Source organism: Quercus lobata, chromosome 6 (genome assembly GCF_001633185.2).
Source record: "Quercus lobata isolate SW786 chromosome 6, ValleyOak3.0 Primary Assembly, whole genome shotgun sequence".
In the NCBI taxonomy this organism is placed as follows: domain Eukaryota; kingdom Viridiplantae; phylum Streptophyta; class Magnoliopsida; order Fagales; family Fagaceae; genus Quercus; species Quercus lobata.
The window spans coordinates 31,243,621-31,315,378 of record NC_044909.1 but is presented as its reverse complement, the minus strand read 5'-3'; the positions used below and the strand labels follow the sequence as shown (position 1 = coordinate 31,315,378).

At 33.3% G+C, this 71,758-nt stretch overlaps 5 protein-coding genes across 6 annotated transcripts; 3 read left to right on the top strand and 2 right to left on the bottom strand.

The window, feature by feature from the left end:
- The first annotated feature begins 4,872 nt into the window (after positions 1–4,872).
- On the top strand, positions 4,873–12,442 carry LOC115994848 (26S proteasome non-ATPase regulatory subunit 12 homolog A). 2 transcript variants are annotated; one of them, XM_031119136.1, is made up of 12 exons: positions 4,873–4,983; positions 5,078–5,272; positions 7,899–8,006; positions 8,578–8,682; positions 8,814–8,870; positions 9,008–9,204; positions 10,330–10,429; positions 10,501–10,613; positions 10,733–10,886; positions 10,987–11,064; positions 11,678–11,919; positions 12,035–12,442. In XM_031119136.1, exons 1-11 carry the CDS (start codon positions 4,981–4,983, stop codon positions 11,894–11,896), a joined length of 1,329 nt encoding a protein of 442 aa, XP_030974996.1. In that variant the 5' UTR covers positions 4,873–4,980; the 3' UTR covers positions 11,897–11,919; positions 12,035–12,442. The 2 variants fall into 2 exon arrangements, with proteins under 2 accessions (XP_030974996.1, XP_030974997.1); XM_031119137.1 differs by having other exon boundaries at positions 11,678–11,935.
- A 3,816-nt stretch (positions 12,443–16,258) lies between these two features.
- LOC115995189 (ethylene-responsive transcription factor ERF110-like) lies at positions 16,259–18,407 on the bottom strand. The gene is made up of 2 exons (XM_031119649.1): positions 17,732–18,407; positions 16,259–17,149 (listed from the first exon to the last, which is right to left on the bottom strand). Exons 1-2 carry the CDS (start codon positions 18,168–18,170, stop codon positions 16,392–16,394), a joined length of 1,197 nt encoding a protein of 398 aa, XP_030975509.1. The 5' UTR covers positions 18,171–18,407; the 3' UTR covers positions 16,259–16,391.
- Positions 18,408–30,699: 12,292 nt separating this feature from the next.
- LOC115994875 (ribonucleoside-diphosphate reductase large subunit) lies at positions 30,700–36,892 on the bottom strand. The gene is made up of 17 exons (XM_031119185.1): positions 36,372–36,892; positions 36,023–36,084; positions 35,816–35,903; positions 34,711–34,974; positions 34,375–34,615; positions 34,222–34,298; positions 33,928–34,098; positions 33,743–33,835; positions 33,505–33,654; positions 33,319–33,405; positions 33,009–33,173; positions 32,802–32,921; positions 32,181–32,383; positions 31,947–32,096; positions 31,712–31,859; positions 31,239–31,322; positions 30,700–31,152 (listed from the first exon to the last, which is right to left on the bottom strand). Exons 1-17 carry the CDS (start codon positions 36,597–36,599, stop codon positions 31,054–31,056), a joined length of 2,430 nt encoding a protein of 809 aa, XP_030975045.1. The 5' UTR covers positions 36,600–36,892; the 3' UTR covers positions 30,700–31,053.
- Positions 36,893–53,169: 16,277 nt separating this feature from the next.
- LOC115950517 (protein LIKE COV 2-like) lies at positions 53,170–60,900 on the top strand. Its single transcript, XM_031067707.1, has 7 exons — positions 53,170–53,602; positions 57,757–57,809; positions 57,901–58,010; positions 58,787–58,954; positions 59,650–59,747; positions 60,194–60,320; positions 60,454–60,900. The coding sequence occupies exons 1-7, from the start codon at positions 53,486–53,488 to the stop codon at positions 60,552–60,554; spliced, it is 774 nt and encodes a 257-aa protein (XP_030923567.1). The 5' UTR covers positions 53,170–53,485; the 3' UTR covers positions 60,555–60,900.
- Positions 60,901–61,986: 1,086 nt separating this feature from the next.
- On the top strand, positions 61,987–70,997 carry LOC115994536 (RNA-binding protein 39). The gene is made up of 13 exons (XM_031118738.1): positions 61,987–62,730; positions 66,672–66,750; positions 66,876–66,932; positions 67,402–67,457; positions 68,338–68,569; positions 68,701–68,787; positions 68,875–68,949; positions 69,126–69,209; positions 69,680–69,744; positions 69,818–70,016; positions 70,088–70,176; positions 70,481–70,595; positions 70,676–70,997. The coding sequence occupies exons 1-13, from the start codon at positions 62,138–62,140 to the stop codon at positions 70,715–70,717; spliced, it is 1,773 nt and encodes a 590-aa protein (XP_030974598.1). The 5' UTR covers positions 61,987–62,137; the 3' UTR covers positions 70,718–70,997.
- Positions 70,998–71,758: the final 761 nt, after the last annotated feature.

Below are 71,758 nucleotides of genomic sequence, written 5' to 3'. Positions count from 1 at the left end.
ATAAAATGTATATATATATATATATATATATTTATAATTGAATGAAAAATGGCACAACCCCGGCTTCTAAGTTCAATTTTTGTTATATAGTATATAATGTGAATCTCTCTAATATTTTAGTCAAAAGAGTTTTTAATTTCATTTATTGTGCCGACGTGGAAAATTGTAAAAGTTTCAAAAGTTTCAGTTTTATATATATAATAATATATATATATAGATTAAGAAAAATAAAGTTCAAAGACTTTAAATTCTTTTTTCAAAAAAAAAAAAAAAACTTTAAATTCCATTTATACATTCACTACATACTTATAAAATTACATCTATCATTTCAATAAAAAAAAATATAAAAATAAAATTACATAGAATAATAATCAATTTAGAATCAGAATATCGAAGCTAATTATTGGCTCATATTGTAGTGAATTGTAATGTCAACATTACATTTAATTATGGTACGTATAGAGAATAACAATGACAAGATTCTCAAAACTACGCAATATATGAGTAATTCTTAGGTACTTTCGGAGCGCGGTGAATGATGTTTTTTCCTCTCACACTGAAGGTAGGATCCACTTATTAAATTCATTGAGGGGTCCACCGTGAATGCAAGAGAAATGAGCAACATTTCACTATATTCCGGGAATACTTAAATATTTTTCCAATATGATAAAGTTAGTTAATTGGTTTGAAAAATTATAAATATTTTCTCAAATAAGCAATTGTTGATTGCTTATTGTCAAACAATTTTCTTCCTTAGTACTTCCAACATTTATAATATATATATATATATATATATATATAAATAAATAGACAAAACTAAGAGAAAATCTAATTAAATTTCAAATTGGAATTCAATTAGAGTATAATTTTGTGTCATGTGTCCCATCTAATGTAAGTTTTTAAATTTTTATGCAAAGTTAATTAATTCAATGTAAAAATTAGAATTCAATTAGAGTTTAATTTTGTACTACGTGTCTTATCTAATGTAGGTTTTTTTTTTAATTTTTATGCCAAGTAAGTTAATTCAACGTAGAAAACGAGGAATTCAATATAAATAAACTATAAAAAACCTAATCATATATATATATATATAATTTTTGGCTCCCCCAGTTATAGATATGGTTTAGCTCCTGGTTATCATCCTTAAATAACGTGAACATTAACAAAATTCATGGGTAATACATGATTTAGTATGTCAAATGATTCAAGCAAAACCATTACATATTATGTTTACTTGGAGGATGGGATGCTAACAATGATATAGATACCATAGAATGACACAGAGTTTATTACAAAGGTGTGGAGGAGGGAAATGAGTAAAAGAGGTTTTAGCTCGTGTTTTTATAGCTCACCTATTACTCCCGAAACTTTATTTTTTCCCTAACTTCGTAGAACTTAAACATAGTCAATAATATTTATACCTTTAAGGGGCATTGTGCTCCTGGAAAAAATGGGCAAATGCCTCTTTCAAAAAAAAAATCCAGCATTTTGCCTCTTTTCTCAAACTAATTAGGAAAATACCTCTCTTTTGAAACTCGATTTTCTCAAAATCAAGTAAAAATAAAATTCTAGAGCCCTATAGTGGTGTTTTGTAACTCGATCTCCATGAAATCAAGTTACATGCAATTTTTTTTTTTAACTATAACTCAACTTCATGGAGATCAAGTTACAAAACGCCACTATAAGGCTTAATTCAATTTTGAGAAAATCAAGTTTCAAAAAAGGGGTATTTCCCTAATTAGTTTGGGAAAGAGGGTAAAATGCTGGATTTTTTTTTTTTTTTTTTATAAAGGCAAAGGCCAATTTTTTCGGACAAAATTGTCTTATGCCCTTTTCACCTAAATTATATAGCCTTATGCCCTCCTTTCCAAACTAATTAGGGAAATGTCCCTCTTTTGAAACTCGACTTTCTTAAAATCGAATTAAACCCTATAGTGACGTTTTTAAGAACCTATAGTGGCGTTTTATAACTTGATCTATTGCCTATAACTCGATTTTATAGAAATCGAGTTACAAAACGTCACTATAGGTCTTTAAAACGTTACTATAGGTTTTTAAAAATGTCACTATAGGGCTCCAATTTTTTTTTTTTTTAACTCGATTTTGAGAAAATCGAGTTACAAAAGAGGGTCATTTCCCTAATTAATTTGGGAAGTGGGGCATAAGGCTATATAATTTGGGTGAAAATGGCATAAGGCCATTTTGTCCCCATTTTTTCCTTGTGCTCCTAGAGTTTTGGTGAAATTGTGTTTAGTAGAGATTGGTTTTTGGCAACATATTTTTGATAAAATGGCTCTCCATATAAGTTATTTGTCTCATAGATATCCCATAAGAGTCATCAAACAATTGTTTATTGTTTATAGACTTTTTCTTTAATATTTTACCCACTTACAAAATCGTGATACGTATTTTGGCACTTTGATGGAATACTATTGCCATAATTAACTAGTAAAATTCTTAAGGGAAACAAAAAAGTAACAGAAAAAAAAAAAAATATATATATATATATATATACACATATAATAATTTCCATTTTTTTTTTAAAGAAAAATTTAAAGAAACTCATGGGGCCTTCCAAGTTGTTAGTGATAATATTACTTAAGTTATAATGAATAACGATGATTTTTTTAATAGAGCTTCAAGTTATAATATTTGCTTTATGATAATTGTTTTTTTATCAACATGTTATGATATCAATTGATTTTTGGTATAGGTGGTGTGGGTACCTGAGAACCGAGGAGGCAGTTGGAAGGTCACAACATTGGCCTGAGGACGGAGAAGGAAGTTGAAAGGTCGTAGCATTGGCCTAAGGACTGAGAATGAAGTGGGAAGGTCGTAGCATTAGCCTGAGGACGAAGGAGGAAGTTGAAAGGTCGCGACATTAACGTGGAATTGCTGCCAGCCACAGGCCCAAGGAAGGAAGTTGCCCGAGGAGGAGAAGAAATGAATCATGACACTCTGTAGAATTCTAAGTGGAAGCTAGGATCAGAAGAAAGTGGAAGTCAGTAGGTAGTAGGGAAGCTTTTGGCCTGATGTAGCCTGTTGCATCCGTATTAAATGGTAGACAACAGCTTTATCAGCCGCATTGATGAGGAAGTGACCTAAACAGTGTAAGTTACAGCTAAGCAGGTCTCTTCCACCACCTGCTTCAGATGTGAAAGGTAACTAGTGTCAAAAAAGGAGGGAGGTGAAGTAGAAATGAATGGTGAAGATGTGATGAAGGTAGAGGTATATAAGGAAAGGAGAGAGCATTGGAAATGGGATCAAAAGAAAGAAGAAAGAGCATTGGGAGAAGAAAGTGAATAGTATCACTATTATACAAATCAAGTCTCCTCGGGAGCATCTGTGTAGAACCTTATGCTCATTTGTTTCTAAATACAATACAAATTCTGCCTTGTAGTTGTCTTCGGGCAGAGCCCAATGTTGTTGTTCTTCCATCCTCTTATAACTTTTATTGATTTAGGCCAGGTTTGAAAGGCACAACCCATTATTCTAAGTGGGCTTGGGCCACAAAAAGCTAGGACCTTATAGGTGGGATTTAAATCCTAGGTCTCTTAGAGTTTTGGGAGTATTTTATTTAAACCTTAAACTTTCAAAATGTTTTATTTAAGTTTTCTATCACATATTTTTTTGTTAATTCCATTAAACATCATGTGATCAGCTAGTTTATATGAAATTTATTCCAAACTTTGAGGTTTAAAGGAAATTTACCCAAAACTCTAAGGTTTAAATAAAACTATATGAAATGTTTTTAGAAGCTTTAAGGTTTAAATAAAACATTTTGAAACTTTTCAAAGGCACCAAAAACTCAAGATTTTCAAAGTAATGTGCTTGATCAAAATAATGGGCTTGATCAAAACCCCACTAAAATATAATCAATGTAGATCAATTATGTACAAAAGAAAAAATAAAAAACTACAAATATTATTAGGAAGTATTATACAATAAAGTTGTTGAATGACAAAATAAATACAACGAAGTTTTTTTTTTTTTTAAGAACCAAATACAATAAAGTTAGAGATACAAAATATTTTCAATTTTATTTTTCATAATGTTGATAAGGATTGTTTTGATCAATATGTTATAAAAACATTGTGGTGTGGATCAATATAAAAAAGATGTTACTTCAATCACAACTTGCCACTTCATGAAATTATAAGAATTATTAAGAAATAAATGGTGTCTCAATTACCAATAAATAATGTATTAAAATTTAAAACTACTAGGACATAATTGCAAAAGTTGTTTTTAAAATCAAAGCATTCAAAAATTCACAAAATTGAGAAGTTCATGGTATTAAGATTGGATTGGAAATTAAATGAATACTTAACCAACAAGAACTATTCTAACACACGAGAAATCTTGATTAAAAAAATCTAGTAACATAAATACTTTTCAAGCATATTTTCACAACTTGAATAAGAAAGTTAAAAAATAATAAAGCATAAGGAAAATAATATTAAACTTTAAAAAAAAAATTTAGAAGAATATTAAACTTAAAATTGATCCTTGAAAATACAACTATAAATATGCTTCTTGAAAATACAACTATAAATATGCTTGAAGGAGTATATATATATATATATATATATGAGAAATGTATATAATTATAATGGTTTTTCATATATTGCCTCTTGGAGATGTATAATTAAAGTATATTAAATGAAGATTAATAATTTAATATGTGTCATATTAACTTTCCAATATTTCTAATCCTTTTAAATTAGCCTAATCACTTCACTAGTGTTCAATTTGGGGGGGGGGGGGGGAAAGTAAAACCCTGTTATTTAAAAAAAAAAAAAAAAAAAAAAAACCCGGTTTTAGAGGAATCCGATTTCGTAAAGGAAAAGCAACCAAAAACCATCTGTTATTTATTATCAATTTTATTTTACTTTCTCTCACATCACACTTTCCTCTCTCCCTCTCCCTCTCCCTCTCTCTCTCACAGCTAGGGTTTGGATCTTGCACAGAACGATTGCAATGGTAAACAGATCCAAAAGTTTCAAATTGAAGCTAAATTTTCAATCTTTTTGTTGGGTTATGATTGATTTTGTATCTGGGTAAATTTATTTTTCAGGAAGGAGGAGGGAATCTAGAGTCATCGATAGAGCAACTGCTGAATGTGGAGAAGCAGATGAGGCTTTCCGGCGATGTCGCCGGAACAAAGAAGGCCGCCACTGACATTCTTCAGCTCTGCTTCGAAGCTCGAGCATGGAACACTCTCAACGATCAGATTGTTCTCTTGTCTAAGCGCCGTGGCCAGCTTAAGCAGGTAAAAATAACTCTGTTTTGGGTTTCCGATTGTGTAATTTTGTTATTGTTTTGATGGTTGGTTTGAGTTTAAATTTGTGTTCTTTTGGGTTTTTGGTGAAATGGGTATTTGTTGATTTGGTCCTAGAAGCGGTGGGTTTTAATTTTGTGTGTAGTGTTTGAATTAGGGTTATGGGTGTTTGATAGCGTTTTAGTCAAGGCTGCTTAAGGAGGTAACCATTACCAAAAGAAAAGGAACTCTGTTTTGGGGTCCTGATTATTTGAATTTTTAATTGTTTTGTTGTTGATGGTTGGGCTTAAATTTGTGTTCTTTTGGGTTGGTGGTGTAGTGGGTATCCATCAATTTGGTCGTAGAAGCAGTAGTTTGGTTCAATTGTGTGTGTGTGTGTGTGTATTTTTTTGAATTAGGTATGTGGGTGTTTTGATAGTGTTTTAGCTAGGCTTAGCTTAGGCAGGTAACCCCCAAGTAAAAAGGAAAACCAAAAACTATTTTTTGTGCTTCTGTGTGTGTTTAGTAATGGTTGGGTTTAAATTTGTGTCCTTTTGGATTGTTGGTGTAATGGTTATTTGTTGATTTAGTCCTAGGGGCGTTGGTTTGGTTCAGTTTTGTGTGTGTATTTGAACTAGGGTTATGGGTGTTTTGATAGAGTTATAGTTACTCTTTATGGGGAATTGTCCGAATTTGTGTATTTGGCGAAGCGATATGGGATTTTTATTTATTTTAGGGGTGGCATGAGAATGTGACTTGGTTTGTGGTGGTTAAGTTTTGTATGCGTAGCTGAGGGTTATATGTATTGTAATTGTAATTATTGCTACCCTGTATTCCTTTTTGAAATTGTGTATTTCATGGAGAAGGATGAATTCTTGAGCCTGGTAGGAGAATGGGGTTTTTGTGTGTAAAAATGTTGGGTTGGTCAGTTGCTTTAAAGCTGTGTGCTTGATTGCTGCAGGAGCATCTTAAAGGTTTTTTCATTTTGTCTAAGTTTAGTTTGAATGGCTGCAAGCAAGGGCAGCTATAATTCAATTAGCAACAACAAAGGGGATGCTAGTTAGTTATGCTATGTTTGTGTCCAAATGGGAGGTTGTATGCATTTAGGGATCCAGAAGCCTATCCTAATCTGTTGTAACTAACTCAGTAGACTTCTGGATAATTGTAGAAGCTGTACTTGATTGGATTTGGACACTTGGCAGTGATCTCAGTTTTGTTGATTGAATAGGACATTAGCGTGTGTACTTTCTTAGAACTGTGTGTTCTTGCAGAGGTGTCTGTCCACCTATTAGTAGTTCTAAGAAACTCGGACAAAGTTTAGCTACAAAATTGGTTGTAGCTTAAGGCTACAAACTCACTCAATAAAATAAATATTACAACATATTTTGAAAATCTAACCGTTGAATTGCATGTTCTTTACACTCTTAATACACATATTAAATTTTGTGTCAATCAGATATCATTTATTACATGATCTATAAGTTTATATTTTGTTCATAATTTTAAATTACAAAAACTTGCAATTTAAAAAATTTATTGATGACATAGCTATTGATCTTTAATTTTCTTGAAATTTTGCAAGTATGAAGGATATAAGAAGAAGATGTAATCCAATGGTGGATTTATCAAAATTCAAATCCAATAAAAAGATATTAAGTAAGTTTGTAACCTAAGGCTACAACTAATTTTGTAGCTAAACTTTGTCCAAACTCACCATTCCCTCATTCATTTCCAAGCCAGATCCCACAGCCCAACACATTCCCTGCATCATTGATTGATCCTATTTAGTGTCCATTTGGCTTCAACTTTTTGGTTCAGCTTTTAGCTTTTAGTTTTTATGCACAACTTTTTAAAACCTCACATTTTCAAAGTACAAGTATACTTTAGCACATTTTCAGGAAAAAAAAAAAAAAAGTCCACAAAAAGCTAAATAAGTTGATGCCAAACACACACTTATTGATTCAAGTTAGTTTTGCTGCCCTTTATTCGAAATTGTGGGGGCATTTTATTGATTTTTTTTTTTTTTTTTTAGTTCTGACTATGTAGTTAGGATAAAAGATATTTGATTTTAACACAAATTTGTTTGAATTTACATACCAAAAAACATATTGGTTTAAATGAAAATGCTTGTCTGTCTATGTTTGTGAATATATGTTGGCATATCTGTATTCATCAAGTTGAGTAAACAGTAATGAATCAACAACTTGACCAGTAATGTCTTAGTTTGCAAATTTTATAGGATCTTTGTGCTGTGATGGATGATGGATCATAAAAAATGATACGGACTTGCAGGCTGCAAACGGCTTTAGTTGTTAAGACTGTTGACCAAATAAAGAATTTGGGAGTATAAGTGGATATAGTCTTGCCAGTACTCATATTGTCTCATATGTATTTGCTTGTGCTTGTGTATGGGCATAAATCCAAGTGAATGTATATGCCCTTGGTATAGGCTGCTTTGTACTGCATTGAATTTGTCATGTTTTCTATTAGAGTTTCAATCTTTTATGCATTACTTTAAATGATAATGGATGGTGAATCCCTGTAAATAATATCTAAAAGTAATTTGGCTTTTTCATTTTTAAACACGAAAGATATTTTGGTCTATACTTTTTCTAATGGGTCTTTTGGTTTTTTCTAGGCTGTAACTGCAATGGTCCAGCAAGCAATGCAATATATAGATGAGACACCAGATATTGAAACTCGTATAGAGCTCATCAAAACACTAAACAATGTATCTGCCGGGAAGGTAAGCATGTGATGAAGAATTTGAAGCTCCCTAACCAAGTATCTGGTTTAATACAGTGCAGATAGCTACAGTTTGTAACACTCGATTCCTTAGGTTCCCCAACTATTATTTACCACGTGAATTCATTCCTATATTGACATTTTGGCTGCTGCACATATGGTGTTTTCATTTCTTCCTTTTTGCCTTAATTTATAAAATTTTCAATAACAAACATGGGATTAAAGCTAGGATGTGGACAATTGATGACAATTCTCCACTGAAAATATCTATCACTGGAGACTACCTTTCTGCTTGCTTCAATTTTGAACATGCCTTCCTTTATTGTGATCATGTTCTGTTTGTAAGATTGAGTTTGCTCAGGTAAAAATGGTGTGAAGGGGATAATGGGATATTTTCAATAGGTGGGGTATTTTCAGGTAGAAATGATGCTAGCGGGCAAGTCTATTGTGTACAGGTGCATATACTAATTGGAAAACCTAAGGAATTGGATATTTGGAACTGTATCTTAATTCTGCCTTTAACACCATATGTCTTCTTCTGATTTTTTAAAATAAGATCCATTGCTCTGTAGATATATGTTGAGATTGAAAGAGCTCGCTTGATCAAGAAACTTGCAAAGATTAAGGAAGGACAGGGGCTTATAGCTGAAGCTGCAGATTTGATGCAAGAAATTGCAGTATGTTTGGGTTGTTTCATTTGGTGATAGCTTTCTTAAATGTTTAATTCTTATTCAGTAAATCAATCAATTGTTGGAGTTGTCCGTCCCTTTTTTTTCCTATTACACTTTTTGACTATCAAGCTCTACAGGTGGAAACCTTTGGTGCAATGGCAAAAACTGAAAAAATTGCATTTATTCTAGATCAAGTATGTGCCTCTTTTTGAGTTGTTTTTATTGTTCTCAGCACTTGTTCATTACTGAATTTTTTTTTTTTTGGGGGGGGGGGAAGTGTTATAAAACTGATGCTAACTGCCTGTAACTTGATTTAAAAAACAATTTGCAGGTACGTTTGTGCTTAGACCGCCAGGATTATGTTCGTGCCCAAATCCTGTCAAGGAAGATCAGTCCAAGGGTTTTTGATATTGATACTTCAAAAGAAAAGAAAAAACCTAAAGAAGGTGACAATCTTGTTGAAGAGGCTCCTGCTGATATACCATCTCTATTGGAGTTGAAGCGGATTTACCATGAACTAATGATAAGGTAGAGTGGTTCTTGCATTTTCTTTCTTCACTGCAATTTTTAATTATTCTTTCCATAAATTTCTTTCTGCCTCTTTCAGATGTTGATTCCTTCACAAAGTTTTTATTGAAAGTTTATACAATGTCAATTAAAATCATGAATCCTTGGATGCAATAATCTTTTGTGGCTCTAGTAAATGTTAAAGCTTTGTTTGTTGTGGTGAAAGTATTTTGCACTGTACAAGGTTTCAAGCAGAAAATTTCCCAGAAACTTGAGTGTGGATCTGACATTATTTTTTTAAATGGGAAAAAAAACACCTATAGGGAGAAGCTTAATTTTAATTAATTATAGGGCCTAGGGCCTATATCCTATAGGCTATAGGTTCCTTACTACTTTCCAGAGAATCATATAAGATGCTTGACTTTATTATGCTCAATGAAAAATACGAAACATTATTCTGGTAACTAGTTGTTCAATTTGCCTGCAATTGTACCTGCTTTCTTATCGATTGAGTATATTAATTACCTAATGCTCATTGGAGAATTCCATACATTATTATGGTACTGTTTGTCTTCTTTCTACAACAATATCAGATTGATTACTTGGACTTATTTGGCATTGCCACTAGTCAAGTTGGTTTTAGCAGTAGTACTTGTATACTTTGACCACTATGATATAGTTTCTTATCTGGTTCATACCATTTGATGTCATGAAAGCTGTTGTAGAGATGATTAGTTGTCAAGTTTAAGAAGGGATTTTTAAATTTTATTGCTAGATTGATTTACGATGTGAATGAAAAGTGACAACTGAACTTGCATATGAGCTCCATGAATTCCATATGTTGCTCGGGTGCAACATGCTTATACTATCTGAGGATTGGTATGAAGGAATAATATAAGTGATTAAACAACCAGAAGCCCTAACACTCTTGACCACTTTTGATACCATCACCTCCGTTACTGGTACTTCATAAACCATGTCAATGTTGATGTTCTGGAAAGATGGCTGAATGAAAACATTATACTTTACCTTTTCCAGAATTGATTCAGCTGTCTTAATGTGGTCCTCCATGTAATGATTAAATATTTACTTTAAATGCAAATTAACACATATATGTCTTACGCTAGTGTTTCATCAACTTTGTAGGTATTATACCCATAACAATGATTACCTTGAAATTTGTCGTTGCTATAAGGCAATTTATGACATTCCATCTGTCAAAGAGAACCCAGCACTGTGGACTCCGGTGAAGCTTCTTTTCATTTCATCTCTTCCTTTATACTCTTAAACTTCCTCTTGACATTGTTCTACCTGTAGGTCCTGAGGAAAATCTGTTGGTTTTTGGTTTTGGCACCTCATGATCCAATGCAATCAAGCCTTCTTAACTCAACCTTGGACGATAAGAATCTTTCTGAGCTTCCAAATTTTAGGTACTTATTTTGATGTTAGTGTTGCTTGTGCATCTACCACTGGTGTACTTATTCAGTATCTGCTGTTAATGTTGGTTGATGGCTGAGGTTTTCCCTTTTTTGTTGGGGGCTATACATAGGTTGCTGTTGAAACAACTAGTCACAATGGAGGTCGTCCAATGGACATCTCTTTGGAATGCATACAAGGATGAGTTTGAGAATGAAAAGAGCATGCTTGGAGGCTCTTTGGGTGACAAAGCAGCAGAAGACCTAAGACAGAGAATAATTGAACATGTAAGTTTTCCCTAGAGGACAGGGCAGTTAGGTGCTGCTGTTTCACTTGTCAATCTTTTTTATCATTATTCATTTGCAATTTATTCTTTGCCTTTTTCAGAACATTCTTGTTGTTTCAAAATATTATGCAAGGATCACCTTGAAGAGACTTGCAGAGCTGTTGTGCCTCAGTATCCAGGTTTGTTGATATGATTTTAACTTAGTTTATGAAGTCTCTACTGTATTTTTTTATTTATTAATTATTGTTCTTTTATACATATAATGAATATGAAAGGTCTATTTGGGATCTACTTATTTTGCTAAAACTGAAATTTTTTTACTGAAAGTACTGTAAATAAAGGTAAATATTAGTTGAAATAGTATAGTGGGACTCATGAATAGTACCAAAAAGTATAATGGAACTCATGAATAGTAGCAAAAATAAGCTAGCCAAACAGACACGAAGTCTCTAGTTACAATGAATTCTTTTGTCGTAATGAATATGAACATTTTATGTGACATTTAGCCCTCCCTGTGATTATCTTGGAGCATCTGCTGGACAACAGGTTGTTCCTTGAATAATCACTAGTGGGTGAGGAAAAGGGGGGAAGTGTGGGGGTATAGTTAGGTACTTCAACCGCATTGTTTTTAATTTGCTTAGTATATTGACTACTAAAGTTCAAATCCCATGTTGAATTTGGGTTCTTCCTTTTCTCCTACTTTTTGATTAACATGGCAATCTAATGCTACGGTTCTATAAAGGCAAGATTTGTATCTCTTCTTATTGATTCCATTTGTCCTTTCCAATTTAGGAAGCGGAGAAGCATCTTTCAGACATGGTGGTGTCCAAGGCACTGATGGCAAAGATTGACAGGCCAATGGAAATAGTCTGTTTCCAGACAGCAAAGGATAGCAATGACATTCTTAACTCGTGGGCGATGAACTTGGAGAAGCTGCTTGATCTTGTTGAGAAGAGTTGCCACCAAATACACAAAGAAACCATGGTTCACAAAGCTGCCCTGAAAGTTTGAAAAATGAACTTCATCACCTGCCGGTAGAACTAGCTCTCTGTCTGTCTCTCTCTCTAACCTGGCTGAGAAATATAAAAATACGAACAAAAAAATTATCATTTCTTTTAGGTGACACTATTGCTTAAACCTTTTATGCAGGATTGCCTTAAATTAAGCTGTCATTTTGTGGACTGAAGTGAGAACAATATAGATTATCACCTTGGCTGACCGGGTTTGTCAGGCATGCATTTATCAGGTTTTTTCTCCTTTAGTTATTTGTTTACCCCGGTCATCTCAGAAATAGAGAACTCGGATATGCTTGCCAGAACTCAAAGGGACATTGTTGTATACTGCCGGTACATTCCGTGCGACTGACTAATGACAGGAACCTCCTAAATGGGCTTGTTTGTAGTGGTGGAAAAAAATTGATTGCACCACTTCATTTATTTTCTTAGGCTTTTGTTGAGATTATTTTATCTTTTACATATTGTTTCCAACCTAAAGTCATTTGTGCTTTTAGATGTTTCAGTTAATTTTACAATGCATTTTAGCTTTTGATGGTTGTGACTTCAAATTGATACCCTTCGCATATCAAAGTTTCCTAGTCCAGAATATGTGGAATTGTTGTATGAATAGACCCATCAGAGGTTGTTTAGGTTTGTTTGTTCTGTGCAACATGGACAATTATTACGAAGAAACATGTAAGTTTTGTGGTACTCCACACCAATAAATGCAAGTCCTTTAATTAAAAAAAAAATCACAAGCTCTTAAATTAATTTAAAAATCTTAATTCTAATATTAGCTGGTTCTATTTATTGGTGTGGAGTTTCACGTCTTCAACTGGACTTGCATAATGATTACTCGCACAACACTGGAAGCTACTTTTTCAACCATTTTGGCTGAAATAATTTGGGAAATGATGAAAGCTGTATAAAACAAAGAAAGAATGATTAAACTTGGTCTCAAATTGGTCAATGCCTGTCCAACAATATTCAACGTACATCGAATTTAGTTGCAACTTGCAACACGAACGAAAGTGTTAGCATTCTTTTTAAAAATAAAAAAAAAAAACAAAAAAAAACGAAAGTATTAGCAAAAAGTTGTTTTGCACCTATTCAAGACAAATCATAAGAATTGCTAGTGAAATTTGAGGTAGAAACGTTCTTTTATTTTTCTTGATAGAAAATTGTATGTGAAAATATTTTTTCATATTTTCTAGTATTTGGTAATATAAAAAAAAAAAAAAAAAAATCGAAGGAAACTATTTTTGGTCAATTTTTTAGATATTGTTCTTCACTATTTTTTTTTTTTTTTGAAAAATAATTCTATCTCATAGGAAACTAATTAAGAGAAGTTGAGAGATTATTTTTCAACTCATTTAAGATTGTTACTAAATATTAAAAAAATAAGATAGCTTTATAGCAAATGTTTTTTGAAAAATGACTAATTTTTTAGAAAACAAATAGAGCTAAAATATAAACTATAAAGAAAATCAAATTTGCATTATAAGTTTTCTATTATGAATGGATTAGCATACAATTGAGTCATCTTTTTTTTATTTTTTATGAGACAATTGAGTCATCTCTAATTAAAATATTCTAATGTAATCAATCTTGATTTGTTTGTCAAGTAATAGTCATTAATCGGTTCAAAACTTTGAAGTTTAGACTTGGTGGTTGTAATTAAGTTGGTCAATTCTTTTGTTTCCTTGCCTAATATTTGGTACTCCGCCCTTTTGTCTTTTGTGAGTATCAGGACAAATGACAAAGTTTAGTTATAAAATTAGTTGTATAGTTGCAACTTTAGGCTATAACCTTACTCTTTTCTTATGTTCTCCATGCTTACAAATCAACCATTGGATTAAATCTTCTTCTTATGCCCTTCATACTTACAAAATTTCTAGAAAATTAAAAATTAATAGTTATGTTATCAAAAAATTGTTTAAATTGCAAGTTTTTATAATTTAAAATTACTTATAAAATATAAGATTATAGATCATATAGTAAATAATATCCGATTGACACAAAATTTGACATGTGTATTAAGAGTTTAAAGAATATGCAATTCAGTGATCAAATTTTCAAAATATATAATAATGTTTATTTTATTAAGTAAGGTTGTAGTTTTAGTCTACAATTAATTTTGTAACTAAATTTTGTCCCAAGATAAATGGCTAACACTAATAAATGGTAGCTTTTTTTTTTTTCCTTCTCGAGAGAGGAGGGGTGAGGCGGATTAAACTTGTAAGAACTCTGGATAGGATAGGATAAGTGTTAGTGCAACTATAAATCTTATATGGGTTAGTTTTTAAGTTTCTCAAATTCACCTCAAAAAATATATTCCCATGATTATTAGGCTTTTCTTCACAATTTTGCTACAACCCCTTAAAAATTCGTAACTACTTTTACATTCTCAAATATAGAGTTGTCGCTCACCTCAATTTGGTCCACCCTAACATAAAGGAAAAAAAGTGAATTATTGTGAATTTCTTTGGTGCGCATGAACACTAATGGTTTTATTTAGAAATTTTTTTACAGAATGGAGAAAATCACCGATTTTTTTTCAAACCTTACTGTTTCTGTTCAAAGTGATGTAAAAACTTGTAAGATAGGTGTGAAAAAAATGGGTGGTTTTTTTTTCTAACAACTTGACCTTTTCTTTTGTTTGAATAATTTATGATTACACACTTTGTTGTAATTTACATATTTATCAACTTGTGATTAGATAACACACTAATAAATGGAATCACCATCGGTATTTAAATTACCACTTAATAAATATACAAGTTAAGATAAAGTATATGACAAAGTGGGGCATGTGTGGATTCAGCCAAAAAAAAAAAAAAAAAGTGGGCATGTGTGGAATCATGCCCTTCTTACGGACTGTAATCAATGAATTACGAACTTGGCGGCGCTGCAAACGTGTGGCGTTTTTACATTACAAAATTCACAATCAATGAATCAAAACTGCAGAAACTCCTGCCAAGTGGGGGAGAGATACGAGAAAAATCTAAAAGAGGATAGTATAAAACACGTGGCTATTCCTCAACTTTTAACGAGGAATGTGGAAACTGAAGAAGCTCTTTTGTGCTACCACGTAATCAATGACGTGAAGAAGTAAAGGACTCCTTTCTTTCATGGTAAGGAAAAGCAAAGTACTTCACTAGACGCAAAGAACAAACGAGAACAACCTCTTCACTTCAAGAAGGCTCTTGGAAACAGGGAAATCCCGTTCACATTTCAATCCTCCCAACAACTAAATACGTACATCATCATTTATTACTTTAATTTTACAAAACTTCTATTTTCACTCAATCTCATAACTTGTCTTAATCTTATTGTAGCAACATCATATAGGCAAAACGGCAAAAAGATCGCTAAAGAAGTCCAAAAAGCTTAGGCTTTTTTGTCACTTATTATGTGGAAAGTTTTTTTTATTTTGAGGAAGTTATATGTGGAAAGTTGAGCCTTGACGATCCCCGTTAGAGTTTTGGTTGGTTAATTATTTCATTACTTGTCCAAATTTTAACTTTTAGCTTTGATTTAGTAACGAGTTTCCTAAGATCCTTTTTTCACAATTTGTCTTTTTCTCCAAGACATTTGATTCACAATTAAAGGATCTTCTATGATTTACCTAAAATTCGGTATCAAGTGTCAACTTCAAAGCAATGGCCTTATCAATACTAACACAGTGCAATTCTCCGTGAAAAACTTAAATTCGAATCCTCCTCCTCTATTATTAAAAATAAGAACAAGAAAGTAAAGAACTTAAAATTCAAATCATCCTCCTCCTCCACATATAAAAAAAAAAAAATCAAAGGAAAGATACGCTAAACCTTATAAAATCTCTTAAAAAATGGCAACCCGTTTGAAGTTGTTTACATATAAACTATTAATAATATTGATGATGTACAAAATCAGTAGATTCTTTTGGTTCCCCCATCAAATATAACCCTTAATTCTCATAGGTTTTGTTTTTAAATGTAATACAAAACTCGATATAATATAATTTTATATTAAAGTATAGTTTTAAATATGAACGTATATCATTACAGGAGTAATTAAGTATTACATTCAAAACTTCAAACGGTTTCGTGTTCAACAATAAACAACCAATAAATCACATGGGTTTGTATACCTTTTTCAAAACTAAAAGAAATGTCCATTGCAAAGTTTCGAAATTAAAACTTAGGCATCTTCTGGTTATAGTTTATCCAAGGCACTACAACAAAGTCAGCAAGATGAATTAAACGGCTTTTGGGCAATTTGATTTATTAAACAAGATCCATCTTTTCACTTCAAATGGATAGTCTTCATTTCACAATCAAAAGTGGTCAATTTCGATACAGGTGACTAAGTGACTTCTACATTAGCTTTGTTAGGATGAACAAAATTTGTATCAATAGTCAATATTCAATACCAAACTAAAGCAAAAGTCATAACCTCATAACTGATCAACAAAGAATACAGGGAAAATATTAAAAGGAAAAGAAAGGTAAAAGTAAAAAAATTAAAAATTATTTAGAGGAATGACTACTGCTACTATGATGACTAGTCTCTGACCAAGCCGGTGCTGAAAATTCTGTGGCTGCACCTGCACTAGTGACCGGTCCAAGGTGAACAGGAGACGGAGCAGGGTAAAACAGAGAAAGTGAAGGTGGTGGTGGTGAAGGAGAAGATGAAGAAACAGAGGAAGCAAGTGAAGAAGACGATATTGATGAAGGAGAAGACTGGAAATGAGAGGCCATTGAAGATGACAAAATCATTTGATCATATAGACTCATTGGTTGCCCTTGAAACTCGAAATGGGGATAGTCAAAAAAGTTTCTTGATGAAGGTTGAGAGCCATGCAAATGGTGGTGGTGAAGTAATGCTTGAGACTGAGAGTTAGAAATGGAGCCGGTTGGAATGGCCAAAAGGGGATTTGGAGGATCAGAAATGGTGAACTGGGTCGTTGGAGAATTGGGATTTGGAGGCCTTAGTGTGACATTTTCGGGGAAGTTGAGTTTAGCTTTGTTGCCTCTGAACCTTAGAGCAGCTTCATCGTAGGCTTGTGCAGCGGCTTCAGCTGTGTCAAATGTGCCAAGCCACACTCTAGCAGCTTTGAATGGATCTCTTATTTCGGCTGCCCATTTGCCCCATGGCCTCTGTCTCACTCCCCTGTATTTTCTTCTCTGTTCTGATGGATGACTATCTCTGTTGTATTCGAATATTGGAGTTGATGCTGTTTGTGTCGGTGTTGTGGTGCTTGTCCTAATACTCGAGCCTTGTTCAGCTGTAAATGACAGAAAATCAGTGAAACATGTTAGTTTATTTCAGGTCTTTTTCACTTAAGAAAAAGTGACAAACAGGGTGGTCTTCTTGGCAAGGAATATAATTTGGTGGTGATAATGATAGCAGAGCACTCTTTTTTGCAATATTTTGTTAATGTAATACTCTACTAGATTCTGTAATAAAGAGTTATAAGAACATGCACAAGTTAATGCATGCAATATCAAAACTTACATAAAGTTACAATATATTAAAAAAAAAATCCCCAAAAACATAAAGAATACTAAAAAGATTGAGAATGTAAAGTATTGGAGCTCTGTTTTGTATTCAAATTCATTTGCCATATTTATTTTTGCACCAAGTAGATTACTACTTGATAGCTAGTGGTTCTAGAAGGTTGCAGATATATATTGAGAAGTGTAAAATAGTGAACATGTAAAGAGAAATTACGGTTTGAAGACAGAATTTTGCACATAAAATCATTTGCAAATAAGAGGGAGTTGATCAAAAAAATTTAAAACTAAAAAAGAAAAAAGAAAAAGAAAAAAAGAAGCAAAAGAGATTGTTTTGGTTTATAGTAGCTAACCTGTTAGATCAGAATTAGATGAGCCTTCAAGTTTAAAGTCACCAAAAGCTCTAGAAAGCCTTGTAAATGGTTCCCGCAAATCTTTACCACCATCCTCATCTCTTCCTCTCTTTTGTCCAACTCCGATATAAGATGAACCAGAAGCAGAATCAGAAGCAGAAGCCAGGGTTGATGTGAAATGAGACTCATCAACCAAACCAAAAGGCACATCCCCAGAAACCACATGAGTCAAAGCTGAGACCATAGCAGACATCTCTGTCTCCCTATTCATAAGCCCTGAGAACATTGGCAAAGTTCTTGTTGTTGCTCCTAGCCCAACACTTCCACTTTGTGTGTGAGGCTGATATAATAACCATTCATCATGATCAATATTATCAGCTCCTTCATCTGTATGAAGCTCGCGTTTGTCTCTTGGATTCGCCACCTTTGGCATACACATGAAAAATTAATTAAGCAAAACCCTCTCTCTCTCTCTCTCTCTCTCTCTCTCTCTCTCTGTTTCGAATACGTGCAAGTGCAACTTCTTAATTAGAGAGTCACAGACCAACCAAAAGCAAAAGCAACTCTAGCTAGTTTCAAGGACCCGATGGCAGTAAATATATGGGCATCAAAGTTAAGCGCCGCCGCCGTTATTTCTATATGGAGATTTATGTCGGTTTTGGTTTTCGGTCTTCCCAAACTTCTTCTTCCTTAAGCAACTGATATAATTAAATAAACAATAAATTTAAACTGATGCCTGGTGCTACCACTTGTGCCCGCTCATGCGGTGATGGTAGGTTCATGTGGGAACACCTTTTTCACCAATTACATTTCGTCACATGAGTGAATTGTGGCCCAGCATAGCTCATAAATTTAGGACACCAATTATCCAAAAAATATATATTAATTGGACTATTTACTTATGGTTCTATTTATATGTGCATCAAAAAGTAGAATTGTATAATACAGTTAATTGACTTTTTATAAAGAATCAAGTCACTTTGTCACTTATAGTCTAAAAGTCCATATCTAGTTTTTGTTACACTATTTTTTGGTAAGGCCCTTTTCAAGCCTCTAACAAGTACACAGTTTATAAAAGTCTTGATTTAATATGTTATTGAAGTGGCATTAATCACAAAAGAAAAAAAAAATTATAGTAAAATTGGTAGTACATTTAGCATTTTATTTATTTATTTATTTTTACAATTGTTGATATTGCTTATTATGATAGGTGTATAATAAAAATAGTGTTGAAATTAATATTGCTTCCATAGCAATTTGCCACGTTGAAAAAAATCATGAAAATGTTTTTGTTCTAGAATTGGTCAAGGGTAATAAAGTATATTCGCTGGTTTTTTTTTGTTTTGTGGGCATGTGTTGTAATTGTGTAGGTGGAAATATCACAATTCACAAGTTGGCAAATGGAGAGCGGGCATGGAGGTTAGTGTTGTTAAGGGTCAAAACGCGGTATGAACGTCGGGCCTTGGTCGGCTATTTTGAGTGAGTGTGGGGGAACCCAATTTGACCCTTTTGGAGCCATACATGTAGTACCTCCTAGGCCCTAGCCTCTTTCCGCTTTCTGATCAGTCGGTGTTGGAGAGGCCGACATAAGGCTCAATTGAGAGGAGTTGAGACTTTAATTCATGATATTTAATATTTTACGGCCAAATTGAGCCGTTTCACATGATGTTGTAGACAACGACAAGGTCATCTTTTGAGACCAAAAAAAAAAAAAAATTTGGTGATACTTTCTTTTCAAATTTCTGTATGAAGAGATGGGGACTGTTTTATTAGCGGATATACTCAACAAGAAAATGTTCACACCGAGCAGAGTGGAAGATTGGGGTGGGTGAACATATTAATGGTGTTCAAAAGATTGCTTTAAGTATTAAGAATGAAATCCCAAGAGGGCCAAGGCCCTCTTATTTTGATGTGTCAAGTCAAATGCAACAAATATGGAATGGTATTTTACTTTGGAGTTTGTAGTCATTGTTAAAAAGTATGTCATAGTTGAAAGTTTGAATTCTTTATCAGTTTTTTATCAATGAGTGTCCTAATTAGGCATGTGAAGGATTGTCAAATAATCAATTATGAGTTTATAAAAAATAAAAAAAATTGAGCGTCAATTATGAGTTACAATGCATTTTTTTGAAAAGATAAATACACTTGTCAATAATTTCACACTGCAAAATAAAAAATTGGGGGTGGGTGAAAACATTACAGTGTTTGAAAATTGCTTTTGCAATAAAAATAAAACTTAAAACCTTCTCATTTTGCTATATCAAGTCAAATGTAGCAATATTGAGTGGTCTAAGTTTGTAGTTCGTACTTATTGTTAACGGTATGTTGATGTTGAAAGTTTGAATTTTATTATTATTATTAACAAGTACTCTAAAAACAAATGTTAAACAATATTAAATAATCAATTTATGAGTTGTAATGTATACTTCTCAAAAAGTAAAATGTACTAGTCAATAATTCATTAGTTTGCCCTATGTAAATTGTGCATAAACGCCAAGAAAAGTACATACAATGCTAATGAATTTGTGATTGCAAACTAGTAAATTATTCTTTCTAAAAAGTATGGATTGCATCTTAAAATTGAATATTTTATTATTCTTTAACATATGTAAAACCCTTCTTATATATTAAAAATATGAAACTCAAGTACAATTTCTTAGGTTTTTCTTAAATTTATTAATTAAATTCAATCATGTGGTTGCATTAAGTAATTAACCGATGAACTAAAATTATTGAATTTAATGCAACTATATAAGTGTATCTAAGTTTTATGCCAAATAAGGAAGATGGACAAAATGAACGAGTTCCTTTTTTTTTATTCTTCTTGAAAAAAGATTAGGATAATGTAATAATTTTCAATGTCATAATTGCAATACTTATGACAATTTTGAAGATTACCTCTTTTCTTTTTTCTTTTTTTTAAATTAACAAGAAGGTTGGAAACGTAGCCCAAAGTGAAACCTTATCTTTTTTTTTTTTTTTTTGAGAAAATGGTGAAACCTTATCTAATAAGCCTGAATGAATGGGGTTCCACCAAAGCAAGTAGTAGTATCACATTACAAGAATATCCTAATCCAAGGGAGGCATTATTTATCGTAATGTTGTTGTTGTGGACCGACTTGATTGGTTCACAAAAACGGTGGTTTTTAAAATCTTCAAGTTGATGATTTATGATTACCCTTTGTCAACGGATAATGCATTGACTTCAGTCAAAGCTGCAGATTCAGAGCGTACACCACGCGGTTTACTTTGTTACTATCTATCTATTTCTATTTTCTAATGCCTGCGAAGATGTGAAACCTTTGTTTATTATTAAAGTCTGAACAGATGGACCACAAGTACAGTTTTATTTACCTATTTTTGGATACTCCTAAATTCCTAATCTGACTAGACTAGCTCACAAGGGGAACAGAGTAACTCCTAAGTACTTTTTTTTTTTTTTTTTTTTTTTTAGTATCTATTGCTGAACTGCGAAGAAATGAACCTTGTGAAAGTCTAAAAAGTTGGACCAAAAGTACAGTTTACTTATAAAATTAGGATAAAGTAAGTACTTTTTCTAAAATTAAGATTAATGAATGATATTTCGGTGTCAAGAGCTTTATATTTCAAATGATAGTTGGTGTAAAATTAGAATAAAGATAGTGTTTTTTTTAGTCAAATAAATAAATGATACGTGTGTGTCAATAGTTTTGTAGTTCTAATAGTTGTTGGTGTTCTCAAAAGAGAGGTTTACAGCTTCAAAAATTATTTTAAAAAAATATATGTTTCTTTTGATAAGATTAGGATGAATTGTAAAGCTATGGATTCAAACTTCAAAATCTATTACTCATATGTCTCCATAATTTACTAATAAAAAAATAAATGGGAAACTTTTTTTTTTTTTTTTTTTTTTGGCTGAATGGAAAAACATTAGATTTTAACATACCTTTCTCTTTAATTAGTAATTTACAACTAATATATAACTTGATGGACACGTATGATGATATAATAATCATTAACGCGTTACTTATTAACCTTAACTATATATGTGAATTAATTAAGGGTGCATCAAATCAATTGGTGAAGGTTGTATTACATTTGATGAATCCAAATTGTCTTTGTTTGATCAATGACAAAACACAAGTCTTATTCCTCATCCACGACAAATATGAAACTAATTTTGATTTGCTGGTTTTGTTTCTTAAACAATATGCGCACCGCCAACCTATTTCGCAAATATCTTCTTGTTCTTTTTAGATCTTTATAGTTCAAATTAATATTCAACTACAGAATGTTTGGACAAAAGAAAAAAACAGATTTCTTTAAGAGCGGGCTTATCAAGATGGTTGAGTACACAAAATTGAAGTTCATTAACGTAAAGAAAGCTCATAGAAAAGAGCACCTTTTTGTTAATCATATATTATTATTATTCCTAAACTTAATTAGTTGAGAAAGTTCATAGTTCACACGCTCATACCATGATTAGTTACAGCTTGATCATGACCAGATATAAGGTGATGTCCTTTTTTTGTTTTTTATGAGAGATAAGGTGATATGTGTACAACACTACAAATGCAATATATATAGCTAAAATACTTATACGGACATTGGACCACCATGAAAGCGAAGGTGCGTACCTCTTTCTTTCTAAATCCTATTCCCTACGTCGATTTTTTGTTTTAAATTCTTTGCATTTAAATAGTGACACTGACAGACAGTCGACCAAAAAAACAAAAAAAACAAAAAACAAAAAACTAGTGACAGTCAATGACTCAATGGAGTTCAAAGGAGACTTTTTTTTTGTTTTAATTTAAATTTTTATATATAGTATCTATGATTATTGGAGAAACCAGGAAAGTATGTACCTTGATGTCTTTAAAGTCTTGTGTATGGTTTTGATTGTGTGAAAAGAATGAACAATCTTTTTTTGACTTTCTCATCAAATTAATGGCATTTTCTTCTGAAAATCCTAACTATTCTTAGTATGAAATTAGGGAATCTAAATTTTAAAAAAAAATTTTAATTTAATAGTTACAGTGATGGAGATTGTTAGATTTTGATTTATAGTTTTCCAAATTTCCTATCCTATTTTCAAAAAAACTTGAGCTTAATTCTAACAGAATTACAAAAAAAAAAAAGTTTCAAAAACAAAATAAACAAAACTGAATGCAAAATGAGCTTGTGAGAAAATAAGTTGGTATTTTCCAAAACTCCCAACTAATAAACTGCAAGCTTCCTTAAATAATTTATAGTCTAATAATTACTACGAATAAATTAAAATTTGAGGGTTCCAATTAACTCAACTAGTAAAATTTTTTATGGTTAAATAAGAAATATGAGATTCAATCTCTGCTTACACCAAAAACTTATTAGTATCTTGGTCTGATGATAAAGAGTTATCATCAAAAACGAACGCCATAAGTTGAAACTTTCTTAAAAAATATATATATATAGTTGTTACACTTTTTTAAGGTAAAAAATATATACACAATTTAATCAAATTATTGTAATTTTACATACCTGAAGTGAGATTAGTATAAATTTTCCAAATAATTAACCCCCACATGCTTATCAATATTCCCTATTCCCTAGATAGGTATAATATTTATAGGATAAAAACTTAAATATAATTTCTTAGGTGTAGTATAATAAGTTCCTCAATAAAATTTAAACACATAGTTATATAGTATACATGAATGTTCAAAGAATAAAAAAACTTACTTTGACATTTACACTCCGTTTGTTTCGATATAAAATATTTTCAAATGTAAAATATTTTATTGTAAACCATTTGCAAGTGTTTGGCAAGTGTTGTGACCTAAAAATTGCAAAAATATAAATCAACCACCACCAGCCACCGCCAACCATTACAAAAACATACCCACGATACTCCCATTCCATCGGTCACCATCATCTACCCAAACACCCAAGAGCCATCAAAATTACCACCAACCATTCAAAACACAGCCTTCAAAACCACCACCAGCCACCACCAAAGATTCAAAAAAACACCACCAGCTACCAAAAAACCAACCACCCAAAAACAACCATCAACAATCCAAAAATCCATATTAGAGAGGCAAAATCACCCACAAAACCAAACTGAAAAGAAAATCATAAAAAATCTAATCTGAAAATCCAACAACCCAGCAAATCTAACGGTAGCGAAATTGGAACAACCACCAGCAAGATCAAAGCAACCATTAAAAACTCAAGCCCCCGCTTAGCAGTCAAATCCCAATGGACTTCATGAGAGAGATGAGAGGAGGTAGGAGAGTGTGGAGTCAGTCAGTAATGGCACCGTAGGTGGGTGGCATCATTAGGTTTTGGGAGAGAAGGATCTGTGAGAGAAAATTGAGAGGGAGAGATAGCGTGAGAGTTGTCAGGGTGAGAGTTAGAGAGCAATTGTAAAATATTTTACCAAAATTTTATGTGTAAAATATTTTACACAAATTTTAATAAGTTAATTTGGTTGATTGAAAATATTTTACTTTTGACTAAATATTTTATAGCAAAACAAACACCGTAAAATGAGAAAATATTTTCTTGCAAATATTTTACATCTAAACAAATGGAGCGTTAGAACATTAACAATGGCTTTTCTAAAATTTCCTCCATATTTTAAAATAAGAACCTACTTTTTAATTTTAACTAAGCAATTTTCAATTTTAATTTTTTCTCAAAAAAATTAAGCACTTTTCAATTTTAATTTTTTCTCAAAAAAATTAAGCACTTTTCAAACTCTTAAATCTGATTCTTTATCTTATATTCTATTTTTTTTATTAAAATTTTTTTTTCTTTATATATTTTTATACTTTTCAAAACAAATTTTCTTATTATAAAAAATTCGGTTATCAAGACACACACACACACACACACAAAAAAAAAGTGTTAATAGAATGAATAGTGTTTCTCTAATACATTTAGGAAGCTTGGTAGCAACTAACAAATAGTTATTTTAGGGAATGCAAAGGGAAGCCAATATGGGGCATTTTTAGGGTTCATTCCTTAATTAGTCTCTTATACTATTTTATGGAAACCAATATAAATGCTCTTATTATCTTTTTGCTTTGGGACTATAATTGGATGACATCAAGCATATCATCCAATCTTTTACAATAATTTCTTTTTGATTACCAGTGTGGATACATAATATAATACCAGATTCCTTGGCAAGAGGATGCATAAGAAAATGAGGAACTTATAGTCTGGACAAAAGAATACCCTTATTTTCTCCTTTATAAAAAATTATAGATCATAATTTTTTATACATTTTGTCACAATTATTTTATATGGTTAATTATGAGTGACAGAAATAAATTAGTAAGTTTATGTAAAAGTGGCCGAAAATTATTTACCCTTTTTCAAATAAAATAGTTATGAAAACAGATAAATTCGTGTTTTTAGAATAACTCTAGTTCTATTTTGTACAATTTGATAAACACTTAAAAATCCTAGATAGTCAAAGGCAACGTTCAAAAAATTATCTAGAAAGAAAAGAAAAGAATAATAAAATTCGAAAGTCCAACAGCAACATGCATAAAAAGGATAGAAGACTTCAACTATTCTTTAGGACCGATGAACAGTGGAAAAAAGGGAGTGTAACCGTTGGTTGGTTGATGATAGAGGTGGTCTAATTTGAACTTCCGACAAAATGTCCTTTGAACATTTGACTTTATTATTTGTTATTTTATCATATATATATAAAATAATTTATTAAAATAATATCACAAAAGCCAGTAAGAACCGACCATTGCCACAATAATCACCGCACCCACAATCACAAACATACCAATCTCCACACCCACCCCCCGCCCCCCACCACCCAAAAAAAATAAAAAATAAAAAATAAAAAAAAAGCAAACCCAACTCAATAATTACCACAAATAGCACAACTATCTCAACAACCATTACAAAAAAGAATGTGCGTGAGGAGAAAGAATATATTAATCACTAAAAAAAAGTAAGAGAATAAGGTTCTATTTAGTTATTTTCAACTTGCATACAACTTTTTAAAATTTTATTTTGCTTTGGATATAAGTGTCCTATTATACAGTTAACCTTTTTTTTTTCTTAAACTAAATAAGTTGATGAAAATCATTTCACCAAAATTTTATTTTGCATTAGATATCCTATTATACAGTTAAAATATATTTTTTCTTAAACTAAATAAGCTAATGAAAATCATTTCACCTAAAAACATTTACATTAGTTGGTGTATAATAGAAAGTTGAGTAAATTTGCCTAAAAGTGACCAACATCAATGTGTGTATAATTGTGTAAATTTACATATTTACTACAATAATAATAAACATGTAAATTTACACTAACACCATTCATTTTGGATTTGGTTTTTTTTTTTTTTCTTCTTCATCATGTATCACAAAAGAATGAAGAAAGTGAATGATGGTTGTTGTGTGTGAAGAAAGAAAAACAATTAAGAAAAATTAATATTTTAATGAAATTAAGTGTAAAATTGATAATCTGATATGTATGGTGTTTTGAAAAGTGAGTATGTAAAATAATAAAAAAAGTAAATTTTTATAGTAAAATAGACAAAATTTTAGGCGAAAATATATTTTTGGTCTTTATATTTTAGGCCAATTCTCGTTTTGGTCCCTAAAGAGAGTGTTTTGTTTTATTTGACCATGGGTGTCTTGGTTTGGAGCAAATCAAAGAGAAATTAGAGAGACAAAGACTAAGAGAAGTCAAAAATTCAATGGGCAGAGAGATTAAATTGATTTGGGTTGGGGTTCTGGGGTTGGTTTTTTATTTTTATTATTATTTTTTATAACTGGTTTTTTATTTAGTAGAGTAAGTATTATGTTGGTTTGTTTTACTTTTTTTTTGTTGGTCTAAATATTGGAAATTTTAATCTCTATGATGTTGTGCTTGGTGACTAAGAAAATTTGAGAAAATTGTTATAAATTTTTTTCTCAATTTTTTATTTATTTATTCATTTGGGATAGGAACTCAATTTTTTTAATTGACAAAGCTTTTTTTTCTTAATTTAATTAGATTAATGTTTTTTTTTAATTTTCTTACTTGGATTTTTAGTTTTAATTTTTTATTAATTTAAATCTAATGTGGCATTTAAAAATGCCAAATAATTTTTTTTAATAATATTTTAATTAGGGATGTCAATGTTTGACCCAACCCGCGAAAACGACACGAACCCAACACGGGTTTTTTCGGGTTAGGGTTGGGCCTTAATGGGTTTGGGTTATAAACGGGTCAACCCGAAAGCGACACGATAAGAAACGTGTCATAAGCGGGTCAACCCGTGTAACTCGCAATAGACACGTTTGACACGCCAATTTATTTGTATCAACTCGAAATAACCCACTTAACACAACCCGTTTAACTCGTATAACAAATAAATATTTATTTTATTTTAGATTTGTCAAATACCTTTTATATCCAACATATATTTTAAATTTAAAAAGTAAAGTGAGTAATTACAAAAATTTACAATGGATATAATTAGAAATTGAAACTTTTAGATCCTAGAACTACTAATACTTTTTTTTTTTTTTTTTTTTTGTGGCATAGAACTTGCACAAATAAAATTGGATGAGCTTGTGAAAGATGTTATGAATTTTGACATCAACAAAGAATCTATGGATGATAATTGTGGTCATAGTCAGGATTAGTCTACTGTTTGCTCAAATTCTTTCAATATTGATACTTAACATCTGGCGAGTTCCGAGGATATTATATTTTTGTTGAACTATATTATTTTATTTTTGTTAAACTTTATTATTTTGAATTTGGGTTGAAGTGTATGCACTTCTTTTGAAGTGTAAAGAACTTATTTCTAGATAAATGTTATATTTTTGTTGAACTATATTATTTTGAATGTGGGTTGAAGACTTAAGGTGTATGCACTGCTTTTTGGGATATAAAAAAAAATATTTCTAGATGGATGTTATATTTAATATTATGCAGATTGAAATGGGTTGTGCTACATTTGTGTCAACCCAACACGACTTATTTATTAAACATGTCAAATGGGTTGGGTCAGGTCAACCCGCCTTATTAATAGGTCGGGTTAGGGTTGAAGGATCATGACACGATTATTAAATGGGTCGGGTTAGGGTTGAGTCATTTAGTCGAATACCCCTACCTCGACACGACACGAACCCGACACGCTAACCCGAATTGACACCCCTAATTTTAATAGCTCCATGTCAACAAGCAAGACACTCCATTTGCTATGTAGGAGTTTTCTGTTACTGGGTTGACGGCAAGGACCAAAATAAAATTGATTTTTTGATTTTAAGTTTTGACCTAGAAGCAAAATCAATTTAGACACCAAAACAAAAATTAACCCAAAATATATGAACCAAGAGTATATTTTCGCCAAATTTTTACATGAGCACATAGAATGCTCGGAGCTAACTCCAAAAAGACTCCAAAGAATTAGGAACACGACAAAACACTTGCTGTCAACATTTGTATAATACCAAATGAATTCCAGTATGATTGACGATTGATGATGAAAGATTATACTAATTATATTTGGATTTTTGGTTCACTATTGGACATTGGTCCAAAATTTGAGCCTCTGAGGCCCACAACACTTCAATTCCATTGCAACTCGTGGGACTTAAAGGAGCTGTGAAAACTCCACTAAATTGTTGACCCACCTACCAAAAAAGAGGAATCACCACCCAGACAATAATATACTAAACCAGATAGTGAAGTAGTTTACTCCAATTCCACAAAGTCCATCACTACTTACTTAACATGCGTTTTGCATGAATGAATCGAACAAATTCTCCAGCAAATAAACCAACTTTTCCTAATTTTGACACAGACAAAGCCTGATATAGTTTTTTTTTTTTTTGAAAGAAACAAATCATGTTGGGTTGAATTCCAAATCTTACTCCAAAGTCTTTGTATTTATTTACATGAACTGTTATATTCTGAGTTCAATTGATTTGAAAATTCAACTCCACCACCCTCAAAAAGAAGGCACTGCTTTATGGAATTGTGAGTTTTACTTTTGGATGCATCTAGAAGCTAAAGACTTTCGGATAAAGTCATAAATATTCCGTTTGTTGACAAGAAATTTGATTTTTTTTTTTTTTTTTTTTTTGGGTGAAACGGTCATTTGAGGGCACTGTGAGTCATTTCATAGAATTTGTTCTAGAGTCTAATTAATACAACTAGTGACATATTTACTATTGAATTATCAAATATTTTAAAAAAAATGTATTGACATTATATTTATATTATAAAAAGAAACATCCCCACCCTATGGACCTCAAATAAATCTAAAAATTCCTAGAATCAGTAAATTTTCACATTAAAATACATCCTCTTCATTATAAATGCAAATGGTGAAGATAATATTTACATGCTTTTCACATAAAAAATATGTATAAATGGGAATAATTCTTTTTTTTTTTTTTGTGAAACAATGGGAATAATTCTTTAATCATCATTTAACCATAATTACTATGATTGGTCCCCCTATATTTGCTAGGTATTTAAGACTTTTTATCCAAAATCAAAAAAAAAAAAATTTTAAATCTAATAATGAGTACGGGGACCAATTTATAAACAATAAGTCCAATAATACAAATATTAATATATTACGATTTTTTTTTTTTTTTGATGAAAAACATGTTGGGATTACTGATTAGTCTAAGATTGCTTTGCTAATAAAATTTACTGATTAGTCGAAAATGTTGAAAACCAAAGCCCCAAATTCAAAGTCCATGCCTGCAACTGTGAAAATCCAGCACCGAAAGAACAAAGATTATTATTCAGAGCATTTTGCTCTGTCAAAGTCTTTTAGATGTGCAACTTTACGCAGATTTTAGCCGAACAAGTTTTCATAACACAAATTCGATTTGAATACTTTAACCAATTATAGTCACACTTTACCTATTAGTATTTAGTATACTTTAATGACAGACTCAGAGACATAACCCCAAACAAAATAGACAGATAATCAGTTAATTTAGACCCTGCAAAATCTCAAGAAATACAGAATGTGCTAGTGATAAATGATTCAATAAAAAGATTAAATTATGTAAAGATGTGATGTAAAACTCAAGATTTATCTCTCTAATTCCAATATGTCATATTATCATGTTACATATTAAAAAATAAGCAAAATCACGCTCAATCAATTCTAATATCTATTTGAAAACCCAACTTAATTGTGAGTTTATTAAAATGTTATTATATGTGATAGAATGTATTGAATTTTAAATTTAAAACTGATGTATCAATATTTTATTAAATGGGTTAAAATGTAAATTTTACATTCCATCCTTACCGAATTCGAACTATAATATAATTCATTAAAAACAAGACTAATATTATAGACAACATTTTCATAACATTTTACCAACCAATAATAACATGCTATCTCAACAATTGTGAAATTTTTTGCCACTAGAGTTAGTGGGTTACTGTAAAAGCAAAGGGAAAAAATGGATTACCTACTTTTTTGTAACAGTCAAAGCTAACCTTTTTTAGACAGAGGGAGGGGGGAATTTGTTCAAGTAACAAGAACCAGTCCAAAAGTTCAGATTTCAACTAAATCAAGCTTGGCCCATTTATGGCCCGTTAAAAACCATTAATAAACTAAGCCTTTATAATCACCAGTCCAGATATCACCTGTCCAAATCCTTATGCCAGTAGGACTATGTTTTTTCAGGTCTTCATAGTGCCAAACTACCAAAACTATTTTGTGCTATGATGACTTCAAGGAATTTACAGATTCCTATTTCATGAATTCATTAAAAGTCTGTTTAAAATTCACTTATTTTGCTAAAAGCATTGTAAATAAAAATAAAAGCTAATTAAAATAATACAATGAGACCAATTTTATTATCAAAAAAAAAATTTACAAACCAATATATCAACTTTTAAACACAACAAAATACAACCAAAAATTTGAGCAAAGCTACCAAGTTTGTAATGAAATTAACAATATCTTCAACATTTTCCATTTGTAAAATCACAAGCCAAACTAATCAATAGGAGCAAAGCTGATTTCCATTTATAAATGCCCATGACAATCCATGTCCAAGTCTTTGTAATGTATAAGGAAGAACTCAATACAAATACAAATAAATACAGATCTAACAACTGATATCAATTTAAAAGCTATACATTGACTTGAAAGTCTTCAAAGTCATTCAACTTCCACAATTTGGTGCTGTGCTAATAGATTTCTGAAACTCATCTTGAAAACCGTAACAAAATTCACCTTAATAAGGCCCTCAATTGATAGCCAAATTTCTTGTGCCATCTGGGCATGAAGATAATCTCAACCTGAAGCACATCTTTAAGAGTGACTCCATGAACTCTTTAAGTGTAACTCAACTTCCACAAGCCATGCACTCTTCACGGTTTGTTAATGAGCATACCATTTGTGCCATCATGGTACTATCATCAGCATCCACAACCTCAGGCTTATCCTGCATTACCAAAGACATATTTTATATCATTATCCAAAGAAAATAAGTAGAATGATAAGTTTATAGTAATCAACTGTCATCATTACCTTGAGCATGGAAGTATCAACAGTGAACTTGATGGCATCAGCTGCAGCTCGTGATCGTAGATAATACATGCCTGTTTTCAGACCCTTTTGTACACAGGATCAAGAACAAGAAAAAGAAAAGAAAACAGATTAGTACTGGTGTGTTAACCACTCTAATTGATATTAAGAAAAAAGGAATTGACATTACAAAGAAGTATATATTTCAAGGATTAATTTAATTCAGAAATCCAAATGGCACAATAACCTGAAGGATGATTCAAATCCAACAAGGTATAATCTTATCAAAAACCAACCATAAAACCAAATGCATCCTATAGCTAAAGATACCCCACCACATCATGAAGCCATTAATCACAAGTGAAGAACATGATACATCTAGTAAATTCTAAAAATGAAGGCTTGATTTGTTCATCTGATTCCAAAACTCTTATCAGCCAAAACTCAAAATACTTATGCAGAACTGAAGTTTATACCTTGGACCACGCATAGAAATGCAAGGAAGTAAGTTTCCCAAAGTTAGGTTGGTCCATATGTATATTAAGGCTTTGACTCTGATCTATGTAGCATCCACGATCAACAGCCATATCAACTAACGTCTTTTGCTTGATCTCCCACACAGTTCTGATTGCAGCAAACAGTCTTAGCACAAGTCCAAAATAACAACAAAACCAAAGTAGGGGAAAAGACCAAGTAAATGCAATTTCATACTTGTAAATGTGTTTCAGTTCCTCAGGGATTTCTGGTATCTTCAGAACAGAGCCATCCTCATAAATTATCTTGTTCTTAATTGCAGGAGACCACACACCCATCTCAGTTAAGTCATGAAGAAGGTGTTTGTTCACCACAACAAATTCACCACTGAAAGAAAGAGACAGATTAGAAGCAGCCTTGAAAATTTTTTAGTAAAAAGGCAGAAGTATAGTATAGGATCACAACACCAACCTTAGAACTCTACGACTGTAAATATTGGAAGTATATGGTTCAAAGCACTCATTGTTTCCAAGAATCTGGCTAGTGGAAGCAGTCGGCATAGGAGCTATAAGAAGTGAATTTCTAGTACCATTTTTGGATATCATCTCCCTAAGAGCATTCCAATCCCACCGATCTGAGGGTGTCACACCCCACATGTCTGGCTGAAGAATTCCCTGAACAATATAATAACCATCTAAGAAGCTATGGATAGCATTATGAATGTGCTGAGCAGGAACATAGGTATCATTTTCTTTGGACTAAGAGATGCCAAGAAATTGCTACCCCATGAAATGTTAAAACAAGAAATAGCATGCACTGAGCAGCATTGAATGAGAATCATGAGATCATTATAATTATGTACATAACACTGGAGTAGTTCTCTAAATGTTTTTATAACATGGGATTAATAAGTTCTCAGGATGGGTTGGTACAATTTTAGGTCACATTAGGTGTGTCACAACATGCATTACAATTTACAGCAGTCAATAAAGACCCATTTATAACAGAGATTATAATATTTTTTACCATGCAATAAGTTACTAAATTTAGCTCTCCCATGCCCTACACAAAGTTACTTTCATAAGTCAATACCTTGCTCACAGGACACCCATTATATGTTTCATAGGGACCATCTTTTGCAGCTAACTCAGAAGAAGCTTTCAGAGCATGGTAGTATATAGTCTCAAATATGTCTTTGTTAAGCTGTTGAGCCTGCATTCCATAACCAAAATCAACTATTAAACCCAAGTTATTGAAGTTAGGGTTAAGATGGTACCAAAAGTTGAAAAGAGGAGCTACCTCAGGTGAATCAAACGTCATGCCAAGCAAGATAAAGGTATCAGCAAGGCCCTGAACCCCAATACCAATAGGTCTATGTCGTAAATTTGACCTTCTTGCAGTTTCAACAGGATAGTAGTTAACATCAATTATTTTGTTAAGGTTATAAGTGACAATTGCAGTAACCTGTACCAACAGAACAAGGAGAATTAAGTTCAAGTCAAATTCTTTAACAATTGATGTTCTACACAGGGGCAAGAGAAAAAGAGACAATTATATGAAGACTAATATGTCAGTGAACTTGGTATTAAGTGATAACAAGAACTCAAACCTCTGCAAGCTTGTCAAAGTCAAAGAACCGATTCTTAGAGCCTCTGCTACCAACAAGCTTAGATGGATGTGACTCCAATGGAACCCCCTAGTAACAAACAAAATAATGAAATCCAAATCAATAACAAATGATCCAAAACCAAAAAATGAGAAACTTGAATAATATGTGTGCTAGATATGCCCCTACCTTCTCTCTGACAAACCGTGGAAGAGCAATTGATGCCAGATTGCACACAGCAGTTTCTGTTGGACTTGTATACTCAATTATCTCTGTGCACAAATTTGAAGATTTGATGGTACCCAGATTCTGCTGATTGCTCTTCCTGTTACAAGTATCCTGGAAGAACCACCAAGAAAAAGAATTGAGTAAATAATTCTCAAATGCATGTAATCAAAGAACATAACAAGAAGTCAGTTTGGATGACCTTGAAAAGCATATAAGGAGTTCCTGTTTCTATCTGAGATTTCAAGATTTCAAACCAGAGATTCTGAGCCTGGACAACCTTCTTTGCTTTTCCCTGTAAAGAACAATAGCTATGATCAGTAAATGATTAATGTTAAGTCACAAAACACAACCAAAACAAAGCCAAGAGGTCAAAATTGGATATACCTCTCTTTCATATTGGGTGTACAATTTCTCAAAATTGTCACCCCAACAATCTGCCAAACCTGGAGACTCATTAGGACAAAACAATGACCATTCTCCATTGCTTTGAACTCTTTCCATGAAGAGATCAGGAACCCAAAGAGCATAAAACAGATCACGTGCACGATTCTCCTCCTGCAAGAATAATATATAAACACTTACCCTTGAGTGGAACAATGACTATACACAAATTTGCTGCTAATAGAGAATCACTATCACTTCATGACTAGTTAGATATTTGAAACCAGTGAATCATACCTTTCCATGATTCTTCCTTAAATCTAGGAAATCAAATATGTCAGCATGCCATGGCTCCAAGTACACAGCAAAAGCACCTATAAGCAGGTTGCAAACTGTTTTAGAACAAGATGCCCTTCATACACCATAAATGAGAAAACATCATAACCATACCTTTCCTCTTGCCCCCCCCTTGATCAACATATCGTGCAGTATCATTGAATACCCGTAGCATTGGAACAATGCCATTAGATGTCCCATTTGTTCCACGAATATAACTGCCTGTAGCACGAATATTGTGAGCTGAGACACCAATTCCTCCAGCAGATTTGCTAATGATAGCACACTCTTTTAAAGTCTCATATATGCCTTCAATACTATCATCTTTCATGCACACAAGGAAGCAACTACTCAACTGAAAAATCACATCAACAAAATCACCAATTCACATTAGATAAAGTTAGAATAACCAAATTAACCCTTCATAAATTTAAAATACATGGTACATACTTGAGGCCTTGGTGTCCCTGCATTGAAAAGAGTGGGAGAAGCATGAGTGAACCACCGCTGAGACATCATATGGTATGTTTTGATAACTGAATCAATATCATCCTTGTGAATTCCAACAGAAACCCTCATTAACATGTGCTGAGGCCTTTCTACAACCTTCCCTTGGACCTTCAATAGGTAAGACCTCTCAAGGGTTTTGAAACCAAAGTAATCATAGTCAAAGTCTCTATCATAGATGATCTCACTGTCCAAACGAGCAGCATTCTGAAACAAATATAATTTTAGGAAACATATTCAACAATCATTATATTTGCAAAAACTTCAGGATGATATTTTTTTTTTCTTTAATAGTAGTAAAGGAGTGTATTCTTGTTTGAGCCCCAAGCCCAAAAAATGAGGAATGTTACAGTAGATTCACAACCAACATAAAATGCAATCAACTTATTATAGATAAATAACAAAGAAGTGATTCAAAGCATTATCTTTTATAGGATAAAATGAGAGGAAAAAAAAAAACCACGTGACCAACTTTAGTTAGACTGTTAATGATCCCTTATAAATATAAAAATGTTACACAATATAAAAAGGTGACACAATAAATAAAATTGGGTTTTACACTGGCGAGATGTTTAAGAGCTCTATGAGTTGATTTTTTTTTTTTCAAATGTTATTCAAGTCTTGTGCCCAGCACAAGTGTGAAAGAGAAGCAAGACAAAGTGATTTCTTAACATCCCATATAATGACCATATTTTAGCCATATCAATATAAGAACAATCCATATGTATAATACACTTGTAATACTTCTAGAACCAACATCCAAACGCTCAGTTATTACTCATTTACAGCTAAATAACAAGAAAATATCTCAAACTAGAACACCCCCATCAACTATGGGGTATCACAGCTTAAAATAAACAGAGTTCATAACCACAACTTTAGGGATTGCCAGATCTGACACACAATCTAAAGTCATATAATGAAATCAATCACATTATGCAAAACATTATAAGTTATGGAAAACTCCTACATTACAAACCTAATTTAACAAACAAGTTGAATCAAAGTCAATTACAATTGCTCGCTAAGAACAAGCAGGAAAATTCACCTTCATGATTATTTCATAAACATCGTCGGCAATCAGAGGAGCCTTAAGTCCAGATCTCTCATTAAAATGGTGATACATGTCTTTGATTCTGCATTGACCAAATTCTCATATAAGAATTAAGTACCCTTTAACTAAAATCACCAACCAGACCTGTCAGTTTAATTTTTCATTAACAAAATTATGTCATTGAACTTCTATAACACTTACGTCTCAGAAAACAACTTTTTTGTGTTCTTGTGCAGGTTTGAAACAACAATTCTCGCAGCCAACTGCATCAAAAAAATTTACAAAAATGATCACTGAGCAGATCAAAACAAACACATCCAAATTACAAGCATCAATTTGGTCAAATGAACATAATTTGCAGCAATAGAAAAATTAAAGACAAAAACGGTGAGAGTTTCTACTAATATGAGAAATTAACCAAAACCCAGATCAGAAATGAACAGAAAATTGTGAAATTCAAACCCAACCCATCATAAATTTTTACAATACAAACAAAACCCAGAGACTAAAAAATAAAATTATCGACAGATAGGTAGGGAGCGAAACTCACAGAGGCATAATCAGGATGGTTAGCGGTCATGGCGGCGGCAGTTTCGGCAGCCAATTCATCAAGCTGGCTAGTGGTGACACCTTTATAGACCCCAGCGCAGACCTTCTGGGACACAAGCACTGGGTCACAGTGTTCCATACTAAGCCCATAGCTCAGCTTCTTCAACCGCGCAGTGATCTTGTCGAAATGCACGGTTTCCTGACGCCCATCTCGCTTCACGACATACATTTTCTACTCTCTCTCTCTCTGTGACTCTGTCTCTATCTGTGTTTGGGTGTCTGTGAGGACTTTCGTCGAACAGGTGTAGTGCACTGAAAGAAAAGAGAGAATGGGAGGCTTTATATAAAGGAGAAGGCGGGTTTGAAAATAAAAGATTAGGGTTTTGATTTTTGAGAGGATTTCCCTCTATTCCGTGGGCTTTTGGGGATTTTCAAATTTTCGCGCCTAGTTTTGAGAGAGAGAGAGAGAGAGTTTAATTGCTTTGCTTTTTTAGGTGTGACAGAACGGGGTGTGTGTTTTTGTCTGTTTAATTGCTTTGTGGGGGTGGGGGTGTAATGGCGGGTAAATGGGAGTGATGGTGTGTGGTCCACTTTTTTTTCTTTTTCTTTTTTTTAAGACAAAGTTATTTATTATTATGTTTTTTTCTCAACAAAATAGGCTATTTAAATTTTTCCAAAAAAAAGGTAGGCTATTTAAATTTTAAACATTTTCAAGTAAATAATTAATTTATTGGGTATATGCAGCCCTGGTCCATTAAACTAAACCCTTTGATTATTTTGAATATGGGGTTTTTTTTTTATCTTGACTTATATATATTTTTAAATTCTTTTTAAAAAAAATTTTCCAACTTATTTTAAGTCAAAAAAACCAATTGATAAAGTTTCTGATAGTTGAATAAGAGATATAGGGTACAATCTACTTACACTTAAGACCGATTGGTGTCTTAATCTGATGATAAATGGCACAATCATCCGAAGTGGACGTCATAAATTAAAATTCTATTAAAAAAACCATCATTTGATGAATGTATTATTATTAAAACCTAAGTGAGCTTTTTTCTAACGGATACATATTAAATAATGTATTAAAAATAGATTAATATAAAAAATTACATTACTCTAAGTAAAATTTATTGCCTAACTAATTTGTGTTTTGTGAATTAAAATTGTGAAAATTATTAGACAATACCATTTCTTAAAAGAGGATTGATGCAAAAATGTAAAAGCCAACGTTAGATGAACAATATTAAATTGAAGAGTGTGCTATAAACCTTTTTTATTGGGTGTTTGGTAACGTTATTTGTATTTTTTTGAAATACATGTGGATGAAAAAGTGTGTAGAAATACGTGTAATGTTATTTAAATACTGAAAACTGTTATTCAAAACATCCTACCAAACGACCTCAATTTTAAAATCATGCATTGTATTTCTCAAATTCTATTCATCACACGATTCATAGAATGTTTGAGTTATCTCGTAATAAATAGTAGAATGATATGACCACCAAATAATGAATTATCACTACATTATTATAATTTATTTTTGGGTTCAGTTAATCAATACTTTTAGACCATTTATTAATAAATTATTTTATGAAAATTCGGATACTACTTTTATGAAAAATTTAAAAAATAAATGAATTTTTTATTTTCCCATAAAGAAATCTAAGAATATTTTCTAAATCAGTAAGCTAACTTTTCCCTTTATTTTATTTTTAAAAAATAGTAATTTTGTAATGCAAACAATCACAGCGTGACAACAAATTAAAATTAGTAGATTTATTTATTCAAGTCAAAAAAAAAAAAAATAGATTTATTTATTAGAATGCAAAATGGCGCGTAGGGTTGGTGGGGTTGGATGTGGGCCGTTGGATGATGATTGTGGCGCGGGTTTTGTGGTGAAGAGGGTTGATGTAAACCGTTGGATGAGTGAGTCTGATCTTAGCTTCTTGGGGACGGAACTGCGTGCAGGTGGGGATTAGGAACATTATTAATTACATTCACATGGGGATTAGGAAGATAGATTTATGCAAACTAATAATTTTGAATTTAAAAAGGTTTGAATTTAAAATGTACAGTAAAGTTTGAGAGGGATTGGTAAACAAATGTTGAAAACACAGACTATAATATATAATAGTAATAACAAATAATATTTAGTTATTCACTTGCTACCTATATTTTCTATGTCCTTGCTCAATACACTTCTCTAAAAATTATATTATATAAATGTGTTCCTTCTTGGCTACACTTCTCTAAACTAAAAGTTCCTTCCTCAACACACTTCTCTTAAAAATATATATATAAAAAATTCCTTATTCAATACATAATTTTTGTTCTTTTTTTTTTTTTTAATTTGATCCACAAGTACTACTTGTCGTGAACAATTTTCACTTTTATTTTTTATATGTCTTTTATTTTTCTTCAAAAAATAATTTTTAAAAATTTCTTAAGGTAACTTGATATTGCAAAAGCCTGAAGAAAGCACACATGATACTCTCTTGATGGAATAAAAACTAAACTATTAACTTCTGGTAGTAAATCTCGAATCCACGAGGGGTTTCCCTGAATCCACAAGAAGAATAAAATTGGAATCCACCAGAGGAATAATTTGACAACAAGTTTGTATTTATTGATAATAGTCTAATTTGTCTCTGACGGCTACAAAACATATAAATACTGAGAAAAATATCTAAAACTCAAATTCACACTAATTACACGATTAGATGACAAAATACCGAAATTTATCAAAAATAAAAATTTTGAGTTAAATGCAAAATCATAAATTACTGACCATAAGGGTCGTCCCAAAAAACAGATGAAACCTTATTCTAACTTTTAAACTAAAAGTTGTTGAGGAAAAACATATATTACTATAAATAACAAAAATAATGTTTTCAAGGCCTTAATGAAGGAATTCGCCTAAATTTAGGTGACACTCATGATTTTCATGAGTATGGATCAGAATGCCATTTCCCTTCAATCTGCCAAATTTCATGCAATTCCAACACTGTCGTCCCAATGGCCTCTACTAGTACCTCCCTTTGATCTTGCATTGTGACTTTTGACGCTCCTGCTACTCTAAGAAGGTATGTGTTGTCTGTTCTACATCATAATTGAATTATTAAAATCCTACTTATAGGGCTCTTGGGCCCAAGAGTTCATTATCTACCTGTGTATTGGGTCTGTGACCCAAGCCGAGGACAAGGATCTGTTTGAGGAGGAGAAGTCTTCGTCAGAAGAGACTGTGTTGATGAATAAAAAGGTTAGTTTTGGTCATAATTGCTCAAGAGAGTGGGCCGAGGATGAATATGTCCTCGGTTAGACAAAGTTGAGGTCCTAAAAGATGGTCTGTCAACAAGGGTGACAATCCTAGAAATTCAGTTGGAGCGGATAAGCATTGCAGAGAAGTCAAATAGGGAGGAGTCCTAAAATATTTTAAGAGAAATCTGTTGCCTCCGCATTAGATACACTACAGCTAACTCTCTGGCCGCATTAATATGGAGGTGATGCCTGAACAGTGGATTTCAACCTTACAGCTATTACATAAGGACTTATGGGGAGTGCTAATGGGATAAGTATCCACACCAACCGTCTAGCATGCACGTGGAAGGTGGAGATGAAAAGGAAAGGCAGTATAAAAGAAGAAGGAGTGAGTGAAAGAGGGGATCGAAAAAAGAGAGGGAAAATTACTGTAGCATCTAGAACTGACTTTGTAATCAGACTTGAAAGAAATACATAAGAACAGATCTCCTTGAACTTTGCCGATGACGATTTTCTTCATTATAAACATGTACATTCACATCTTTTTCTCCTTTAAACCTATTTTCTAGTTAGTCTAATTCATTAAAACCCAGTTTTTCAACCCATTTCTCTACAAATTCATTGTTTTGGGCTTTTTGGGCCTAAGTCCATTCATAACTTAGACTAGGATCTCAAATCAGGTCATTACACTACTTATCTAGTAATTTGAAATGAATATGTTATATTTTATTTTATATTATTAAGTTTTAAATGAATATTATCTATCACACTTTTTTATCTATTTAAATTGTTGATTATGTAATTAAATATATTCCATTTGTTTCCAAATAAAATTGATATATTTTTGGAAACTTTATTATGGAGTTACCCTAAAAACTATAGAATATATTAATCATTTCATTTCTCTTTCTCTGTCTTGCCAAAAATAATATAATTAGTTTTTCTACTTTTATTTCAAACATGACCAAGGAACAATGAGGAAAGCTACAAGTAATTTTGTAATATGTTCTTTGCTAGAGAGGGTGAATTATGATTGAATATGATATGTCGACTCAATCCATGTTAACTAGCTACTTGAGGTTGTCTAAAGTTTTTTTTCTTATTTTGGAGCAACTTATTGTGCTTAAATTCTTTAATATCAAAATGTTGAATAAAAATCAAATTGGTTAAATTGCAAAAACACCTCTCTTGAGTTATGGGTCTTCTAAATTTAAAATTGTAAACCCCTGAATTTCAAATTAACATTCTCTTTTGAATAAGTGAAAAAATACTTTAATTAACATCCAAATCACACCTAATAATAATATGTTACCATTTCGTTAATGGAAAATGGTATGTGCATGGTACCCGATAGTACACCACCACAACATGACCTTCACTCAAAGCATTCGCATCTGAAAATTGTATCATATCCTATTTTACCATCTCAAAAAGCTACTTTATCAATTATATCATACCATTTTACAATATACCCAACATCCCAAACTCTATTGTAGGGGCACGTTTTGGAGCCCAAACCAAAAATGTAAAGGGATATTGGCCCAGTGAGCCCAGTATAATAAATTTGTAGAGAGTGGGTTAGAGAACTAGGCCCTAATGAACAACGGTCATAATGAGTTTGAAAGATAATCAAACAAAAGCAAGAAGGATTGATCCAAATAAATTCACTCTCGATACGGTCCGAGGAGGTAAGTTCTAATATAAATCAGTTGAACAGATTACTAATACAATTTTTGATTGCTACCGTCCTTTTTCTCTCTATTTTCCGATCTCACTTCCATGAAGGGTCTCTTACATTATATAGTTCCCTTTTAATGATCTTGACCCTACACTTGTTGATCATTTAAGCCACTACTTGAGTGTCTGTCCCATCGGACACCCCCTCAGGCCTTCTGTGAGTTGAGGTAGCCAAAACAGCAATGTTCAAAAGTCTTATTCACATTAATGCAGCCAAAAAGTTAGTTGCGGAGCATTTAATACTGTGGTAACAGCTTTCCCTTAGATATTTCTGAGCTCCTATTCTTCCAGTACGTTCATAAGACATGTCCCTTTCGGTGGCATTTCCTGAAATGTCACTTTGAGTGATAAAACATATATTCGATCCATGCTTCGTTTATCCGAGGAGACAATCCTCCTCAGACCACCTTTCTCAACCTTTCCGTTTGCACGTTATTCATGAGACTCTGAACTTAACACCCTCAAAACTGCTTATTCGTCCTCGGCCAAGTCCAAGGCCCAATATATAATTTTGGGACCTTATCCTTACATCTATTCTTTTACCATTTTATTTAAATATTATTTTTTTAACTTTATTTATTATTTTTATCTCTCTCTTTCTCCCACTTCCTACAAGCAACCAAACACAGAACACATTTATGTGTTCTCTCTTCCTCACCATTTTTGTGTTTGAAAGAACCACCCCATAAATAAATAACCCAGCCACCACCACCCATCTCTCTTCCTCTCAAACTCATACAACCAGTCAAAAACACAACCTTCCAATCCAAACATAACCCACTACCACTATAACAAAAAAGCCATCAGCAACACAACCACCACCCATACCCAAATTAACTTAGCACAACCACCCAACCACCACCATCAAGCCACTAAAACCCATCACCAACCCATCTCTTCACCATGATATGGACTCCAAGTTCTTATGGCAAAGCACGAGGAGATTTTTCATAACCCTTCATTCACATTCACCCCACCGCCAATAACCCATGACCAAAACCGATCCATGGCAACAAACCCACAACCCACAGTGGCATACCCATGATCAAAACCCATCTACGACGGCAAGCCCATGACAAAACCCACCAATGGCGGTAGACCCATGAACAAAACCCATCCACAGCAACAGACCCATTACCAAAACTGACCCACAGCAGCAAACCCATGACAAAACCCACCAACGACGGCAAAACCATGAACCAAACACACCCACGGCAGTAGACCCATGACCTATGACCAAAAATGACCCACAACAGCAAAACCCAGCCGTTAATGTCCATCTCCATCTGCTGCCATCATTGCCACCTTTAACTAGAGAGAAGGAGAGTTGAGAGCAATCCACCAATCCACTAACCCACGACCCACACACCGGTGTGGAGGCCCAACCACCAGCACAAAGAGAAAGAGTGAGAGTTGAGAGCAATTCACAGAGAGTGAGGGAGACAAAATGAGGAAACAGAGAGAGTTGAACAGTCTGACATAGAGGAGAGAGAAATAATAAAACAAATTTAAAAACAAATGCAATAGTCTACAGTGCCATCATATAAGAGCATCTCCAACAGGAGAGCTAAACACAAAATCCTTTCCATCATAGAGAGTAAACCCACAAAATAGGTCTCCAATGGACTCTCTATTCCCGGATTTTTTTTTTTTGGCTCATGAACGGTAGCTCATCAAGTCTGATGGGCTACTGTTCATTCTTCAAATTTTTTTTTTTCTATTATAATAATCAGGTATTGAATAAAAAAAATGTTGGAAGATGTGTAGTTGTTAAAAAAATAATAAATAATGAATGAAAAAATAATATTTAAATGAGATAGAGAATGGGATAGAGAATCCGTTGGAAAATGTATTTGAAAAAGTGAGTAGCTAAAAGGTAAAAGTCACTGTTCATTCTTCAAACAATACAAAAATTTGCCTAATCTGCTGAGGATGCTTTAAGTAGGATGGCACTGTAGCAGTATTGGAAAATTTGTTTACCATTCTTTATTTTCACAATTCTGGATGTGGAAGGTTTTTGAGAGACAAATGCTAAATAAAGGCAACATATGGCATTTAGCATTCCAAATGCGAATGCTCTCATATGGAAAGGGAACACTTAGTAAGCCCACATGTACGCCTATGTCAATATGGTCCAATCCAAGCAAGCACAACCTAGCCATCCTTTCTTAAGAATGAACGAGAACCCAACAAATTGAATCCAAAACATAGCAATCGAATGCAAGACCATTCCATTACTTTTTACTTTTTTTTTTTTAATTATTAGTTTTTACTTTTTAGACAATACACAATGGAGCACAACTATAGAGAAATTCTCATTGGAGCAAATGTCCTTGCCAATAGACAAATAGATGCTAGAAGGGCAAATCAAGCTATCCATGTTTTGGCTTCTTGATCTTTTAAAAATTAGTATTTAGGTTGTTTTGTTCTTGGCTTTGCTCCTTCTATCTTTTGTGATGTATTAACTCTTGAGCAAGTTAGGATTTTGGTTTCTTAGTTATTGTTTCTAGTTCTTTTGTTAAAAAAATTTGTTGAATATCAAAAAAATAGACAAAAAGATGTTTTCCATAGTTACAATAAGGGACAAAGGATTTGAATATTGGATGTCTCATTTGGAAACTCTAGCAGGTGCCAATCAACTTAATTACAAGATTCTAACATATGGAATTTGTTAATGATGATAGTTATCAAAAACTTTTATTATGATTTAAATTGTATATGAATTCTATGATTCGACAAGATTCTAATGAAGGGTTTAAATATAGAAATATTTAAAATAATAACGTGTAAATTATGAGATTTCAAAATGTTATATAGTTAACATTAGAAGAAGTAAACAGAAAATCCACTGTGATTTATATAGATGAGTAATGCTATAGACACAAATTATTCTACAAACATTTTACAAATTGCTAATGTGACATGCTCCACATTAGATTTTTAAAAACTAAAATGCCACATAAGATATTAACAAATTATAATTAAAAAAACAAAAAGAAACCCAAATCAGAGCTAACTTCAACAATTCTACCCTAAACACAAAACGTATTCACAAATCCTAGCCTCACTGCCACGACGAAGCAGCATCCTGCCTCTCTCCCTCTTGCCTCTTAAGTCTCTAACCCCAAATCAGAATTCTGCTTCCTCTTCCCCATGCTTCCACCCCACCACACTCCAACTAACGCCGTCACCACACAACTTGCCAGAATCATTGCAAAAGCCGCCAGAACCATGGCTGAGAATGGTATTGCAATCCCATCACTGCCAGTGCCGCCGTGAGCATGGTGTCTCCATGTCATTTGCCTCCCTCCCGGTAATGACAATGACAACGATTATACTTTGTTTCAGTGTTGAAATTTGTTTGTTTGTTTTAATTTAAATAATTCATATGCAAATTTAGTGTAGAGTACTGCAACATTTATGGCCTTGAGGCAATCCAATGGATTATATAATCATGTGGATGGAATGGGTCGTAATAACTAATAACCAAAAAGAATTTTTATGTATTTTGAGCTTGTGAATAACGTGGAGATTTTATGTGTTTACGAAATGTAAATTAAATGTTTGCTCAAATTTGTTTTATTCATATTTTGAGTCTTGCAAGTGGGAGATTCATAGGGAAGTAATCCTGGCTTTTCCAAACTTTGACTATTGCTAGTTTTCCAACCTCAAAGATATTGTTGGCTTTTCAACAGCACATTGCACATTAGCTATTGCTAATTGAGGGATCCATATACATTTTATGCTCATTATGCAGTTGTGTTTGTGATTTGCTTACATTTCATTCTTTTTTTCCCCCGACAGTGAAATAGAAGATACTGATAATGACAGTGATGACAATAAAGGATGTGTTTGTGTTATTCTTTGAACCTATTCTATCAACTTATACTCTACAATTTCAGCAGCAACTACAACAATGACAAGGGAGGCAAAACAGTTTAATGGTTTTGAACTTCAGCACATTCATCATATGGATATGGAATTGGAAAAGAGCTATGTTGGGCTCAATATTTAACTTTCATTTACTTTGATGTTGCCTCATCAGCTCTCTAATCAAGAGTACTTCAAAAAAAAATTCTATACACTAGATAGTTAATTTTCAATTGTAAGATGTCAAGCTATTATTTATTTTGGATAACTGTCAGTCTTATGGACAGCAGAATTTTAGAAGATGTATAGAGATTAGTGGATGTTTTTAGCAACCACATCAGTATGTCTAAAAGATTCCGTATATTTTACACAAAAAACTTACTTTTTTCTATTTTACACCATCACTTTTACAAAACATCCGCATCAGTTTATCTATTATACACACTTTTTTATAAAAATAATATTTTTCCTCGCTTTTTCTATTATTTCCCACCTACCCCCACCTAACACTTCTTTTTTCTCTGAGAGTCTGAATACACTCTCTTCTTCTTCTTCTTTCTTCTCCTTCCTTTTTTTTTTTTTTTTTTGAGAATCTTTTTCTTTCCTCTTATTCTTTTACAATTTGGGTTTTACACTTTTATTATATATGATGATTTTGGGTTGGGTTTGATTAAGGGTAGTGATTTTGGGCGAAGAAAGCAAAATTTCGGTTTGGGTTTTTATTTCCTCTTCTTCAGCATCTTCTTCTTTCTTTCTTTCTTCTTCTTCTCCTTCTTCTTTTTTCAATTTCGGTTTGATGAATTTGGATCTAGATTTAGAACAATTTTGATGATTTTGTGGTGTGTCCATGTTGTTGTTGTGGTGGTTGGCGGTACTGGGTTGCAGTAGTGGTGGTTAGCAATGTTGGGTTGTTGTGATGGTCGGCTTCTTCTTCTTGGCATTGAAGAGTGGGCGAGAGAGAGTCTGACAAGGCAAGAAAGAGGAGAGAGAAAAAATATAAAATAATAAATAGAAGAGTTACAGTATATGCACGGTTACTATAGCAATTGTGTATAAATGCACAATTTTATATCCACTGATGTGGGTGTTTTTCTGCTCAAAATGTGTAAAATAAGCAACTTTTTATATTTTGTAAGATTTTACACATATTGAAGCTAATGCTCTAAGGGTTGCATTAGTTTAACTTGGCAAGGAGTATGCCCCTTAATATTGTGTGTGTATATATATATATATATAAGAAGAAAAGGAATGGAGTACCTTGATAAAATTCGCTATTGTCCAATTACAGTTGTTTGTTATTAGTATTTTTCCTGGTCTACTTATTTTTAGCTTTATGGTTTAGCTATTTTTTGAATCTGATAATGAGTTATCCTCTATTCAGGTAGAGGCTTTGTTGTATTACAAGGTATGCCCCTTGGTATTCTATTATTGTATTTGTATCTAGTTTTTGTCGAAGTAGGTTATGCAATGAACTTGAACATAATGAGGATCAAACATGTCCATATCTTAATAACGTAAATAAAGAGCAAAGATATCCATATTTGTAAAGCTCAAATAATGTTGAATAAAAAAAGAGAGCTCTTGTTGTAAGTTACCATATGTGCTTAAAAAAATATAAGCTTTTCCCCACGCAAATAATACCATAATATCCATTACAAATGAAGAACCATGTTGTGTTCAACACAAAAAGAAAAAACAAAAAGTTTATGATCTTGATCAAGTCGAACTTAATTTTTATTGAACTTGCTAGCATCTTGATCTTTAAACTGATGCACATGATGTTGAGCCTACAAAAAGTATAAAAGAAAATGTATTAAATTATTTAGAAATCGACGTGTTTATAATTGACATAGTTAAATATACAATGTAATAGCGATACTTGTAGCAGATCCAAATAATTAAAGTTGATTATATGATGTTGTTATGTTCCATAAACGCTAAGTTGATCAGTATTTGGCACTTGACATCCACTTCCCCAAAATTGATTTGGATGACCTTACAAATACATTTCATTAAAAAAAAAAAGAGGTTAAATAAAAAAATGCAAACAAGTATAACATTAAATAAAAGTTAAGGAATTACTGATAGTTGGTGTATATTGCTTCCTGAAGTGGCAAAATATGTCGGGTTAATACTAGTTACTGCAATTTGATTAGGAAGAGCCTGCAATCAAATCACATATACTAACCAAAAAAAAAAAAAAAAAACACAAATAAATAGTATAAAATAAATTATAAATGTTAAACCATACCTCCATTTGGTTTTCAAGAAATAAATGAGTGCCGAAATATGACATCATATATCCAATTATCCACCACTTGAAACTTGACTCAGATGACACTGTGTAATTGAAAATAAATTTTAAAATTTAAATATCAATCACAAGAGAAAAAATTATGCACCAAAAAAAAAAAAAACCCACATACATAAAAACTTTACTTAGAATTGGTTTAAATTATAATTTGTTGACTGTAACCCAACAAAACCATCTCCCATGAAGCTACCACTATATGCCTATAATAAAATGCAATAGTGTAAATTATTTACGCAGTAGATTAAAATCTCAAACAGTTAATATTATAGTTTTTCCTTATTTTTAATACTTGAACATTCCTTCTCTCTTGTGTTCTCATTTTATGATCTTCTTGTGTAGTACTTAAAGTAGGTAAACCAATTTCACCTGCATTGACTCCAATTTTTTGTGCCACTTGAGAATTCTTTCATTAGAAAATAGATGAATTAGACAAGTAATTCAAATAAACAAATAAACCAATAAAATAGATTATTAGCTAAAATTAAATAAGCAAGTACCTATTTTCCTTTTCCTTTTTTTTTTTTTTTTGCTAGTTTTGTTCCCTTCTTGTCTCTTTCTTGTTTTCAATTTCCTAATCTCTTGGTCTACTTTAAATTCCTTTCGTTTTGAAATTGGTCGCCCTTTACTTCAAGCCACTAAAGGACTAAACACCTTAATATATTCCTTTGATGTCCCATTAATAACTTCATTAGATATTGTCATTACACCCGGTGTGTAATGAGATGTTTGACCACTTTCACTACATGGCACATTCAGGATCAATTTTTCCTTCAGCTTATCTAAAACTGTCATCACAATCATACAACTTTCTTCAATTTTTGATGCCATTGATGCAACTTCATAAAAAGAGGTGTGCAATTTATCATGACATTGTGCTTTAGGATTTCCACTCAACTCATCGTAAATACATTTAATAAATGTATACCTCCATTTCAAGTCCTTACTCCACCGTGGAAGGATATATTTTGATGGCAGTATTTTAATTTTCTTTATCATCATGAGCACAGAAAAGGCATGCTTGCAGAGGATTCCTCTAAATTCAAATAAGCAACAATTGCATTGTTCCTCCGTTTCATCTTCATTAAAGTAAACATGGAAGGTTACTTCCTTTGTATCATCATCAATTTCTATCTCATCAGCAACTTAATATGTAGAAATTGCACCTTCTTGTTTAAGATGAAAATGATGACAATACATTTTTCTCCTAATCTCATCTTGAACCTCCTTGAACTTTGAATTGGTATAACTATCCTGAAATTGCTTCTCAATGGCATAGTGAGTTATACATGAAACTCTTGATGTTAAAGAAATAAAATGTTTTGTGTTCTCATTTTCAACCTTACTCTTCAATGCCTCGTCATATTGATCAACAAATTGCTTCAATGTAGTATTCGGCCCCATATAACCATCAAAAAGGGCATTCATACTTTCACTACATTATGTAGTAGATATTCTTGCCTAAAATGTATTTTTAACATATGTTGGTATCCAATGATGTCGCTCATAATACAACCATTGCAACCATTCATTATCTTGAAAATTATGCACCTCAAGTAATCTTTGCCAATTGTCTTCAAATTCATCACGACTCAAGGAGTCATATACATAGCGGTCTATATCCCTCTTAATTGCCTCATATTGAGAATATCCTTAAAAATTTCTCAGAAATTTTCTTTATTATATGCCATAAACAAAACCTATGCTTAGTTTTGAGGAATAATATTTCAATTGCTCTTTTCATAGCTTGGTCTTGATCAGTTATAATTGTTTTTGGGGCTCGGCCTAACATACACCTCATCCATGATTTAAACAACCAAACAAAAGTATCAACATTCTTGTTTAATATTAGACCACACCCAAGAAGTGTTGATTGACCGTGATGATTCACTCCTACAAATGGAGCAAATGGCATTTTATAAGGAATTGTTAAGTATGTTGTGTTAAATGTTATAACATCCTCAAAATATTCACACGTGGCTCTACTTCTTGCATCCACCCAAAACACATTCCTCAATCGAGATCTATCATTCGCATCTATTGTATAATAAAACCGGTCATCCTTCTCTTACATTCTAACAAAATATTCACAATGTGCTCCTGCACCTCCCACCCCAAGTCGAATGCACCTTACTTTGTCAACATGATTTCTATAGTCTCTCTCCGAATGGAAACTTCTCAAATCCTCTTGTTTTAATAACAATAAGTTTCTAATTTTTACTGATACGAATTCCAACTTTGTCATTTAATTCAAGCATTCTTTTCACATAAGAATCCATCTTTTTATGACTTCTAAATTATCTAGTTTTTCCAATACTCAAAGTATGGACATGGTCAAGCACAATAGTAGTTAATGTAAACTTTCCATTAGGACAGCAAGTAGCATTAATCTTGGCCTTGCACCTGAGATTTTTATTTTTATTTTTGTTTCGGTTTAAGAGCATTAGTTGCCTTACTTTTTGCCTTGCCTTGATTAACACTTGAATTAGTGAAATATTTTAAATTCCCATCATGTCCAAGTTTACAGGTTCTCTTCAACACACCAAAATTTGCTTGTTTAGCATATTGCATATAATATGCTTTAACTTCTTATTCTGAATTAAACATCATCCTAACTTTTGGTTTTAAAACAATTTCATTTCCATCTAAAGTCTTTTTGATCTCATGCTCATTTTCTTCAAGATTTTCAATCTCTAACTTTTGCTCATTTTCTTCCTTACCAATGACAATTTCTTCATCTGAAGACAATCCATCTTCATTGTCTGACAATCACATGATTGTTTCCATTAGAAATACTATTCAATTATCTAGTAAAGAATATAAAAATTGTAAACCATGGATTGTATTTAGAAGTCGAGCGTACAACTCTATCATCCTGTATTTAGAAGCCGAGCATACAAAACTTTAACACATGCATTGTATTTAGAAACGATTAAAAAATCAAAATCAGACAAATAAAGATGTTGCTTTTTGAAAAACCACCACACATTCAACAAGCACATTCATATATTATTTCATACAAACCAATAACCAAACAACCACATCATCCACACACTACAACATACATTATCATCCTCTTATATGATTATTTCTCCTTCATCATATTCATCAATGGATGCGCTTTCTTTTTTCTTTCTAGTTAAATATCAGTTACCCGTATTCCAAATGCTATTTGGTTCGATATTCAGGGAAATAAATAGGTGTAAATTCTATAAGGGAATTGAACGATACAATTTAGATGCTACAAAATAGGTGTAAATTACTAGTAGTATATACTGGTATATACTTAATAGCATTTACTCATAGTAGTCTCCGTTTGAGTTGACACACACAAAAGTAGTCAAGGAATTACCAGTAGTAGAAGAATTAGAAGCATTAGATAGCATTGTCAGAGCATCATTCTCATCAAACGGGATTGCAACACCATTCTTAGCCATGGTTCCGGCGGCTTCTGCAACGATTCCGATGAGCTGTGTGGTGGCGGCGTTAGTCAGAGTGTGGTGGGGTGGAGGCAAGAGGAAGCAAATTTCTGATTTAGGGTTAGAGACCGAAGAGGCAAGGAGGGAGGGAGGCAGGATGCTACGCTATCGCGAGGCAAAGAGGCCAAGGTTTGTGAATACATTTTGTGTTTAGGGTAGAATCGTTGAAGTTAGCTCTGATTTAGGTTTCTTTTTGTTTTTTTAGTTAGAATTTGTTAATATCTTATGTGGCATTTTGGTTTTTTAAAAATCTGATGTGGAGCATGCCACATCAGCGGTTTGTAAAATGTTTGTAGAATAGTTTATATTTGTAGCATTACTCTATATAGATTATTGTAAATTATAGATTATAGAAAAATAAAACAAATAAATATGGTAACTAATCCTTCACAAATCTATCCTAAAATAAATTCTTCACAAAATATTTTCATACCGTGGTTTCAATTAATGAGGTAGCAAGTGGGTTCCAATTAGTTCAACTAGATAAAATATTTTAGGGGTTTGCATGGGTCTGGTTGGGCCAGGTTAAGGGGTTTTTTTAACCCAACCCACCATGGTGGGTTACAAAAATCCAACTTAAGCCAACCTATCATCATAGGGATCCAACCCACGTGGATCGGATTGGACCATGGGTTGGACAATTTTTTTTAATTGTTATTATTTTTATTATTATTAAATTGAGCATTAGAACAATACCATCATTAATAAGAGCAAATTTATAACAAAAATTCAACACAAACTATATGAGGAGAACTTAGGCATTGAGTTTTATTTAGGAAGAAGGGCAAAAAAGTAAATAACAAAATTGTATAATATATCTTTAAATATATATTAAATATAGGTGGGTTAGGTCGCATTAGGCGGATTGTGAATTTTATGATCCAAACCCAACTCGGCCCATGGTAAAATAAAAAAGAAAAAAGAAAAAAAATAAAGAACAACCTAACCCAACCCACCAACTCATAAAAACCGACCAAACTCAGCGCGTTGGGTTGGATTAAGTCGGTTTTGGCGAGTTGGTTACACCCCTGAAATCTTTTATCATTGAACAAAAGATCCAGGGTTCAATCTCATAAGTGGAAACTATCTTTAAAAAAGAAAAAGAAGAAGAAGGTAATGAGGTGGCAAAATATAAGTCCAAGCAGGTGGTCAAAACCAAGACATAATTCCTTGAAACTTAATTGTGATGCTGTTGTTGGGTTGAGTCTCTTCTATTGTTGTGGTTGTCAAATATTGGAGAGGGAAATTGGTTTGTGCTCACTCAAAGAAGGTAAGTACCCACATCTCTCTTCAAGTTGAGGCTGAGGCAGCAATTATTTTAGCACTTAATATTACTACTAAGCTTAATGCCTCCTATTTTGCAATCGAAAGTGACTCCAAAATATGCATAGATTCTATAAGAGCTCTTGTTAATCAAGTTCCATGGAGGTTGCTTAGCTTTGTATTAGTGGGTTATATATTTGTTGATCTTGGTTCTATATCATTTAGCTGGGATTATCATGAAGCGAATTTAGTGGCTCATGAACTAGTCAAATGGTCTTGTAGCCATTTTTATTTTGGTAGTTTAAATAGTTTTGGTCTTGGTCATTGCCCTCATAGTGTTGAAGATGTAATTGTAAAGGAGGTTGACACTTTGTGTAGGTTTTTTGTTTTTTTTCTCTGTCAATAAAGTGCTTTATTGTGGGTTTTAGTTAACTCAACTAGTAAAATCTCTTATAATTGAATAAAAAATCTAAGGCTCAATTCCCGCCTATACAAAAAACCGAATAGTGTCTTGATCCGATGATAAAGAGCTCAATTATCAAAAGCAAACACCATATGTTGAAAAAAAAGTTTTATCTATTAAAAAAATAGGTTTAGTAATATATCATTTATCACGAACATTTGTTATTGACAATTTGATCTAACTTATTGTGATTTGTAGAAAATAAAAATATTGCCAAAAATAATGTTCAACATGAACCATTGTGAAAATTTTTGTGCGCATAAATGATTAATCATAATGCGAATCCACCAACTTACATTCATAGATCATGGAAACCTTATTAATCCACACATCATCAATTCAAAATTTCGAACATCATTTTTTTTTTTTATAAGTGAAGTGAAAGATTAATTTGGTAACATTTTTATTCCAACACCACCAAGATAAACATTGATGGGAAGTTGTGACCCATACCCAACTCTATCTATGCTAACTACAATTCCTACATGCAAAAGTGCATAAACATTACTTAGAATACAATTTCCCCAATTCCCCAATAAAAACCATCGCTTGGATACCAAGTCTCTGTAATCTATCACCATTATTATTATCATTACTTCTCACTTCCCAACCATCTCCACTGTCGTTGACCCATCAGAACTACTCTCTCTCTCTTTCTCAGAGAAAGAAGGCGTTTCCTTCGGCCTTGAATTCTCATCGGTTTTCACTGTTCAGCAAGTGAAAAAAAAAAAATGGCGGAAGAAAAGGAATCGACTTCAGTTCCTCTGAGTCAAGCTGCTAATGGTGGTGAAGATCCAGAGGATCCAGCAAAGTCTCCTCCTTCCTCTCCCAACTCTTCCACTCGCAAGGTCTGTCTTTGTTTCTTTCTCTCCGTGTGTGTGTGTGTGTGTGTGTGTGTGTTTATTTCAATCTGCACCGTCTAAGTTGTTGACTTTGAACTGTACGGATCTACTGGGTATCATTGTTAGCTACTGGGAATTTGTGTTTAGTAGTAGAGGGATGTTAGTAGTGCTTAAAGGTTACTTGGGTTTATGGTGAAATAGTATTTAGTTTGGATTTGATGCTTGAAAAAGGTAACCCAGATGTATTTTTGTTAAAAAAGGAAAAAAAGAAAGAAACCCAGGTGTGGATTTGAAATAATTTATAATGCAAGAATTGAAGTTGGGAAAAAGAGTAGGATGTGCTGTAATTTATGATTAGGATTGTATTTTGGATTCTGTTTAAATTATTGTAGATGTGGTAAAATCCAATCCGCTATTTTTAAAATATATGTATAAGATTTTAACAATTCCAGAGTGGAGTTTCCCTAGAACTTTGGAGACTCAGAGGACCTTAATTCGTAATTTACTATTTTAAACATTGTGTTTGGGATGATGGGTTTATTGAAATGCTATTGGTTTTTCTTTTGATGGTAATTTGGAATGGATATGGGTTTTTGTTAGATAACAGAATGGTTGAGGCAAGTTTAGGAATTTTGAGGTAATTAAAGAGTGAATATAGAATTGGTAGATGCTGGTAGCAAGCAAAATTGGTTTGGTTTTTATGAAAATAAATATGGAACAGGGAGGTGGTTTTTGTAAATTAGACACGTGGTCAAGCCTCATTAATTTGTTGAGGATCCATAGTTGGCTCTAAAATTTTGAGAGTAAGGCTCGGCTGTTGTTGTTGGAAGTGGTTTTCGTAAGAAAGTTACATACAATCGATGAGGGATGTACAGTAACTACAGTTTTCCATTTATATGGCACTCATTTCTATTGATGCAGAGTTCCTGATTACCAGTAAACACACTGGCTGGGAGGTCATGGAAGAACTTGGTATCAGGCAGTAAACCAGAAAATTTATTGTAGGAGACATTCAGAGATACTAGGTTATCAAGATTACCTAGTACTCTCAGGCTTCCTGTTAGCATGTTGTGAGACAGATCCAGGTTGGCAAGCTTTGAGAGATTAGAGAAGCTCTCTGGAATGGGGCCTGTCAGAGAATTCTAACTCAAATTCAAGAGAATATCTAATTCTTGGAAATGACCAAGTTCTTCTGGAATAGAACCAGTGATTTTGTTGCTGCTCATAAGTCATATCCAACAACTGTAAACCCCTGCAGAGGCCAAGTGATGAGGGAATCAAACCAGTAATCTGGTTCCCACTGATTATCAGTTTGTTCAAGGATGTAAGCTTGCCCAGATTCTCAGGAATGGTGCCTGCTAATCTATTCATGGAAAGGTCTAACACATTAGGACCAACAAGGAATTCAAATGATGAGGGGATTATGCCTTGGAGTGCATTTCCATGCAAATCAACCATTTCTAGTTGATTGCAGTTGCCAATTTCAGGAGGAATTTCTCCGGTGAATTTGTTGTCTGACATTTCAAGAAAGCTCAAATTTTGGTTTAAAATCCGCTATTTTTAAAATATATGGATAAGATTTTAACAATTCCAGAGTGGAGTTACCCTAGAACTTTGGAGACTAAGAGGACCTTAATTCTTAATTTACTATTTTAAACATTGTGTTTGGGATGATGGGTTTATTGAAATGCTATTGGTTTTTCTTTTGATGGTAATTTGGAATGGATATGGGTTTTTGTTTAGATAACAGAATGGTTGAGGCAAGTTTAGGAATTTTGAGGTAATTAAAGAGTGAATATAGAATTGGTAGATGCTGGTAGCAAGCAAAATTGGTTTGGTTTTTATGAAAATAAATATGGAACAGGGAGATGGTTTTTGTAAATTAGACATGTGGTCAAGCCTCATTAGTTTGTTGAGGATCCATAGTTGGCTCTAAAATTTTGAGAGTAAGGCTCGGCTGTTGTTGTTGGAAGTGGTTTTCGTAAGAAAGTAACATACAATGGATGAGGGATGTACAGTAACTACAGTTTCTATTGTGGTTCCTATTTAATTCGTGAGTTTTGAGGATGGTAGAATTATATTGTAGATTGCGTGTGAAGTTGAGACCACATATGTGGGTTAATTGTGGTTCTTAGTGATGGAAACATAAATTTTCATGGAGTAGAGAAGTTAAATTTACTACTGAGGAAGAATGTTCAGAGAATACAGCTGAGGTGACTGATGAGCAATTGTGTGATACAGTCATTATATCATTTCATTGTTGCTCTTTTGAGTGCTCTTGCTCAAATGACATCTTCTCCATTCATAAGAGTGCAATGATGAGTGAGGTCTTGGGTTTAAGACCCACCAAATGCGTAGGTAATTGCCAATTAAAAAAAAGGATCATTGTTCCTCTTTTGAGATTTGGTTGGTCTTTGCTTGGCATAGAATATTCAGTGTTCTGCATTTTTAATAAGTCCTATTTTTCTGGAGCAAATGTAGTAAAAAAAGAGGGGAACAGGAATAAATGATTTAAGACCTTTTCATTTTAGAGTTTCTGATCAAAATCTGTTAGGAATAAGATTTACATATTTTATTGCCATAGGGTAGTTGTGCAGTGAACTTTCTGGTAATAGTGGAGTAAAACTAATGAAGTAGAACAGAAATTGAAAGGAAATTAATGGAAGAAATGAAGAGGAATTTTGACTGGTTCGAGGGAGTAACCCTCTAAGAAACGTAGAGAGGGAAAAGAGAGGGAACACAGAGAAGAAGAGGAAACAAATTGTAGTTTTATTTCCCATTCTTTTCTAAAAGGTACATCACAAGTATTTAAGCTAGGCTCGCCTTTACAATTGCCAATAGGAAGCTAGATTTAGTAACTAATTGACCAACAGTCCAGCTGTACAATTAACCCCACTACTAACTATCTAATACTAATTAAATGGATGGTTATCTGCAAAGAGAAGCTTCCTTTGAAAAGTCTCTGTTGTTATTAATTAGATGGATGGTTATCTGCAAAGAGAAGCTTCCATTGAAAGGTTTCTGTTGTTATTATTATTATTTTTTGATGACATAAGAGAACTTCACTCATATTAGTTTTGCGTTGCAAAGCATATTGTTTAACAATCTTCAATGTTAATCAAACTCTTATGGGCAATTGACCCCCCCTGCCAGAACTAGTTATTGGGTAATCCAGGGGCTTTTTACCCTTGATGGGCTAAGTAGTTTATCCTCTTGCCCAGGAGGCAAAATCTCTGTTTTGTTATAGTTATTATTATTCTTTTTCTTGTTGTTGTTGTCATTATGGAGGTTTACCCCCCTCTCTTTGGGTGAAACACCTACTATATCAAGTGATAGACTTACTGAAGGTTATGGTTGAATATGGAATAGATTCTATGGTTGCCAATTGTTTCACCGACTTGTAAATATAATTGCAATCAATACGTTGATCAGTTGGTAATGAATTCCTTAAGATAGGAACACCATCTCAAATATTTTAAGTGGTGATGTTCCTAAAGTATACACTAGGTGGAACTAGAGAGCATCACAGTTTGGGGGGGAAGAAAAGTTTCACTGACTTGCAAATATAATTGCAAGCAATACATTGATCTGTCTCTTGGGTCCTCATCAATCATTTTCTTGCATAAAATGGTACCCTCTTCCTTGTTGCAAAGGGATATCTAAGTGAATTGATGGTTAGAATTTTTGGAGGACCTCGTGATATTCTAGAGTGATCTTATGAAGTATTTGTATCATCAAGTAGCAACATGCAAGCATCAATTCCTTCAACTCAATGATCACAAGGAGCAATTTCAAGGGAGGGAACAATGGCTATTCGAACAATTGGAATCATTATAGAAAGCTCTTTCCAGAAGGATGTTTTTGAAATTTGTTTCTTCTATTCCTAGTTAGCCTAAAATTTGAACTTATGCAATATGATTTAAGATGACCTGGATCACCCTAGAAAGAAATTTACCCAGATTAAATTTAGTCTTGTTCCAATTAGGACATTTTGCATGTTAAATATGCATACCTTGTGGTCTTGCTTAAGCACATTGGCACTGTTTTCCTTGGAAAGTGTTCTAATTTACATTGTCATATATAGGCAGTTTTGTTATGTTGATTAGAAAAGGAACATACAATGTTTTCACTTCTGACTTCCGATTCCAATCACTTTTCAGGCATGCTGTTTTGTTCTTCAGAGTTGGGTTTCAAAGAAATTTATGACTGGATGGTAATAAACTTTAGCATTGCTTTTGAATTTCTTATTGCTTATCAATTTCTTATCTCCAAGCCTAATATTGCATTGAATTGTGAAATTGCAGTGTGGTTCTTTTTCCAGTTGCAGTTACATTTTTTATTACATGGTGGTTTATTCAATTTGTTGATGGTTTCTTCAGTCCAATATACGACCAGCTTGGTTTTGACATATTTGGTAAGTTTTTTTTTAGGGCGCATAGAGTACATATTCGGTAAATTTTGGATGCATTATAACTAATTTTGATGAATGCTGCCTTTTAAGAAGTATGGTGAACATATATAGCTCAACTGCTCAACTTCAGCAGTATTTAAACAATATGTAAACCCTGCTAAGGAACAGGGCATCCTTTTTGAATGCGAATGTATATTGTTAATGAGGAAGTTCAGTTAAAAATAATTCAAATTGTTTTAGAAAATGCCATGAAAACAACTAGGCTAGTCAACATTGGTTCGTCTGTTGCACAAGTTATGAATTACCCTTACCCTTGTTGTTTTTATCTCTCACTTTTATTAGCAGACTTTATTGATTATGAAAACGAAGTTTTCAGTGTGGCGGTAGTAATTTAATTTGTCCAGAAGGTACAAGGTTGGTTGGATATCCAAGTTATTTAGAGACCTTGGTGGTTGTGGGCATTATTAGAGAATTAAATGATGTCGTGGATTCCGTTGATTCACTGGCTGCTTATAATTTGACTGGATTGTAATGCCTTGGCCATGTCTCAAAAGATATTTACTCGTATGATAGTGTATTTATGCTTTGCCCAGTTTTTAAGTGGACTTAACTAGAAATTTTGTTGATGTAAAAATCTGCAGCACACCATCTTTATGCTTTGCCCAGTTTTTAAGTGGACTTAACTAGTTGTTATTATGCTTTGGGCGATCGTTCTTCAATTTGCTTTTATATTCCCCATCTTTTATTATATGTATCAAGACGCTTGGTTTATGATGCAGGACTTGGGTTTATCACATCTTTACTCTTTGTATTCCTTGTTGGTGTTTTTGTTTCGTCATGGATTGGTGGTACTGTTTTCTCAATTGGAGAATGGCTTATAAAGCGAATGCCTTTCATTAGGCATATATACTCAGCCTCCAAACAAATTAGTTCTGCGATTTCTCCAGGTACATAATTCCATTAATATTTGCTTGCTTACTAATTATATCTAGTTGGATAAAGGGAATCAAAATGCTGTGACATCATTCTCTTCTCTGGAGCACTCAGGCTTTGTTTAACTAGGAATGTCTAGCGGTCAGGTCATTGTATTGTTGTTGATAGTTCTGTTACAAAAAAAACACTTAATACTTTCTTTTTTATGCATTTACATTGCAATCACAACACATGACTTGCTTAGGTGATTGTACTACATGAACTATTACACTTGATATGTAATCATTATATTCACAGCTAATTATCAATGAATTTTTATTCAGCATTTTGCTGTGGCAGTCTTTATATGGGATAGACACTTATACCGTATAACTTGGTTAAATTCAAATTTTAAACATGGAAAGGATATGTGTTTCTTCAACTCCTTGATGATGTGATTAAATCTTGCATAAATTATTTGCTAAGATGCATACTGAACACCCATGTCCATAGACTCCATACCTGAAATTGTTTGCTTCTTTCCAGTATGGCTGGTAATTTTGGATGCATTATGATCAAGTTAGGTTCACTTGGTTGGTATTGGATGGTTGTATAGAAGCTAGTTTTATTTTGGCCCTGAGTTTTGATCTTTCAATCAATATTGTTAGCCAGATTCTGGAAACTCTATAAATATACTCTAAACTGGCCTGTATCATTACCTTTTCTGCAGACCAAAATACCACGGCTTTCAAAGAGGTTGCAATTATCCGTCATCCACGTGTTGGTGAATATGCCTTTGGTTTTATCACATCAACTGTCATCCTTCAGGTATTCTTTATACTCCCTTTTTGACTTGCAAAGCTTATCTCATGAGTACACAAATTTGCTTGAACATGTTGAACCTTTATGTTTGAGTCAAGTTTGAGTAATTTATCTTTCTTTTTCTTTATTATCATCTTGTAAGCTGTTTTCTGTGAAGTTCACTTGAGCACACTAAGAATTATAATTAAGAAGGTCCACATGACAGGTCATTTTTTTCTGAGAGTTTTTATTTATTTATATTTATTTTTATGAAGGAAATAGTTTCTGATATAGGTTTTCTAATGGTCATCTCCATTTTAATATGTTTCAGTTTAAAAGGTAAAACTGTTTGACATGGGATTTGTGTGGGATCAGGCATTTATTTACATGAATCATATTGTCCTTTTGCTTTTTTTTTTTTTTTTTTTACAAGTTACTAAATTTTTTCTTTCTTTTGTTGGTTTTTAATGCAGAGAGATAATGAAGATGAAGAATTATGTAGTGTCTTTGTCCCAACAAATCATCTATATATTGGTGATATACTTCTAGTTAACTCCAATGAAATCATCAGACCAAATCTTTCTATCCGAGAAGGCATAGGTATGTCTTCTGTTTATGTTGCTATCTCCACTTTGTTGTGTAAATCACAGTATATGAATGTTGAACATTTTTCTATTACCTTTGAGCATATATTTTTATCTGTTTTTACTTACATTTTTGGGTAATACTGCAGAGATCATTGTTTCTGGGGGTATGACAATGCCACAAACAATTTCTCCTTTGGAAAGGGGTGCTCGACAGAATGACAGAATCCCTTTGAATAGAATAACCTAATGACATCAGAGAAGGGGCATGCCTGTTTAAATTGTAATTACTTTGAAATCCAAGAACTGTGTGCAAGCATAATAGTGATGTTTGATGACGGGGATGACGCGATTATGTTCGTTTGTAGCAGCAGGTTTTAGGATGAGCTCTTATGGTTGCTTTATTTTGTATTCTTTTAGGTCAAAAAATTTATTTTTTAGTTATAAGTCTACTTGGGCATCTTTGTTGGTGCATGTGTATACAATGTTTAGTACTGTCTGCTCTGTTACATCTTTGGTCACAAAGGAGGAAAGTTGCCAATATATTTTAGTTATTGCATTTCACACATCTTTAAAATAATTGTTCTCTCACTTTACCATTGTGCAGTCGATTAATGATCAAGTAGGTGATTTTTGAGGTGCCTTGCAAGTCTGCGAACACATTATCACTCAATAATAAGAAACAGTTTCAAATACAATCGTTTGAATTTTTGATAATCAATCCATGTTTTGTTTTCTGAGACTTACCTCCCCTGTGATTAGCTCTATGAGGCATTGCCATTTGCCATTAACTTTCATGGAATTGGATGATGTGATAAGTGCCAACATTTTACTTACTAAGAATCGTTACATCTACCAAATGATGCACAAAAGTAGGACACTGGGACTGGGATGTTTTCTTGCTCTTCTATCTGGTCTCATTCGTACATGTGATGAGGATGCAGAGTCCATTAGCAATCCAGAAAATTCCTACAATCCAAAACAAGAGAAGACAAACCCAAGAATATAATAAAGGTTTTTGAAAAGTTAGTAGAAATAATAATTTTGGACTTGTGTTTGTTGACACAAATGAAATGATCCATACATTTAAGAGTAGGGTAAAGTAAAACTTAATAGGTTCAGTGCCTCTAAATCTAATACAACTGGTTTATTAGTGTACTTGACCCAAGTCAAGTCCGTAAGTTTGGGCTAGATCCATCAGGAGTGTTACCAGCCCAATTAAAATTTAGCAAGAATTCCCACAAGGCCAAGGCGTTATAGCAAAAAAGGACATCCAAGTCCCAAGATTCCAGATCATAGGGAGAAAGTAAACCCAAGCTGCTCCTCTCCTCTAGAGTCTAGACTAGAGTCAGGAATTTTTTTTCTAAATAACAATAAATATTAAAAAATTTAGTTAATTGTCACGTTTCAAAACAATTTTGAAAACTAGCATCTCGAGTGTCTAAAACTCGAGTTCCAAAATAAAACTCGAGTTTTTAAGTCTCGATTTGTAAGTGGATTAACTTAAAGTGGGAAAAAAATCAGGCTGAAAATCGAGTTTTAAAAACTCGATTTCCATTAATTGAGAAAAAACGCCGCTATAGGTCTTTAAATAACACAAACCCCTCTTCAAAACCCTAGAATTTTGAGATATCCAATCCGACACCGTTTCATTCCTCTTTCTTTTGCTGCAAAAGAGTCAGTCTTACACTGTTATCTCTTTCATTTTCGTTCATTCTGTATCTCAATTCTCAAATAACACAAACCCCTCTTCAAAACCCTAGAATTTTGAGATATCCAATCCGACACCGTTTCATTCCTCTTTCTTTTGCTGCAAAAACCCTGAAACCTCCCATGGATTTCGACGCTTACGACTACTTGGAGAAGACGGTGGTGGAGGAGAAAGAGGACCGAGACTCCAAGAAGAGCAAGAGTAAGAGCAAGGAGAACAGTGAGAGGAGTTACAGGAAGAGAGAGGTTGATCAGGAAGAACCTGCTCTACCTGACGGAGATGACCGCCGGAGCAAGCGCTCCAGAGCTACCGCCGATGAAGAGAATGGAAGCGATAAGAAAGAAAAAGATCGCGACCGAGACAGAGACAGAGATCGAGAACGAGAACGAGAACGAGAACGGTCTGGTCATCGCGAGAAGGATCGGCACCATAGAGATTCTGATAGAGAAAAGGATCGCGAGCGAGAGAGGAGTAGTAGAGAGAAAGAGAAGGATAAGGATAAGGACAAAGAGAGAGATAAGGAGAGAGAGAAGGAGAGGAGGGAGAGAGATAAGGAGAAAGAGAGGGAGAGAGAGAGGAAAGAGAGGGATCATAGAAAGGAGAAAGAAGAGAAAGAAAGGTCTCGGAGAAGCCGGAGCCGGTCGGAACGGGACAGGGACCGGGACCGCGATAGAGAGAGAGAAAGAGAAAGAGACTTAGAGATAAGAGACACTAGGTAATTTTCTGTTTCTGATTTACCGGTTTAATTCTCTGTTTTTGGTTTCTGCAACTAATTGGTTACTTTATCTTTGCTTTTTTTTTTTTTATCCATTTCATTAATTTATTTTCAAATGTTCATAGCTGCATTGTGCAATACATTAGAGAATGACAAGACTGTTTCGCATTTCTGGGTATGAGTAAAATGACTTGTAATCGTATGTTAGAGTATGACTAAATTTCACCATTTCTTATTAGAATTAGTTTATCATAGTTGTGGGGATATTGGGCTTAGGAGTCCAACAGTTGGATTAAATTTTGGGCCTGGGGTCTCATCCGAGGACGGAAGATTGCCTGAAGAAGAAACATCTCTGTTAGAAGAGACTGAGTTAGTAAATGGAGGATAGTTCTGATCAAAAGGACCCAAACGAAGGGTCTGAGGATAAAGGCACCCTCGGCTGACCATTGCCGAGGTCAGAAGAAGGTGTCTGTTGCTCAGAGTGACCTCACTAAAAAATCTCGTTGGTGTTGATGAGCATTGTAGAAGCATCAGGCAAGGGAAAGACCTAAATATCTAAGGAGAAAGCTGCCACCTTCGCATTAAATACACTCCAGTTAACTCCCTGGCCGCATTAATGTGGAGGTGATACCTGAATAGTGCATTTTAGCCTTACAACTACTATATGAAGACTTATCAGTATGACTGATGGGACAAGTATCCACACCGACGGTCTAGCAAGCACGTGGAGGGGATATATGAAAAGAAAAGACAGTATAAAAGGAGGAGGAAAAACAAGAAGAGGGGGGATCGGGAAAATTGAGAGAGAAAACACTGTAGTAATCCATAACCAAACTTGTAACGTAACTCGAACTATATATCAGAATCAGTGTCCTCGGAATTCGCTGAGGATGTATTTTCTTCTTATTGTTGTTGTCTAATTTCCTTTTGTTATCATCAAACTTATCCCATTCATTGTGAGATCAACTGAAGCCCATTTTTTCTAAGCCATTCTCTACAAATTCATTGTTTTGGGCTTTTTGGGCCAAAATCCATTCACGTGTTGGGCTAGAAGTTCAAACTTGGTCCTTACAATAGTAATAGAGAAGGTGCCTTAATTCTTAAAAAGTTAAACTTCTAACTTGTTGGACTCGAGCTATAGCATCCACTACACGTGAGATAGTTTGGTTACTTCAAATCTTGAAAGATCTGAATGTAAACACTAAACACACCAAATTTTAGCCATTCAATTCGAGAAAAAAACCAACAAGGAATTATAAAGACCCTCTAAATTTTAGGCACAAGTCAGATAGTTGATATCTTCACTAAAGAATCATCTGATAGATTACTATTGATACATCATACATTAGAGTAATCATTTTACTTCCAATGTCATGCACTGAAAGTCTCTGTGTGCTAGAAATCATCAATGCCATTAGATTCACACTGAGACTTCTAATTTTCTCAAGACTTGTAGAAGATGGGGCTAGTAAGCATATACCGGATGGTCCAGACCTCATTTCAATCTTTTTTTTTTTTGATAAATAATGAAAATTTTATTAAAAAACGAAAAACAGCCAACCTGAGTACATTGGGAATGTACTATGGGGCATAAATCAATAACCAAGATTACAACGATCAAGTAAAACAGGAAGGAAAGAACAAGAAAAATGACAAAAGACCACATTCCAATCGAGGAGAGTGTGTAAAAAAAAAGACTTAATCTCTAATATAGAGCGTTCACATCCCTCAAAGCTTTTAGCATTCCTTTCGCGCCAAATACACCATAACAAGCAATGAGGCACAATTCTCCACAACTCAATATTTCTATGTCGTCCAAACTTACCCTGCCAAGAGTCAAACAGCTCAATAACTTTCTGAGGCATAACCCAATGAATTCCAATCAAACAAAACACCAACGACCACAACTCACAAGCAATTGGGCAATGAATAAGAAGATGATCCACTGACTCCCCACAATTCTTACACATATAACACCAATCAAGAACTAGCACACGTCGTTTGCGAAGGTTATCTGTTGTTAAAATCTTACCTAAGGAAGCAGACCATGAAAAGAAAGCTACCCTTGGAAGAACCTTCGATTTCCAAATCATCTTCCAAGGGAAGGATAAGATGGAAGGAGAGTAGAAGGAAAGATAGAATCCTCTAACCTCAAAACCTCTACTCCTTGCTGGCTTCCAGCACACCCGATCCGGACCCAATCCCCGTACCGTCGAAGAGTAGACCATATCCATAAACAGATCAAAGGATTCTTGTTCCCAATCTTGTGGAGGACGACGAAATTTGGCATCCCAATGAATCCTCCCACCAGACCAACACATAACCTCCGCTACTGAAGAATTCTTTGTTCTACTAATACAATAAAGTTCCGGAAAAGCCTCTTGGAGAGTACGATCTCCACACCACACATGCTTCCAAAACTTCACTCTAGTACTATCCTCCACATCATACAAAAGTAGTTAAGAAAAACTCATCCAACCACTCCTAATATGTCTCCACAAACTAACACTATAAGCACTGGTCACATTTTTCGTGCACCGACCACCCCAATCATTCCCATATTTCACTTCAAGATAGCTGAAAGAACCAGGGCTATCTTGAGGGAAGAGTGTTAAAAGGAAAGAAAGAAATATCCAAACGGTATCGTTTTGTCTATTGAGCATACTGAAGAGAAACAAAAACAGTGAAGCGACTTCGTTCTATTAAAAGAGATTTAAGTGGAACACATGACATGAGACGGCGTAATTTTGTTAACCAAAGACAGATCAAATAAGTTTAACTCGAGGATTTCCAGTGCATATCAGACACGTGTTATGCAAGCTGTTAATCATGTAAAGTCTAGTCTTGATTCCCAATTGTGAGGGGTATTAGAAAAAAAAATGTTAATTGATTAAATTCACCACTTCCCATTAGCTTAAGCTTTTAGGACATTCAATATTCACTACCATTTCACAATATTCTGTAACTTGTACATATGGAGTGTATACTTGTGTGGATAATATGCCTCACCTAAAATAATCATTAATTTAATAAAATTTTATCGGCGATTGTATATGATAGGGTGATATATATATATATATATATAGTAAGAGGTTGTTTTAAGACGTTGAGAAAACTCTTCATCCTTAAACTTGTGAGTTCTTTTCAGAATTTCATATTAGGTGTTTGTAAATTTGATTCTTTGGATTTTCTCCATGCATGCTGAACTGCTTTAAGCATAGCCGACAGCCTGGTAACTGTTATTAGCATCTGGATATTATAATTAGGAAGGCGTGTCAGCCTATTATGTTACTAGTGAAAAGGGCTTTGTCGCGTTGGGCTGGCTTGGTTTAGAGTGATGTTGGTGATTTTATTTATCATAATTGTTGGGTAAATTGATTATTTAAGATTTGCCCTTATAGAAGAACAAGATTGATATTTTAATTGTCCATGTAGTCACATGATAGTCATATGATCAATATTTGTTATCTCAATTGGTGGGACACCAGTAGAAGGGCCATTTTGAAACAAGACGTTCATTCAGGGGCATTGAAATTTGAGGAAGGTGGAGTATAGACGAAAGAAATGCATTTACTTGCAATCTAACAACATGCAGATGGGAAGTTTTGTATGAATGTTTTAGAATTGTTCTTGTATTGATATGCTTACTTAATTGATAGGGACATTGAGATAGGATTAGTTATTTGACTGACCTGATGACATAAACAAAAGCCTAGAAAAATCTGTGTGATCCCTGTGGGTTCAGAAACTCTCACTAGCATGTGTATTGATATAAGGAGCAAATTAATTAGTTTGTTCTTATGCATCCTTTAATCTATGAACTTGTTTGATTATCACCAGCATATTTTGTAATTTTTTTTATTATAATAATGTATTTTCCTGCTATAATTTTATTTTAAAATTGTCATCTTAATTATTTTGAAACTCCTGTTGGAGAATAGGAGATTTAAAGATAAGAAAGAAGTGGTGGAGCCGGAAGCAGACCCAGAAAGGGATCAGAGAACTGTTTTTGCATACCAGGTTGAGTCTTGCTCCCATTACTTTACGTTCTTGAAGTGCTATAAGGAATAATATTTATTAATGTCTTTTGTTTGCATGTGTTTATTGATTACTTTGATCTGATCATGTGAATTTGGTGTTGACAGATGCCTCTCAAGGCAAACGAGAGGGACGTATATGAATTCTTCTCAAAAGCGGGCAAGGTCAGTGGGGTTTATTTTTGATAAACTACGGATCATTAGCATAGTTGGATTTCTTTTACAATATGTTGTATTTAATCTCAATAGTGGTATTATCCTTTTGTGAAGCTTTAATGACTTTCAGCTTTGTTCATTTCTTCTTACATGTGTAAGAATATTAAATATTTACAATTTTTTTGCATGAGACATTGCTTCAAACATGATGAATGCATGTTATTTAAAAAAATTTGGTTCCTATTGCAGTATATCCTCCCATGCCTTCAGTAAGAGGTAGTATATTGACTCTTGTGTTTCAACATTCTGTATATGTGGGGTGAGTGAAAACGTACATATGAGTTATGCGATGATCTTGTGAGCACCCTGACATAGGCGTTTCTATATGCAGTGTGATTGTCTAGTTTCTCCTTTATATATTATCCTTTCAAGTGAGATTGTGGTCCTATTTGGTAAAACCTTTTTTTTTTTTTTTTAGGTGAGGGATGTCCGACTAATCATGGACAGGAATTCAAGAAGATCTAAAGGAGTTGGGTATGTCCCTTTTGTTGGACAATGTTATACTTTTATGCGTGTAATCTCCTAAAATAATTATTAGGATATCACTTTTCAAGAATCAAGTTTAACTGTATTCTTAAATGGACTAGCATTGCGATAATGATGAGGGATGATGGGAATACCTTGCACTCATGTTTAATCAATTCATGCTGCGTACTCAAGGTAGATGACATAACCTGAGTTTTTTTTGAACTTTTTTGGGTCCGTCTGTAATTTTCTTCAGCTACATTTTCTTGTTATAGTAAGGATGTCCCCTTGCATCTTCCATTTATAGCCTTCCAATTATAGATTGAAAGAATTTCCTTAATTTGGGTGGAGTTTACTTTTGGTAACAACTTTAGATAATGATAATTGCCCATCATTCCTTGTCCATTTTTTCTTGGCTCACAAATTTTTATTTATTTTAAATCTGGTAGTTCTTAGGATTTACTTGATAGCTGAGTCTCCTATTAGTGGTATGTAAAGTTTAAGTAAATTATCCCATAAATCATTTATTCTAGATTTGCAATGCCCACATCTACTTTGACATCGCTTGAACAAGAAGATGATCTTCTGGTCACTTCTTCCTCCTGTTTTGATAGTTTTTGTTCCACCTCTTTGAGTATATTTCTCTATTGTTTGTCCTTGTTACTGTGTCATTTAATATATGTTGTAGTTTTGTATTTTTCTGTTTTGAGCTAACATTTTCTTTTACATGAGTCCATCAGATTCATCAAAAGAAACTCAGCTTGAGCTCTCTGCACTAGAGTTTTTGTTTCCCTACATCTCTTTGCTATATGCTTTGTAAGTTTTAGTTGCAAGTCCTTTAGTCTCATATACTGTGAAAATTAAATCGTAAGCCTTGGTGGTATTGCAGGTATATAGAATTTTATGATGCAATGTCTGTGCCAATGGCAATTGCTCTCTCTGGAAACCTACTTCTTGGACAGCCTGTTATGGTTAAACCTTCTGAGGCTGAAAAGAACCTAGTTCAATCTACTGCTTCTACTGGGGGCTCAAGTGGTCTTGCAGGTCCATATGGAGCAGTTGATAGAAAACTGTATGTGGGCAACTTGCACTTTAACATGACTGAAAGCCAACTTAGAGCGGTATTGCAATTGCATACTTAATCTGGTTTATCATTGGCATTGGTTTTTTTTTTTTTTTAATAAATTTTTTAATTGAAGTGATAATTATAAATTTTCATCTATGCAATTCTTGAAATCATTCTGTTACTCAGATTTTTGAGCCATTTGGTCCTGTGGAGCTTGTTCAACTGCCCCTTGATCTTGAGACAGGACACTGCAAGGGTTTTGGGTTTGTTCAAGTCAGTACAAATTCTAGTTTTGTAAAAGATTGATTTTAATTGATAAGGTGATATACAAGTAGTTGTTTGATCTTCATGCTTTTGCAGTTTGCCAAACTTGAAGATGCAAAGGCAGCCCAATCTTTGAATGGAAAAGTGGAAATTGCTGGTCGAACTATCAAGGTAGGTTTCTCTTTATGAAGCTTTAACTTGGATGTTACAAGTGTCTAGAGCCTCTTGATCATTCTACAGTGATATTGCTGTTATTTATCTGTGTTTGTACTTTTGTGGCCATCATTACTTATTTTTGCAGTTCTGTGTGAATATCATCTTGACTAATCCTGTGCCTGTATATATAGGTTTCATCAGTTACAGAGCATGTTGGAACACAAGATACTGGAGCAAAATCAGCGGACTTTGATGATGATGATGGGGGTGGTTTGGTGAGTTAAATTTTGTTATCATATATAGGGAGTTTAGCTTTAGCATAAAGATGGGTGATCTATGTGGTTCAGTTTATTAGATTATGTTGATACTCATTTACCATAGGTAGAGTGCTGCATAATGCAATTCGGAGTATGGTTAATTTAAGATTATTTTCAATGTAGTTAGGCTGTTAGGGGGCTTGTCTCTTGGCAACACTTTTGTGCATAGCCATAGTGATTGATTTTTTATAAGAGCAGTTTAGTTGAAGAATTTAGCTTGCTAATAATTATGTTATGGATGCATTGAAGTTTGACTATGGCGTTGTAATATGCAAAATAGATATTTGTTTCAAAGTAGATAAATTAAACTTAGAAAGCCAAGGTCCTGTGTAGCATCACCAACTTGTGGCCTTTTTTTGGTACTAAAGCCTTATGGTCAAATTTTTACAGTATGAGCTATTCACTGATATAATTCTCTTTCCATGTAGTCTCTCAATGCTCAATCAAGAGCACTACTTATGCAGAAGCTGGATCGCTCTGGCATTGCTACAAGGTTTGTCTGTTAGCTATCATTGCATCATGTCATGATATGCAAGTACTAAGCTTAATTCTAATAATTTTGATAGTATTGCGGAGTCTCTTGGAGCTCCTGTGGTGAATGGGCCAGCTCCAAATGCACAAGCCATGGGCTTGCCTATCAATGGGCAAGCTGCAGTTTCTGTGCCAGCTCTTCCAGCACAAGCTCTCCTTACTCCAGCTGCAGAACCTGTTGGAACTCCCAGTGAATGCTTACTGTTGAAGAATATGTTTGATCCAGCAACTGAGGTCTGTGATTTTCTTGTATACTTATATACCTGTTGGATCCTTCATACCTAATGTTTTATATTTTTATGCAGACGGATCCAGACTTTGATATGGACATTAAAGATGATGTGGAAGAAGAATGTTCTAAATATGGCCGAGTGAAACATATTTATGTAGATAGGTGAGTGCATCAGCTGTATCACATTTCATTGTACCCTAGGTTGATATATATATCTATCTAGTGTATGATTATTTTAGTGAACCTGTTATTGGATTACAAGATATTTGCATATCTATTATGCTTATGAAATATCAAGATGATTTGGAGATCAGAACTATTTCATTAAAAAATGTTCAAAATTAGAGTTTTAATATTTATAAATGTGTTCTATTTTGGATAGTAAATGATATCCTGTTGAATCCAATTCATGTTATAGTTATATGTGTATGTATGATGTATTTAAACTTAGATTTTTGGCATACAGAAATAGTGCTGGTTGTGTGTATTTGCGGTTTGAAACTGTAGAGGGTGCAATGGGTGCTCAACGTGCAATGCATATGAGGTGGTTTGCCTGTAGGTCGATTTCTGCCTTGTACATGGTAATGTCTTGCTGCCTGTATTTCTTGTGTTCAACTAGTTGCATCCATTCAGAATTTAAAAGAATATTTCTTTTTTGCAGCAACCCCATGTGTATGAAGCCAAGTTTAATGTTGGAGCTTGAAGAAGTGCTTACGTGCAGGGTTACTTAAAAAAAACTTTTTTGACGAGTGCTTTTGGATATGTTAAAGTTGGAAGATAAACAATCCTCTTCTGTTCTCTTTCCCCCTTTTCCCTGGGTTTCAAGATAATTCATTTTTGTTCATACACAATGCATCCTATGTATGATAACAGTGATAGCTCTGTCCAGCAATGGATTGCTGTAATCTGTTTCATGACTAAGCATTTTGTTGTAATGTAAAACTTTAGATATCTTGCCATTGTTTTTCATTTCAGGCTCTTTAGTGCGTGTGTTGGTTTTTATGCATTTGTTTGCTTTCTCAAAGTTCTAACACTGTTTGGAGAGTTCACAACAGAATGAAATGAATTAGAGTGGATAGGTTATAAATGAATGGAATGTGGACTATAATTTTTTTTTTTTTTTTGTTTGATGTTTTGGAGTTACATAAGAGAAGGAATGGAAAGAAGAGATATATAATTTTGTTGTTATATTCTTTGCATTTTGTTTGTTTTTTTATATATAAATTTGGGATTTTAGTATTATATCATCATTTCATTGAAGCAGTGGGTGTTTCTTTCATTTTTTGGTGGGAATGGAATGAAGTATGATTTATTTCCTTCTTTTCCGTACATTTTAAAAAGAATTAAAAAAATATCTTACGAATATGGGAGTGGTGGTTCCAACTTTTCCCCCTACAATTTCCTTCCAAATGAGTCAATTAAGGTCAGTTTGGTTGGAGTCTTGGAGTAGAAAATATTTAGTTTTAGTTTTTCTTTGTGTGTGTTTGGTTGGAGGTGGAAAAGTGGGAGGATGGAAAACTTTTTGTTTGATTGAAGAGAAAAGTGGGAGGATAAAAAATATAGCTGATATAAATGGGTAAAATTACGTATTTTATCTTTATTCTATATATTTTAATTTGATTCTTAATCTTTCAATTATGTCAATTTGGTTTCTAACTTTTTAGTATCGTGTCAATTTAATATTTACCATTATCTTTTGGATGAAAATTAATGACATGTCTCATGGCCAAAACAAAAAAATTAA

Excerpts from the sequence above, each read along its gene's own strand:
- LOC115994536 (XM_031118738.1), top strand. The coding sequence starts at position 62,138 with ATGGATTTCGACGCTTACGACTACTTGGAGAAGACGGTGGTGGAGGAG. Across the intron at positions 68,788-68,874 it reads AGGGTTTTGGGTTTGTTCAA|TTTGCCAAACTTGAAGATGC; the intron begins GTCAGTACAAAT and ends ATGCTTTTGCAG. Across the intron at positions 68,950-69,125 it reads TTGCTGGTCGAACTATCAAG|GTTTCATCAGTTACAGAGCA; the intron begins GTAGGTTTCTCT and ends CTGTATATATAG.
- LOC115994875 (XM_031119185.1), bottom strand. The coding sequence starts at position 36,599 with ATGTATGTCGTGAAGCGAGATGGGCGTCAGGAAACCGTGCATTTCGAC. Across the intron at positions 33,174-33,318 it reads ACTTTGACAAGCTTGCAGAG|GTTACTGCAATTGTCACTTA; the intron begins GTTTGAGTTCTT and ends CTGTTGGTACAG. Across the intron at positions 32,097-32,180 it reads TACAGTCGTAGAGTTCTAAG|TGGTGAATTTGTTGTGGTGA; the intron begins GTTGGTGTTGTG and ends TCTTTCTTTCAG.
- LOC115994848 (XM_031119136.1), top strand. Across the intron at positions 8,871-9,007 it reads TTGCATTTATTCTAGATCAA|GTACGTTTGTGCTTAGACCG; the intron begins GTATGTGCCTCT and ends AACAATTTGCAG. Across the intron at positions 10,887-10,986 it reads GACAGAGAATAATTGAACAT|AACATTCTTGTTGTTTCAAA; the intron begins GTAAGTTTTCCC and ends TGCCTTTTTCAG.
- LOC115995189 (XM_031119649.1), bottom strand. The coding sequence starts at position 18,170 with ATGTGTATGCCAAAGGTGGCGAATCCAAGAGACAAACGCGAGCTTCAT. Across the intron at positions 17,150-17,731 it reads ATCTAATTCTGATCTAACAG|CTGAACAAGGCTCGAGTATT; the intron begins GTTAGCTACTAT and ends TGTCATTTACAG.
- LOC115950517 (XM_031067707.1), top strand. The coding sequence starts at position 53,486 with ATGGCGGAAGAAAAGGAATCGACTTCAGTTCCTCTGAGTCAAGCTGCT. Across the intron at positions 58,955-59,649 it reads TAGTTCTGCGATTTCTCCAG|ACCAAAATACCACGGCTTTC; the intron begins GTACATAATTCC and ends CCTTTTCTGCAG. Across the intron at positions 60,321-60,453 it reads TTCTATCCGAGAAGGCATAG|AGATCATTGTTTCTGGGGGT; the intron begins GTATGTCTTCTG and ends GTAATACTGCAG.